Below are 66,549 nucleotides of genomic sequence, written 5' to 3'. Positions count from 1 at the left end.
GGAAGGATGGAAGTTTGACAAGGAGGTCTCACAGAGGTGTGTGTGCTTGGCAGAAAGGTTTTTGAATGTAGAGTCTGATGAAGGAATAGAGGTGGAAGCAAGTTTTGATATAGAAGGAAAGAATTGCTGAGCCAGCCTTACTGGATAACCAAGGAGGCAAAGGGTGTGTGAGTTAGAAGGGGTTTTATGGCTCAGAGCAAAGGATAAACCCACCTCAAACAGGAAGATGTTTTTACCAAATGTGGCAAGTAGAAAAAAATATCTCAGAATTTTCCACTGCAAGAAAACTGAAAAACATCTTCTAGCTTAAACTGTAATGTACTGACTTTGTGATTGGAGAACAGTAACATGAATATGGTAATTACAGGAGTTATGATAGGCTAGAGATAATAGTTAAGGTATAGGTTGGTTCTGCTGTATGGAGATGCACAGCAAAGTACATAATGCAATGTAACCAAAAGAGAAGTATAAAATGCATTGTGACCAAAAGAAAAATATATAATGCATTTATAACCCAAAGAAAAATATATAATGCATTGTGACCAAAAGAAAAGTGTGTAATGCATTTGTAACCAAAAGAGAAGTCTATAATGCATTGTAACCAAAACCAAAGGGTGTCCAGGCCTGCCTGCAGCTGGAGCTGCCAGTTGTGGGCACAGCTCTGTCACCCACCACCCTGGACTGCTGTGACATCTTGGATGGAATAAACTGCATTTTGGATACAATAAAGTGCGTTTTGGATACAATAAACTGCATTTTGGAGAGCCTCAGGAGTCCCACATCCCTCATTCAGGCTCTTACACACAAACCCTGCCCCTTTCCAGCTGGAATTCCCGGGAAACCAGCTCAGCACCCAGCTCTGTCCCGGGTTTAGCTCACCCTGACACACAGCAGGAGCTGCGGGGCCAGCACGCCACACCTGGACAGACAGACGGACAGACAGACAGACAGACAGACAGAGAGGGGCTGCACCTCCTGCCTGGCTCACAGCCCCGCCAGAGCCTCGGTGCTCCACCCACCGGGGCCAGCAGTTTAAATTAATCCGAGATTAAGCGATTTGGAGCCCAGCTTTGGGCGGGATGCTGCAGGGTTGGGTTCAAAGCAGGGAAGTTGATTTCCAGCAGAGCTGGCAGCAACAGCCCCGGCCATAAAATCCCAAGACGTCAGAGGGGAACAAAGATAGACTGTGATGCAGAAAAGATGCTCAAATTTAAAATAATCTGGGAGGAATGAGCACAGCCCTGCAGACACATGGCTCCAGCATCGGTCCCAAGTGCGGCTTTTCCTCCTGAAATAAACTCCACCACTTATTCCCTCCTGGTGCCTTCCAAGGCTTTATTTTCCACCTAATAATGACGCAGTTTAAAACCCCTGTACCCTCCCAGGTGCTCTGGGAAGCTCCCACCTCATCCCAAACGTAACTCGGAGGTGAGCTCTGAGCACCCAGAGCAAACCAAACGTGGGCTCTGCAGAGATTCCTGGCAGGCTTCCCACAGCTCCCCTGCTCCTGAAACGAAGCGATCAAGCCACAACAGCCCCTGCATCTGAATTCAAACGGGCTCTGCTTGCTGCTCAGGATAATTGAATTAGGTGAACTCCGGGCTGGAGGATAAGCAGAGCCTGCCCTCACAGCCCCTGGTTTATTCTCATTTACTGCTCTGGGTCCTGGGCTCTTTCCACCTGCCCTGGGTGGGAATTCCGCGGGGTTTTTGGGAATGTTACTCTCTATTAAATGCTTTTTATCCCTATAAAATTTTGAGAATGTTACTCTCTATTAAACGGTTTTTATTCTATGAAATGGCTTTTATTTTATTTCTATTATTTTCTTTTATTTGGGTGGGAATTCCCTGGGGGTTTTGGGAATGGTGCCGTGGAAGGGCTGGTGGATCCCGTGCAAAGGCTCCCTCTGGAGCTGGGGGGCAGTGCCAGGCTGGGGTGGCAGTGCCAGGCTGGGGTGGCAGCGCCCAGGGTGACACCAGTGTCACAGGGGGTGGCACCAGGGATGGCAGCAGCCTCCCAGCCCAGCCCACACCCTGATCTCTGCAGGGCAGGGCCCAGCCTCCCCTCTGCCTGCTGGAGAGTGTCAGAACTCAGCACATCCCTCTGGGTGACCAGAGTCACCAAGGACCCCGCCGGGGGGCTCAGGGACCCTGGCACACAGCCCAGAACACCTGGGGATTTGATTTTGACCCTTAGAGCAAGTTACCAGCTTTGTATAAGGAGCTGAAAGTCACAGAGGTTTGAATAGTATAATAATAAAATATTCACAGGGTGAAAATGTAGATTTTGAGATTTTTGGTATGGGGGTTGTGGGGACAAGATGGAAGAATCTGACCGTGTCCAGCCTTTCTTCTTGGTCTCCATTTTCTGCTGTGATGCTGGCAGTTTGGGATTGGTTGAGAGTAGAAGCTCACTGTCTAACATAGGTGATAGGTATTGGGAATTAAGTGTAAATATGTTATACGTAGTTTGTAGTATAAAAGGACAACAGAGTGCCTGTGGCTGCCCTGCTGAGCAGATCTCGGCTGGGCAGAAAGAAAATTTCATAGATAAGAATTAATAAACAACCTCAAGACCGAAAAGTGAAGAGTCCAGATTCGTTCTTCAGCTGCGCGGGCTGAAGCAGAGACACCCTGCACATCTCGGGGCAGCAAATATCAACAGCAACCTGAGACCGCAGGATCCATCCCCTGGTGCCATCCCTGCTGTTCCCATCCCTTGGGGGCACAGCCGGGGAGGGAGGGAGGGCACAGCACCCCCCAAAATCTGCCCCAGCCGAGGGCTCCATGAGGGACAGGACAGAGCTGTGGGCAGGGAAGGAGAGCACGCCACCCTCCCTGACTTCATCAAGACAAACTTAATGCAAAACATTCGGGCAGGAGGCTTCAATAAGCCCCGAGGACCCTGCCAAGAGCCGCACTCCCCGTGTCCAAGAGCACAAAGGCTGGACATGTAAGACACGCAGAAAGCACTGTCAGGGCAGGCCAGTGCCAGCCAGCAAAGCTGCAACAGTGGGAACATGAAATATTAATCACTGGTGCATGAAACAATAGGAAAAAGCTGCCTTTTGGGGCAGCCATCCATCCTCACTCAGCGGGGAACATCAAGAGACGCTAATGCCGCGCAGGTTCTGCTTAAAGATCCGCCTGCCCCGATGGTCACGCGAGGAGCGCTCGCTTTGAAGTCGAGAATAGACTGTAAATGTCTTTTGTGCGAGATGAAACATGATAAGACATGAAACCGGGAGGCTAAACTGCACTTAATCACGGCGGCTTTACAAGCAACAAATCATCGCTGCAGACAGTCCAGGGGATCGTTTGAACGAGCAGCACGTGGGGAGAGAGCCCCGGAGGGCATCGCCCTCCCCAGAGGGGCTTTGGGGTGGTGGCACACCGGGGTGGCCACAGGGCTGGGATGGAGCTGATGTGGGGCTGGGATGGAGCTGATGGGGCTGGGATGGAGCTGAGTGGGGCTGGGATGGAGCTGATGTGGGGCTGGGATGGAGCTGATGCGGGGCTGGGATGGCGCTCACAGGGCTGGGATGGCGCTCACAGGGTTGGGATGGAGCTGGAATGGTGCTCACGAGGCTGGGATGGAGCTCACGGGGCTGGGATGGAGTTCACAGGGATGGGATGGAGCTGGAAGGGCTGGGATGGTGCTCACAGGGCTGGGATGGTGCTCACGAGGCTGGGATGGGGCTGGCAGGGCTGGGATGGGGCTCACAGGGATGGGATGGAGCTCACAGGGCTGGGATGGTGCTCCCATGGCTGGGATGGTGCTCACAGGGCTGGGATGGTGCTCCCATGGCTGGGATGGGGCTCACAGGGCTGGGATGGTGCTGGAACGGCTGGGATGGGGCTCACAGGGCTGGATTCATACTGGCAGGGCTGGACTGATGTTCTCAAGCCCGGATTGGTGCTGGCAGGGCTGGACTGGTGCTGGCACAAGCCTGACCCAGTGATGCTGGCACAGCCTGGAACATTCTCTGCCACTGTTGAGTCAGGGACGGAAAGAAACTTCAGTCTTCAGAAGGTGAATAAAAAACATTTAAGAGAGACTAAATAACACGTCTTTTTATAATGCACCTCACTAAACTGAGACTCGATTAGCCTCAAAGTAAACTTCTCACACTATTAGTGAATTATGAATAACACTCTCTAAAAAATCGTATCTACAAACAGCAATTACAAAAAGACAGATAATAATTGGTTTAGTTCTTTCCTTTAAGGCCTGAGAGAAATGATCTCTGCTCTTTCTTCAGCTAAACTGAGAATACCTCCAGTCCTCCCTGGTGAGCCCCTCCAGGGCCATGGGGTGAGGTGGTTTGGGGTCCCCCAGCTCCAGGGATGAGGAGGGAGCCTGTGCTGGGCACGGCTCTCCAGGCATGGGATCATGGAATTTGTAAGGCTGGAAAGAACTTTAAGCTCATCAAGTCCAACCAGCAGCACCACCGTGGTCACAGCGAACTCAAACTCCTCCAGGGCTGCTGACTCCCCAGCCAGCTCCAGGGCTTTAAAATCTCCTCCACAGAAAAGTTTTCCTCTGATCCCATCTAAAGCTGCCTGTGCTGCCCTGTGCAGGCGGTGCTGAGCATAGGAACATGCCTGGGACGGCATTTCCCACCTGGGATGGGCATTCCCCACCTGGGACAGGCATTTCCCACCTGGGACGGGCATTCCCCACCTGGGATGGGCATTTCCCACCTGGGACGGGCATTTCCCATCCAGGACAGGCATTTCCCACCTGGGACAGGCATTTCCCACCCGACACAGGCATTCCCCACCCGGGACAGGCATTTCCCATCCGGGACAGGCATTTCCCATCCAGGACAGGCATTTCCCACCCGGGACAGGCATTTCCCACCCGGGACAGGCATTTCCCACCTGGGATGGGCATTTCCCACCCGGGACAGGCATTTCCCACCCGGGACAGGCATTTCCCACCCGGGACAGGTATTTCCCACCCGGGACAGGCATTTCCCACCTGGGACGGGCATTTCCCACCCGGGACAGGCATTTCCCACCCGGGACAGGCATTTCCCATCCAGGACAGGCATTTCCCACCCGGGATGGGCATTTCCCACCCGGGACAGGTATTTCCCATCCAGGACAGGCATTTCCCACCCGGGACAGGCATTTCCCACCTGGGATGGGCATTTCCCACCCGGGACAGGTATTTCCCATCCAGGACAGGCATTTCCCACCTGGGATGGGCATTTCCCACCTGGGATGGGCATTTCCCACCCGGGACAGGCATTTCCCACATCAAAAATGAAGCTGGTGATTCCAGGCGATGCTCACTTGGGAGCAGGAGATAAGACCCCAAAGCAAGTGTCTAAGCATGGCTGATTAACAACTAAACCCTCGCTAATTGCCTTAAAAAGTCACATCTCGACAGCCAGGGAAAGGAAAAAAAAAAAAGGATTAAAATTTTCCTCCGGCTAAACATTTTTGCGGCGTGCTCAGACTCGCTCTGGGTGTCTCCAGTCGTTATCTCCCCAATTAACACACAGCACAGACCCCAAACAAGTTTCCCCACCTCGTGGCTCCGGGAGGTTCAGTCGGATTAACCAGACCTGGGGAAGGGATGGGGCAGTGCCAGCGAGAGGGGGTTTGGGACAGGGGGTGAAGCTGTTATTGCCGGATGAACTGGAATGAATAAACCCTGGATTCTCTGCGGCTGGAGGTGCTGGGACAGGTGAGGTCCAGCCTGGAGCAGGTGAGGTGATGGGAGGCTCCTTTTCTCCTGCCAGCCCCAGGAAATCATCATGGGGTAGGATATTTTTTAATTTCCATCCCTTTGTTTCCCATAATTCACACAACACCTGCATTTTCACAGCCCCCCCAAAAAGAACCCAAATAATCCCTCTGAAGCAAACTGGTGCCAAAGGCCACCAAGGGATGGGAGCTGGCACAGCTTGGCATGAAGGCAAAGTCTGTGGGAATGGTGGTGCCAGAGCATCCCAAATCAGGCTGTGCTCCTGTCCACAAGGATGTGTAACCCCCCGAAATTGCTGCTTTGGGGTCCTGGCCTTTTGGAGCAGGAAAAACCGTGGATCAGAGGATAAATAAAATTAAATAAACAAAGATAAATATAAAATAATCAATAAAATAAAGTAAAATAAACAATAAATAAATAAATAAATCATCAATCAATAAAATAAAGTAAAATAAATAATAAATAAAATAATAAATAAAGTGAAATAAATACTAAATAAATAAAATAAAATAATAAATACAACAACGAATAAAATAAAGATGAAATAAATTAAAAAAGAAAATGAAATATGGAAGGAGCCATGCCTGTGATGCTGGGCAGCCTCTGGAATCAGGACTGAGCATTCCAGGGGTGCAGGAGGAGCGGGAGCAGCCAGGCACCGGCTCCAGCGGTAATTGGAGCTTCCGAGTGCCTCCAGGTCATCTGCCTTTTCCTCGGATAACATCATTTCTATGGGGCTTGTTGTCTTATTGGAGAATTAATCTAAATCTCGGCGGGCTCTGGATGCTGCGCCGGCGGCTGGAGCCGTCCCGGGGAGGGTCAGGGGCAGGTCCCGTGCGGGGCAGGAGGGAAAAATCCGGCGAAACTCAAAAGGGAGGTCAGCTGGAGGCTACGGCGGAGGAAATGAGCGATTTCTTAAACAATCAGGGAAGTTTGCGTCGGCCTGGAAACGTAATTTGATTTGTGTCGTTAAAGCCGGGCTGGGGCGGCTGCTCCCGAGCAAGGAAAATCCTCTCGTTAAGGCAGAATTGTCATTAGTGGGATAATTAAAGGAGGGGGAGCGGCACAGGGAATGTCCGGGCCGTGGAGTGAGGGGGGAAAAGCGGAATTCCGAGTGGCCCGGGGTCCCGGGAGGGACCGTGTGGTGCTAAGGGCTGAGGGTGCTCGGGGAGATGGGATGGGATGGGATGGGATGGGACAACGGGATGGGATGGGATGGGATGGGACAATGGGATGGGATTGTGGGATAATGGGATGGGATAATGGGATGGGATGATGGGATGGATGGGATCCCTCCTGCGGAGTTGCATCCTGAATCCTCAGCACCAGGCGCTGCCTGGAGCTCTCCACCCTCAGGTCTTCAACATTCCTGCTAAAATCCCATCTCCAGCCAGATTTCCATGAAAACGTCCCACCCCTATTTAAACCATCCCGGGGATGGCGTTGGCTCCGGGGACATTTCCTTGTGGCTGCAGGGGGGGATCCCACAGGAGCGTCCTCCTCCTTCCCTTCCCTCCTGCAAGGCTTGGGAAAGGCACTGGCACCCTCCCGTGCCCGCATCCACAAACTGCAAGGCAGCAATTCGGAATCCCGGCTGGATCCGCTGCGGGCAGGGCAGGGATGTTGGAATCCCGGCTGGATCTCCCTGGCACGGGCTGCAGGGCAGGGCAGGGATGTTGGAATCCCGGCTGGATCCCTGGCACGGGCTGCAGGGCAGGGCAGGGATGTTGGAATCCCGGCTGGATCCCTGGCACGGGCTGCAGGGCAGGGCAGGGATGTTGGAATCCCGGCTGGATCTCCCTGGCACGGGCTGCAGGGCTGGGCAGGGATGTTGGAATCCCGGCTGGATCCCTGGCACGGGCTGCCCACGATGGGGAGGAAGCCCTGCTGTCCCCTCATCGCTGGCACTCCCAAGGTTTCCTCCCATTGCAGCACCCAAAAATCCCTTCCTGCCACACTTCCAGGGCCCCCATGGATGTCACCTGACCTGGAGAATCCTGGAGTGGTTTGGGTTGGAGGGACCCCAAAGCCCATCCAGTGCCACCCCTGCCATGGCAGGGACACCTCCCACTGTCCCAGGTGCTCCCAGCCCTGTCCAGCCTGGCCTGGGGCACTGCCAGGGATCCAGGGGCAGCCCCAGCTGCTCTGGGCACCTGTGCCAGGGCCTGCCCACCCTGCCAGGGAACAATTCCCCCTTAGTGCCCTAAAATCCAAGGATTAATCAGTGACAAGGCAGATTGGACCCTCAGACTGGAACCTGGTGGATAATTAGAGCCGGAGGTTGACCCGAGCTGAGGGCAATGGGGGCAGAGCTGGCACTGCCTCCTGAGCTCCAGAGGGGACTTCACCCCCTTGGAGCAGGGAACTGGAGCCCAGCAAAGCCCAGCTCGAGCCTCCAGGGATCCAGGATCCAGCTCCAAGGGGGCGAAGATCCCCTGTGAGACTGAGGGTTGTGGCTTCCAGACTGCAGAGTTTGTGCGGGGAAGTTCTGGTGAGAAACTCGGCTCCCTGTGCCCAGAAAACCCTGACAGCCCAGGAAGCACCAAGAACACCCTTGGAACAAGCTAAAACTGGCTGCATTTGGGGAAAAGTGCTAAGTGGAGTGAAATGAAACCTCCCCAGCGCAGCTTTGGCTCTGGGAATGCCCCAGCCCCCTTTGCAATGGCAAACCTGGGAAATGGGAAGAGATTCCAGGTAAAAGCACACACCCCCCATTCCCCCCCAGGCTCCCCAGCCCTCAGCCAGGGAGCAGAGGAGGAACCCAGAGCTCTGGGATGCCATTCCCAGCGTGTTCAACACTCCAACACAGTGAATCAGTGCTTTATTTCAGCATGGCGAGGTCCTGCAGTGAGCTCCAGGCAATGAGCTGGGGTGGTAAACCTCCCCTGGCGCCCTCAGATCTGTGGGATTGAGGGAAAACACGGGGAGAGAAAAGGCCCCGAGGTGTCCCCGAGTGCAGCTGCACCCACAATGCAGCCCCCTAAACCCCAGGGCCTCTTCCCTCGTGAGACATCCTGGTGTATCCATTCCAGAGGAGGATCTGGCTCCTGGGACAGGCACAGGAGGCCAGGAATGAGGCACTGGATTGAGGAGAACGAGCGTGGCAGCCCTTGGGAGCACTGAGGCGGCACAGCCACAATCCCCAGAGCCTGAGCAGTGCCAAGGGCAGCCCTTGGGCTCAATTCCAGCTCCCTCGCACAGGGCAGGGCCAGCAGCACCCCGAGTGCCCCTGGAACTGATTGCACAGTGCTGAGTCAGGGCTAAGGCCAGGGCAGGGTGGAGCACAGCGCTGTGGAACCGTCCCTGCGGCGGGGGAAACACCTGGATGCTGCCAGTGGGACCATCAAACATCCCTGCCCCAGCACCCTGGCAGGGTTTACATGGGGCACTTCATAGCATGGTCCCAGAATAGCTCCAGGGATTAACCCCGAGCCTGAGCCCAGCTAATCCTGCCTGAGTGCCTGGGAGTGCCAGCAGAGCCTGCCTGGCTCTGGACACTGTCAGGGCAAAGAGCCAGGGCTCAGCACAGGCACAGCAGCTCCTGGGATGGAGCTGGGACAGCCCCTGGGGGAACCAGGACAGGGAAACCAGGGGGAACCAGGACAGGGAAACCAGGGGGGAACCAGGGGAGAGAAACCCGGGGGAACCAGGACAGGGAAACCAGGAGAGAACCAGGGGAGGGAAACCAGGAAAGAACCGTGACAGAGAAATCTAGGGGAACTGCAAAAGGGAAAACTGACAGGGAAATCAGGGAATAAAACCTTGACAGGGAAATCAGGGAATAAAACCTTGACAGGGAAATCAAGGGGAAACTGTGACCAGGAGATCAGGGGAAAACTCAGACCAGGAGCTTCCTTGGGGTTGCTCCTGCTGTGGGTCCCTCTGGCAGGTCAGTGCATCCCAAGGAGAGGAGGCAGGATTAGCCCAGGGCAGTGGCAGGTGCAGCAGCTCACTTACTTCTCCTTCAGGTCAGCTTTACCTAAAAACAGGGGAGGAGCAATGAGGGCTCGTGTTCCTTCCTCCAGAACCAGCAGCCCTTTTTATCTGGGGGTTTTGCTACACAACATCCCCACCACCACAGCCTGACCAGCAGGCCAGCAGCTCATGGCTGTGCTAAGGCCTTTCCTCAACAGTTTTTCCTTTGACTTCTTCCCCAGGGAGTGCCCAGCAAACCCCCCAGCCCCTCAGTGCCAGCACAGAGGTTCCCTGCCCTCGCTTTGCATCCCAGAGAAACCCCCCAAAACTCAGCCACCCCTCAGAGCCACTGGGTGCTGGTGAGAGCCAGGAGCTGCAGCTGAGCTGGGGAGCCTCGGGCTGAGCAGAATGAACCAGATTTATCCCTGGCCTTATCAGCTTGGCCAGAACCACCCTGCTGCAAGCAGTGCAGCACTCACAGCGTGCCCAAAACCAACTCCCTGGGCTGGGCCAGGGGCCAAGCCAGCGCTGGTACCTTTGGGGAGGAACTTCAGCGAGCTGCTGAATATTCAGAAGCGGGACTGGCCCCTCTTGGGCCCATCGTTGAGGAACTCGTGGCCCAGCCCGTTGCCACACTTGCCACAGGTCACCTGGGGAAGCAAAGGAGGGGTTGGCAGCAATCCGGCGCTCACGGAGAGCCAGCCCGGGGCTGTTCTGGTCTCACCCCGAGGGTTCGGGCTCCGCACCTTCAACGCCCCCGGGCGCTCCTCGCGCTTGGCCACGCTGTCCTCCCGCAGGGTCTCGGTGAACGCCGGCCACGGCGACGAGTGCTCGTACTTGGCACGGCTGGAGAACAGCTCATGGCCACACTTGGCACACACGTAAATACCTGCGAGAGGGCACGGCAGGGACAGCGCGGGGACAGGTCAGCGCGGGGACACGGGACACCCGCGGGGCACCTCCGGGGTAACTCCAGGGTAACTCCAGGACACCCCCAGGACACCCCCAGGACACCCCCAGGGCCAGGCAGGGGGTGGAGGGGCAGGACCCCCACTCCCCACAGGGGTTCCCTCAGGGCAGGATCCCCACAAGGGACGGAACCCCCGAGTCCCTATCGGCACGCCCCTCCCCATTGGGGAGGATTCCCCCACCCCAACAAGGACCGCAGAGGGGGGACCCCCGCCCGGACCCAGGATGCTCCGCAGAAGGAAACCCCCCAAAATCCCCTCAAACCGCGCACCCGGGGGTTCCGCCTTGCCGGCTGACACGCCCTGCCCGCCCCGCTGGGGACCCCTCGGCCGCACCCCCGGAGCCCGCGGGGAGCCGCCCTCACCCGGCTGGAAGTGGTCCTTGAACACCTCTCCCCCCAGGAAGGAGCAGAAGGACATGGCTGCGCCCGCTGCCCGGCCCGTTCCGTTCCGTTCCGTTCTTTCCGCTGGCCCGGCCGCGCCCCCGCCACGCCCCTCCCCGAACCACCCCCGTGTCCTTCCCCCGTCCCTCCCCGGTCCCTCCCATCCACCGGGCCACCCCCGGTCCCTCCCCGGTCCCGCCCCTGCAGCCCCGCCCCGCCGCCCGCAGAGGGCGCTGCGGGCCCGGCGGTCCCGGGGCGGTCTCGGGGCGGTCCCGGTACCGGGGGGACCCCGCTCCGAACCCCCCGTTGATCCCCCGGGAGCCCCGGCCCGGCCCGCAGCCCCCGCGCGGTCCCGGTGGCGGCGGCGGAGCGGGGACAGCCCCGGCGGGGGCGCGGGGGGCGCGCGGGCGGAGCGCGGAGCCCGCTCGGGGCTGCGGATGCTCCGTCCGGCACCGCCGGCGGCGGCGGGGCGGGCGCCAGCCCGGCTCTGGGCGTCTGTAACGGGCAGCGGGACCGCGACGGAGCCGCCGGTACCGGCTCTTCAACGGCGGTACCGCCACCGGTACCGGCAGCGCTCTGGCACCGGCATCAGTCCTTGGATCCCGGCACCAGGAGCGACCGGCCTCACTGACACCGGCACCGGCTCTTCTTCCCCAGCACAAGGTCCGGTGTCCCCAGCACCGGGACTGATCCCCGGTTATCCTCCCGCGGCACTGGGACAACTCCGATTCCCCGGCATTGCTCGTCCTTCTCCACCGACCGGCCCTTCCCGGCGCCCCGGGGCCCCCGCCTGCCGCAGGTACCGGCGCTGCGGGGCTCGGGGCGGGCGGCGGGGCCGGGCAGCCCCGGTTTCCCCAGCAGGGCTGGGGGCGGTTGGGACCGGGGGTCCCTCAGGCGCTCCCGGGCTCTGGGGATGGCGCGGGCACAGCAGGGACCGCCCGGTCCCGGGAGCGCAGAGCGGAGCCCCGCGGGATGCGGGCTCGGACCGGGGCCCGTGCTGGGCGCGGGGGTCCCCAGGAGGAGGTGACAGCCCGGCGTGTGGCAAGGTGAGGGCTCTGAAGGTGAACCTGGGCAGGTTCCAAAGGGGCTGAGCTGCTGCAGCCTCCTTCTCCTTGCAGAGATCAGCAGCACAAATCCCTGCTCGGGGACTTCATCCAAAACCTCTCACCGGGGTGAGTCCCCGGGCTTGGGCTCTGCTGGAAGCGGCGCCTTCCTTGGTGCAAGAGGAAGAAATTTTGGTGCCTTTCGGCCAAAACGCGGCTCTGGCTCCGCTGCCCCGGCCCTGCCGGGGATGGATCCCCGCTCCCGAGCGCCAAGGGAGGCTGCGGGACCCCGGCGTGGGGCCGCTGCCCTGCGGGTGCTGCCGCTCGGAATTAGGTCAGGCTTTATTCATCCCGGGCGGGCTGAGCTCCCGCCGCAGCCCCGGGGATTGATGGCTCAGTGTGGCAGGAGCCCGGGCCGGGGGAGGAAGGGGCTCCGCACGGCGGGGAGCGGGGACGCGCAGCCTCCCCGGCACCGCACGGCAGGGAGGGAGGGAGGGAGGGAGGGAGGAGGAGGATGCGCTGCTTTGAAAGCGCCTCCCGTAAGATCCACCGAGATCAGAGGAGCGGGATGTCAGGGAAAGCTCCAAACAGACTCCAGGGCCCCGCACACCTCAGCGGTGCGGATCTGCGGGCGGTGGAAGGAGCTGCAGCTGCCAGAAGCTCCCGGCAGCATCATCCATCGGGCAACTGCTGCTCCCTGCGATTCCTGCGGCGAGGCTGGGCCGGCGGGAATGGGATAGATGTGGGCAGTGGCTGGATCCTTCCCCATGGCTGAGAGCCCCTGTGAGCTGCAGGGGCCACGCAGCTCAGGAAGACGAGTGGAAATTGGGAATGGCTGAGACACGGGGGTGAGGCAGAGCCCAGAGACAGGCAGGGCTCGGCTCCAGCCCTGGGATGCACAGGGTGCTGGAGGGGCTTTGGGAGTGGCTCCTGGGGCTGCCTGGCTCTCAGGCATTCCAAAGCAGCACAAAACCCACCCCAGGATCCACCAGTAAAACCCCTGAGAAGCAGCGATGTGATGTGGGACTGGGGGCAGGGGTTGGAGCTGGGATCCCACGCTGCCCAGCCCACTGGCCACAGTTACACCTGAGCTTGCAGAATTCCCCCAGAGGCGCCCAGCGCTCCCTGATCCCGGGATAATGCAGGGACAGCCGGGCTCTGTCACGGTGCTTTGTGCAGATAATTAGAGAGGGATTTCCAGCTCCTTTGGCTGCGTGAGGAAAGCGCTGCTGCGGTGCCACTGCCACCCTAATTAACCACAGAGGACTGAGGGAAGTTAATGAAGTTGATATTTCAATTAACTCCCTGATCCTACAACCAGAGCAAACACCAGGCAGGCGGTGCCCACCCGGAGCTGCCGCCCTGCCAGGCTGTGCCAGGCCACCTCTGCTGCCCTGGCCTTGCCAGGGAATGTTTCAGGGGGACACACTCCAGGACTCCAGCCCAAGCTGGGCCACAGCTTGTCTCTGTCAGGTCGTGTCAGGCCCTGAATTTGAACCAAAGCTGGGAGCAAGGAGCGGAATTTTGGGGCTGGAATTCAACGAGAGGCTCACTGATGGTCATGGCCTTGGTGTGTCCACACACAGCGAGGGGGGACACCGTCATTAGGGGTCTTGTGTCCCTGCCCTGCACAGGTGTGACCATCCTGGGCTGGGTGTCCTGCTCAGCAGACATCCCCCTCAGCCCCAGTCCTTCTCAGGGATGTCCTGGAAGGGCTGGCATCACCCCCGAGAGCTGTTTGCTGGTACCTCCAAAGCCACCATCATCATCCCCACTGCCCTGTAACCCCACTGAACCCACCCAGCTTCCCCCATGACAACCCCTGCAAGGACCTTCAGGTCCAATTTATCCTGCAGAGAGCACAAAGATCCCCCTGATCTCGCAGAGCCACAGCCTGGGGACAAGCTGCAGGCTGGGAGGGGGCCAGTGCTGGGCACCCCCACGCTCTGTGCTGGGCACCCCCACACTCAGTGCTGGGCACCCCCACGCTCAGTGCTGGGCACCCCCACGCTCTGTGCTGGGCACCCCCACGCTCTGTGCTGGCTCTCTGGAGCCTGAGGCAGCAGCAGAGCCTCCCCCAGAGCTGCACCTCCCTCCGGGGTGCTGCTGGTGCAGCCAGGACACCCAGCAGGGTCTGTCCTGCTGCCCACCCTCCCCAGAGGCGGCTGCAGCAGCAGCAGCAGCGTAGCCCCCCCTGTACTCCCCATCCCTGCCAGAGGAGAGCTCCCATACAAACCCAGGCTATTATTATCTCTGTCTTCCACCGTGCTAATGGTCTCTCAGGAAACAGACTTTTTTTTCTTTTTTTTTTTTTTTTTTTTTTTTTTTTTTTTTAGCTTTTAAAACCCACGAGTGGTGGGAACGGAGAGCTGGGCACAGTGGAGTGAGCACAAGGAGCACCGAGGCCAGCACAGGGAGACACTGCCCCCTGACCTGGCAGGGACACGCAGCAGGGACCGGCCAGGACCCGCCAGGGACCAGCCCAGGGGCGTTCTGGTAGGAGCAGCCAGGGGTGGTGGGCAGCACTGGGCATACTGGGGATACTGGGCATACTGGGGACACTGGGGAAACTGGGAGTGGCTGTGATGGGGCCATGAGAGCCCTGCATGGTGAGGGGCAGGGGCTGCACTGTTGGGTGGGAGGGGGACAGAGCCCTGCAGAGTCAGGGGAGGGATCCCTTGGAACTACAGAACCATGGAATGCTTTGGGTTGGAAGGGACCTTAAGAGGGAAGGGACCTTAAAAACCACCCCTGCCTTGGACAGGGACACCTTCCCTGGAGCAGGGCCCCTCTCAGGCCCAGCCCCACTGCTCATTTGCCCTGCTCACCCCTCGTTTGGCTGTTTTGGTGCCTTGCCAGAGGTGCCAGCAGTGCCACCAGCACCAGCCAGGCTCTGCCCGGGGCTGGGACCAGCGGGACAACCACCCGTGGATGATCTGGGGTTAACAAGTGGCTCCTGCAAAGGAGAAGCAAGGCAAGAGCTGAGATTATATAAAGGGGGCTGGAGGCAGCTGCGGCACAGGCTGTGATTAATTCCTGGCACCGAGGAGCTCTGAAGATCCAGGGCGCTGTGATGCGAGGATGAGGCAGCCCCAGGGTCCCTGGGATGCATTCCTGCTGCTGCTGCAGGGCTGCTGTGCGGGGAAGGGGACAGGGAGGGGCTGAGCGCTCCAGGGACCGGCTGGGAGCTGACTCAGCGCCGCGGTGGCCCTGCAGAGCCCGTCCTGCAGATCCCTCCTCCCTCCCAAAATCACGGAGGGGACACGGCTCAGGGCGGGCCAGCCCATGGAGAGCAGCAGTGAGGGGTGGTGGTGGCTGGTGGGGACAGGACAGCACTTCCCTGAGGCCATGGACACCCTCAGGACAATGGAAACTTCGTGTTAGAAAAACTTTTGTCCTCTGCACCCCCAGCAAAGGCAGAGATTGCTGACTGGGCACTGGGGCCGCAGCTTGGGCCGGCTCCAGTTTGGATCCATGCAGTGCTCGAAGCAGGGGCCAAACCATGAACTGTCAGAGGAGTCAGGGAGTCCTGCCCGCTGGCCTGGCAGCCCTGGGCTGGCACTGGGAGCAGTGGAATGTCCTGGAGTGGAAAATCCCCCTGTTTGGCTGCAGCCCTGGCTGGCAGCTCCGGGCTCTCTCAGCCCCGTGGATAATTGCCTGGCTGGGGTTTATCCCCCTCGGACAAGCGCGTTCCCACACGCAGCCATGGAGGGAACAGGCTGGCAGGGCCCAGCCCGGACTGAGGTCCGGGGGATGCAGGAGCAGAGCAGGGATGGATGTTCCGTGCCCCGCGGTGACACGGAGGTGACACGGAGGTGACACGGAGCCCTTCCCGCTCTGACAGCCGCTCCCCTGCCCCTGGCAGTGCCGTCGGCGATGCGAGCGATGGCAGACCCGGCTGCGGTGGCAGCAGATGCCTCTCCAGCCCTGGCACCGTGCCCGGGCTCCCCTCGGCGCGGGGACATCGAGGCACCGACGCCGCACGCCGGCGGCACCGGGGAGGACGGAGGCGGCCGGGATGGCTGCGGGCTCCTTCCCGCGGCCGACGGGGACACGAAGCGTCCCCCCTCGCCCCAGCCCGGGGGGATGCTCCTGGCCGAGCTCCCGCGGGCCCCCCAGCCCCGGCTGAGCCCGGCCCGGTCTCCGCGGCTCGCCCGTCGCCCAGCGTGTCGCCGTCGGAGAGCCGAGCCGCGCTGCTCCGGCTGCGCGACGCCAGGCTGGAGGACACGAGGAGGCGGCTGTCGGAGGCCGTGCAGGAGCCCCTGAGCCGCCTGAGCCGCCTGATGGCCGAGGAGAGCGGCCCCAAGGAGCCGGGGGGCAGCCCCGGGGGCGGCCGCGGGGCCGGGGGCCGCCGCCTGCGGGACTGGACGCCCTGGGAGCCCACCCAGAACTGCCGCTACGAGATCTGCTCCTACGGGGACGTGATCCAGGTGCTGGAGGTGGCGCACAGGGACACGGAGCCGCCGCCGCTCCCAGAGGCCGAGGAGGAGCCGGCGGCGCGGCCCGGGGGCTCCGTGCCGGGCAGAGCGCTCGGCGGCATCGCCCTCCTGGCCTACGGCTACCTGGTGCTGCCGCTGCCGCCCTACGCCGCCGGGCTCTGCCTGGGGCTGCTCTGCGGGCTGCTGCTGGGCTTCCTCGCCATCCTCCTCCTCGTGCCCAAGGCTCCGCCGGCCGCTCGGGGACCCTGGGGCCGCCTGCGCCCCAAGCTGCTGCCGGGGGAGCCGCGGGAAGCCCCGCACCTGCAGGTAGGAGCGGGGTGCTCCGGGACGAGGGCCTGGAGGTGTCCGTGGGGAGTGGGAACAGCCGGCTCCCGCTCCCCGTTCTCCAGGGCTGGATGAACCAGCTGCACGCGTACGACCCCGAGCTCTTCCACCCGTCGCTCACGCACTCGGTGCTCGCCGTGCTGGACGGGGCCACGCTCAAGCTGTCCTACCCCAAGAGCAACATCCCGCGCCGAGCCACCTTCGAGGAGGAGATCCTGGACGCCGTCTTCGTCAGCCACCGCTGCTACGACCTGACCGACGCCAAGGTGAGCCCGGGGGTCTCCAGGAGCCTCCCTCCTACGGGGACCCCCCGGCCTGGTTTGGGCTCACCCCGCTCTCGGTGCCGCAGGTGTTCCTGTGCCCCCCCAGCCTGGCCCGAAAGCGGACGTGGAACAAGAAATATCCCATCTGCGTGCTGCTCCCCGAGGCGGCCGAGGGAGAGGGCAGCGAGGAGCAGCGGGACCCGGAGGCGCAGGGGGAGGAGGGCAGCAGGAAGGTGCCGCTGGCCGGGCAGGACAGCCCGGGGCACGGCAGGGACAGGTGCCTGTACCTGTTTGGGAGGACGGGGCGGGAGAAGGAGGAGTGGTACCAGCACCTCGTGCAAGCCTCCCGTGGGACAGCCAGCGGCCACGGTGACACCAGGGCAGGTGAGGGGCAGCCACCAGGGCTGATCCAGGAGCACAATGCCTTGGTGGGCAGCAGGGAGCATGGAGGGACGGGGAGTTGCCCAAAGTGTAGCCAGGAGGGTTCAGGTGGTCAGCACAGGGTGGGTGGCATGTCACTGGTGTCATGGACAGGCATCATGTCACACCTGGTGCCATCCTAACTGAACAGACTGGATATTAGGAATATTGGATATTGGGAATATTGGATATTAGTGAATATTGGATATTAGGAACAATCAATATTAGTGGATATTGGATATTAGGAATAATCAATATTAGTGAATATTGATATTAGGCATATTGAATATTAGGAACAATTCTTTCACTGAAAGGGCTGTCCAGGCCCGGGGCAGGGGTGGAGTGCCCATCCCTGAAGGGAGTTAAAGCCATGTGGATGTGGCACTTGGGGACACGGGTTGGTGCTGGCCTGGGTGAGTGGACTCACTGATGACATTAGAGGGGTTTTCCAAGCTCAGTGGTTCTGTGGTTCCACATGCCCAGGCACGGGATGGGCCCCGCAGAGCAGCGGCAGCAGCAGCGGGGGCAGCACTGAGGACATCCCATCCACGGATCCCTCCAGGGACGTGTCAGGGAGCACTGAGGAGATTTACCTGGACTACAGCACCTACATGGCCCGATTTGTGCCAGCACAGGGGCCAGCCAGCCCGGAGAGGAGCCCCTCTCATGGAGCTCTGAGCAGCCCCACGCTCACAAAGGTGAGAGGGACAAACCCAGCACTGGGAGCAGGGCTGGAGGCTGATGGGGCCACATTTCCAGTGTGTGGTTTGTTTGAGCAGCCAAGCCCTGGGGCAGGGAGCACAGGACAGCAGGTCCCACTGCTCACGGGGTCACCTCGCTGCAGGGGCTGGTGGCTGCTGTCCCCCCCCAGGAGGACACGGCCAGCATGGCCTGGATGAACGCGCTGGTGGGACGCATCTTCTGGGACTTCCTGAGGGAGCAGTACTGGGCAGAGCAGGTGTCCAACAAGATCCAGAAGAAGCTGAGCAAGATCAAGGTGAGAGGCAGGAGCGTCACTCGGGGGAGCCCTGTTCCCAAGGCCCCACGGCGAGTGGTGACTGTCCCCATGGGGGATTCCCTCCATCAGCTCCCATATTTCATGAACGAGCTGACGCTGACCGAACTGGACATGGGCACATCCATCCCCTCAGTGCTCAGTGCCTCCAGCCCCACCATCAATGAGCGAGGTAAGAGCCCCACAGAGGCACAGGAACGCCAGTGCTGCCTCCAGGGTGGCCTTACAGAGCTGCCAGCCCGGTGCCCAGGGCTGGGAGGGCTTGGCAGTGCACAAGCAGCTCTGACCCCTGTGGTGCTGACCTGCTCTGCCCTGTCCCTCTCCCTGGCAGGGCTCTGGGTGGACATGGAGGTCACCTACAGCGGCTCCTTGCAGATGACACTGGAGACAAAGATGAACCTCAGCAAGCTGGGGAAGGAGAGCTCTGCAGAGGAGAGCGGCCCTGCAGAGGCAGGCAGAGAGGGGTAAGGAGCCTGCCCGTGGATGGGCTCACCCTGCTCCTCCTGCCCCAGCGAGGCGAGGCCGCTGTCCCCGAGCAGCCTGTGACCTCCTGGGCGGGCAGGGCCCGGCCACGGCTGATCCTGCTGGCAGACAGCGACGCCGAGTCCTCCAGCGCCGGCTCCTCCGACGAGGACGATGCCACCAGTGCAGAGCCCGTGGGAGCCCCGGGGGAGCGGCTGCCCCCGTCCGGCACCGAGGGGTACGGGGGCGCTGGGGGTCTGTCTGTGCCACGGGGGGCACGGGGAGGGGCTGGGGGCACGCGGTGCCACATCAGCACAGGGGCATGGGGATGGTGGCCATGGCAGGACACACACGGTGCATCGTGGCAGCTTCCAAAGGGGACTCTGTCCCTGTCCTCTGTCCCTGTCCTCTGTCCCCCTCTGTGCTGTGGCAGAGGGCTGGGGGACCCCCAAACCCATCAGGGCTGAGATGGGACCCCCCTTGCTTTAGGCACGTCAGCGGGAACAGCACGAGCAGGAGGATCCTGCGCTTCGTGGATAAGATCGCCAAGTCCAAGTACTTCCAGAAGGCCACGGAGAACGAGTTCATCAAGAAGAAGATGGAGGAGGTGTCCAACACGCCGCTGCTGCTGACGGTGGAGGTGCAGGAGCTGGCAGGAACCCTGGCCGTCAACATCCCCCCGCCACCCACCGACCGTGTCTGGTACCAGCTCTCCTTCCCCACATCACATCCCGCTGCCAGCTCCCCTTGCTCCCTGCGAGGAGCCAGCCCCAGGGCTCTGGGCTCATCCTGGCACCAACAGGCTGCTCCCCAAAGGGGCTCACAGAGCTCAGGCTCATTCCTCTGAGTCTGCACCCAGGCCAGCACAGATCTGGGGGCCCTGAGCTGTCACCTCCTCCCTAAAACCCAGCAGTGGCTGTGCCACACCTGTGGCAGGTGATGCTTTCTGCCTGTCTCCTCTCCCCTCACAGGTACAGCTTCCGAGTGCCCCCGCAGCTGGAGCTGAGGGTGCGCCCCAAGCTGGGCGAGCGGGAGGTGACATTCCTGCACGTCACCGAGTGGATCGAGAAGAAGCTGAAGCACGAGTTCCAGGTGCCTGGGCTGCTGCTCAGGGCCCCAGCACACCCTGCTGAGCCTTGGGCATTGCTGCCATTGGGGAGAGTTGTTTCAGTTGGGGCCAGTTGTTTCTGCAAAAAGCCAGCACCTGGTCTGGTCTGGCCAGCTTGGAGCAGTGACAATACAGAACCCAAATAATGAGCTCAAAGGCTGAGGGAAAGTGATTTCCTCCATCATTTGCAGCCCTGCCCCAAGCAGGGAGGGTTCAGCCCTAGAAGGGCTGAATCCACCTGTCCATTCTGGTTTGGGGATGTTTGGGAGATTTGCCTTCCCAAGGGTTTGTGTTCAGCCTCTCACCTCTGCTCAAAGAGCAGAAATGTCCCCACAGATATTTAGGGTCCCCCAAAAGCCACCCATCGGGATGGTTTCAAAATGCTGGTCCCCCCGCTCTGCTGTGACCACCCCTGCAGCCATTGAGGTGGCCAGGGCAAAGAAAAACTGTCCCTGCTTGTCCCCACCCTGATATGCAGAGCTGGGACCCTCCTGGGGCTGCTGCTGTCGGGGGAGCCCAGAACCTCCAGTTCACAGCCCCGGTCCCTGACCTGGGCATGGCTCCTGCCAAGCCCCCTCCAGGAGCGTCCCCGTGCTGTTCAAACCCACTGATTTGTTATTCTGAATTCCTCTTTGTAGAAAATTCTGGTGATGCCAAACATGGACGATCTCATCATGCCCATCATGCGCTCTGGCCTGGATCCTTGGCCCCCCAGCACGGGACTGCCCCAGGACCTGCCAGCCACGGGGGACAGGAGGCTCTGAAGCACAACCCAGGGGCAGGGACACTGCCCAGAGCTCAGGGACCTCGCTGGGACATGGGACAGCCAGGCCTGGCCACTGCCTGCAGCCAGGGCTGTGCCTGGATTCATCCTCATGCTCTGCTTGTGCAGATGAGCCTCCTCAGATCCTGCAAGCACACGGTCAGGGACAGCCAGGCTGCTGGAGACCCAGGAATTCCACGGCCACACTCCAGGACTCCTGGTCAAGCAGGCAGCTCTGGGCAGTGGAGGGCTGGGCTTCCCACTGTCTGCTTCCAAAGAGGGTGCAGGACACCTGGATCACGGCACTGAAGGAGTTGGGATCATTGCTGATGCAGAATTCCCAGCTCTGGGGCATCCCCCCTCCCCACAGGCAGCTGGGCTGCAAGGACAGCACGGGTGGGAAAGGCTCCCAGGTGAATAAATCCATCTCTGCCCAGCCCTGCCTGGCAGCCCTCTTGTTGTGCACAAATTCCCACCTCTGCCAGGGTCCCAGCCAGGATCAGGGGGCTTTGAGCAGGGGGAAACCCTCAGGTTGCACCTTCAGCTTGGCAAAAGCAGTGCTGGAGGTGTGTGGGAGAGGCACTGAGGGGACAGGCAGGGAGCTGGGCAGAGCCAGGCCAGGGGCTGGCCCAGTATTCCCAGTGGAAACTGGTGCCAAAGTGCTGGAACGAGCTCTGCTCTCTGCTGGATGAGAGGGAGGGAGACCTCGTGGTGATTTGGGTGAGTGGGAAAAATTCACTGGGCAAAGGAAAGGGAAGATCCAGAGGGCAGAGCAGGCACTTGGCTGTCCCAGTTAGTCCCTATCCATGTGGGCCAGTCCCAAATGCCGCTTTTCCCATCCCCACCTGCTGAGGAGCCTGAGAACAGGCAGGACACCCCACCAGAAGGAGAGAGGAGCAGGCATGGCTTGGAGCCCCTTTATTGCAAGTGCCCAGCCAGGCAGGCTTGGATCTCTGTCCTTAGAGCTCTTCCTGCACACCTGGCTTCTCCTTCACCAAATGTTTCTTCTGGGGGCCCTGGAAGAGAGCAGAGAGGAGAGTTTGGATTTAGGGACACACAGACCTGGCCTGCATGGCTGTGTCTGAAAGAAAGGCAGCTCAGGCCAGCAGCTGAAAAATGGGATTATCCCACAGCAAATCAATCCTATGGGAGCAGGTGGCAGGAATTACTTATGTCCCTCAACTTGCAGACAAATGTGATGTTTTACCACAGAATCCATGGGGCAAAATGGCAAAGAAAAGAGCTGCACCCAGGTCAAAGCTCCTCCTGTCACCGAGCTCCTCGTCACAGCAGCTCAGGGCTGGCAGTGACACAACAGGCTCCTGACACTGAGCTGGAGGGAATCAGCTTAACCTCTAAAGAGCTCTGCAAAGGCAGTGCCTCACCAATCCCCCTGGCAGCACTAAGGAGGCTTAGCCAGCTTCACATGGCATTTCTGGCTGACAGGCCAGATCCAGACCCAGTTTACGTCTGCGTGGGACACAGGCACTGTTTCTTTCCCTTCTCCCTCTCCCTCTCCTGCTTTACTCAGTGCTTCCTCCGCTTCAGACTCAGACTCACACCAGCCTGGTGAAGGGTGCAAAACTATTCAGGAAGCTGCTGTGTTTGGATTATTGAATTATCTTATTTTTTGCCCTGGGTTTAAGAAAAATACTCTGCTTGGCCTTCTTGCAAGCTTCTGACAAATGCACCACAAATTTGCATCTGAATTTGACCCAAACTTTTTTTTCCTCTGAGAACATTAAAGCTATAAATCATTCCAAACAAATCAAAGCAGTGCACAATTCCCAGTGAAAGGCACCATATGGCCAAGACAGTGCCTGCCAAGTTAACTGCTTGTTTAAAACTTCCCATGGTGAATGGGAACTGGTTGCCCATATGGTCTTTTATTTGCTGGTTGAGTTGTCTTGGATCACTCACACAACCATCCTGTTCTTCCTTAGCATCATTTCTGCTGCGTGAACCGAATTCATGGCTGCCTTTAGGCAAGAGAGCCTCAAACATTCACTTGGCTGTTGTTGTATCAAGAAACACACAGAATCATGGAATCATAGAATCCTGGGATGCTTTGGGTCGGAAGGGACATGAAACTCCTGCAGTTCCACCTCCCTGCCCATGGAAGATGCTTGGTTGGAGTCAGACAGTGGCAGCCCGAGGAACTCACCATGAAAGCTCTCTTCTCCTGAGCTGTCTGGAAGCGGCCGTGGCCGAATTTGGAAGTGGTGTCGATGAATTTGAGCTCGATGGCTTCGTGGGCCCGGCGGCTCGTGTGCACCAGGAGGGACTGGGAAAGAACAGCCACAACAGCAGGGGAATCGTCACAGAACAGCTGGTCTCATGGAAGCAGGGCTGGAATATCCACTAAACAAACATCCCCTGAAAAATCTGTGTTCTCCAAGCAACACCCTGGTGCTCAGGTGGTGGAGAGCTTGCAGAGCTGCTCTTTGCTCAGCATTGCACAGAATCACAGAATCAACCAGGCTGGAAAAGATCTCTGAGATCACCAAGTCCAACCTATGACCTGACCCCACCTTGCCACCCAGACCATGGCACTGAGTGCCACATCCAATCTGTCCTTAAACCCCAGGAACTCCACCACCCCATCCCTGGGCAGCCCATTGCAATGCCCACTCACCTGTGACAACCCAAAATTTAATTTCTGAAATGAACCACAGCCCTCAGAGCTCTCCAGCTCCATCCACCTGCCCACCACTGCACCAAGGACCTGCCCAGTGTGTCCCTGCCCAGCACTTGGAGGGTTCTCCATGTGGGCAATGCGTTCCTGGGGAGCTGCAGCCCATCCCAGCCTGCAGCTCTCACCTTGCGCAGGGTGAGCACGCGCTTCCTGGTGCCCACCACGCAGCCCTTCAGCATGAGGAAATCGTTGTTGACCTCCCCGTAGTGAGGGAAACCACCCTGTGGGGACAGCAGAGGGCTTGGTGGGCAGGAGAGCTGGCTGGGAGGTCAGGGGGGCACAGCCCTGTGACCCCTCAGCCCTCACCATGGGTGTGATGGTCTTCTCGGTGATGTCGTAGTGCGTCGAGGCGTTGTTCCTCACCACTTTGCCATCCTCCACGTGGATCCCGTGGCCAATGCGGTAAATCTGGGAACACACAGGCAGTGGGGATGGAGATTCTCCTGCCCCTTGCCGGAGAGCTTCACAGGGTGCCAGAATCCCCCACAGAATCGTGGTTTTCACCACGGCGTGCCCTCGAGCAGCAGAAAAGCACCGGGAAGGACATGGAGATGGCCAGGGGAACATCCAGGCGGATGCAGGGAGCTGAGGGCAGCGTGGGGAGGAGGATGTGACAGGATGGGAGCCTGGGGGAGCCCCTGGCCATACCTTCTTGTTGATCTCGGTGCGGTGGTGGTAGCCCTTCTGGCCGGCCCGGGCGATGGAGTAGCCCACGCGGGCCGGGTGCCAGGCCCCGATGCAGGCCACCTTCCGCAGCCCCTTGTGCGTCTTCCTGGGCAGCTTCTTGGTGTGCCAGCGGCTGGTCACCCCTGGGGGCGTGGGGACAGTCAGCAGGGCCTGCAGGGAGGGCTGGGGCTGGGGAAGGACAGTCCCATGGCTCTCCTGAAGGACATCTCATTCTTCTCCTAAAGGACAGTCCCATTGTTCTCCTAAAGGACAGGCCCATCACTCTCCTGAGGGATATTACCTGAGGGACATTCCCTGAGGGACAGTCCCATCACTCTCCTGAGGGACAGTCCCATGGCTCTCCTGAAGGACAGTCCCATGGCTCTCCTGCAGTTCTCAGCGGAGGCCTTGTTGGGAGGAGATCAGGAGCTGCTCTCACTTCCCAGGGCTCTAATCCCATGTACACACCCAGGGACACCCACACCCCTGCACACGTGGGGTTTGAGACACTCACACCATCACAGGCTGGTTTGGATTGGAAGGGACCATAAAGACCATCCAGTTCCATCCAGAAGGGACCAGATCCAGACCATCCCTGCCATGGGCAGGGACACCTCCCATTAGACCTGATTGCTTTATGCACTGACAGTGCCTCTGAGCATCCTGGGAGGAGGCCTTCACTGGCCTTAATATCAGGGAAAATCTTTCCACCAGAAGTTACCTGGTCAGCTCCTCTGTATCTACACCAGAGGTGCCCCTGTTGATTTTTTCCCTTGCTGGAATCCCTGAGATTAAGGAAACCGAGCGCTGCCACAACAGAACTGGATGTCATGCTTACGATCCTGAGGCTTTTTGCTACTCCCTCTAGAGAAAGTTAGGGGTTCTCAGCGTGGTTAACACTCTCCTACCCCAAAAGCACCTGCTGGGCAGAGTCCTGTGAGAAGCACAGCCCCAGAGCCCTGTACCTTTCATGCCGTGGCCCTTGGTCACGCCGATGACATCGATCATCTCGTTCTGGCTGAAGACACTGTGCACAGAGATCTGCTTCTCCAGCCTCTCCCGCACCCAGTCAACCTTCTCAGCCACTGTGCCCCCATTCAGCTGGATCTCCATGATGTGGGCCTTCTTCTGCCTCAGTGGGAGCAGCCTCATCTGCAGCACACTGTGCTTTAGGGTGGCTCCTCACCCCACAGACAGGAGGGTGCAGAAGGGCTGGGTCCCTCACAATTTGTGAGGGGCACAGGGGTGAGCAGAGCCACTGCTTCACCTCTCTGCCACAGCCACCCCCTTTCATAGCAGCCCTGGGTCAGCAGCTCTTTATATCGGGGATTTTATGGAGCCAGCTCCTTGTCCTTGAGCCCAAAGACCCCATCTGGCCTTGAGCCAACTTAGCTCTCCCCCAGACCCCAAAGCAGCCCTTAACTCCAGGGATCAGCATTAAAATGGGCCCTCCAGCAATCAGCATCTGGCAAAACTGTGCCTGCCCGTGAGGTTATTTTTGCCCAAAACATTTGACACCAGTTGCTAATTTGAGGTGATCATGAGGTCCCTTGCTGACACAGGACTCAGGACCTGCCCAGGCTCTGCCCTGCTCCTGCTCTCCTCCATGGGGTGTGTGGGCTCCCATTGGGGGTGGGGGCTCTTCAGGGATCCCAAACCACAGCCCCCACGGCAGCCCTGGAGCAGGAGCTCTGGGAGGGCACTGGGAGCTCAGGGGGCAGCTGGAAAGGTCAGCCAGCACCTCCCATCCCCATCTCACACCCTCTCAGCCCCTGTGACCCCACCAAAACACCCCCTGATCCCATGTCCAGGCCCTTCAGAGCTGAGGAAGCCCCGAGCCCCCTGCCCATGCCAGGGGGAGGCTCTGACCTGTGTGTGCATAATGACACGGATGACCTTGCAGTACTTCTTCATGGCTGCAAAGTCCTTCTCCAGCTGCCTTTTCCCAGCCTCATCCTGCCATTTCTTGCAGTACTTGGTGAACGCCTTCTTCTTGCTCTTGTGCCTAGGGACAGGAGTGGTTTAGCAGCCACCAGAGCTGATAAAGGGCAGGTGACAGTGCAGAGAGGGGACAGCTCACCCTGGCTGCCACCTCCTCGGAGGCACAAGGAACCTGTGGATACCTGAGCCTCACCTGACTGTCAGGACCTTGAGGTGGGAAGAGGGAGGTGGATAATGAGCCGTGAAAAGGGCTCCTTCGAGGGTAATTCAAACCTTTCTGCGTGAGGAATGCAGTTGTCTCCCAGTGACTGACTCAGCACAGTCAGAACAGGCGCAAAATCAGAGGCAGGAAAAAGCAGGGACGGAGCCTTGGGGCGGGTGCGTCTCCATGGCACTTACAGGGGATTCCTGCAGCCAGGAAATCACTTCCCTGCTACCTGTGGGTACCTGAGCCTCACCTGGCTGCCAGGGGTTGGGGTGGGAAGAGGGATGAGCCGTGAAAAGGGCTGACAGGAGCAAACAGGGATCAGTGTGGTGCGTGGGTGGGTCTCCATGGCGCTGTGACAGGAGACACAATTCCCACAGCGAGGAAATTCCCATTTCCCTCTCTGCTGAGGGATGTTGATATTTATGAGGGCCAGGGGCCACATTCTGCATCAATTTTCCTCCTGGCAAATCTGGTTTCAGTCCAGCTCAAGGATTCTGGTTAACTGGGGAGCTTAGGAGCTACACGAGGGAAAAGGAACCTGCCATACGATATTGTGGAGAGAGCTAACTTGGTTCGGCATTTACATATGCAAACGCTGCTCCCCAGCACCGGGCTGTCTGCAGTGTCCCTGTGCATGACTAAACAGGCAGCAGGTTCACCCCACAGGAGCTGAGCTGTCTGGGCATCCCGGAGAGCCTGTGGAATTCCTGCCAGGGATCCCTCACAGGCTGGATCCCCCCAGGAAAACCCCACTCTGGGGACCCCAGGATCACGGAGGCTGGAAAAGCCCTCCCAGATCATCCAGTCCTCCCTGTGGCTGATCCCCACCACATCCCCCAGCCCAGGGCACTGATGCCACATCCAGGGGTGCCTTGGACACCTCCACCGCCTCCCTGGGCATTCCCAGTGTTTGATGACCCTTTTTGGGAGCCCGTACCAGTTCTTGTAGAAGCGCCGGCGGCACTCATCGCTGATGTGCTCAGCAAAAACAGTCTTGAAATTCCTCAGGCCCTTGGGAGTCTCGATGTAGCCCACGACCCCCACCACCACCATCGGGGGGGTCTCGATGATGGTCACGGCCTCCACCTCCTCCCGCTTGGACACCTCTGCAAGGCAGCAAAGGGAAGGGGTGCCTGGCATCCTCCGGGATCATTCCTGGAGGATTCCTGCGTCACAGAGAGTGCTGGGGGCGAGGTTGTGTTTGATCTCAGCCAGCCCCAGCCTCCCAAACTCACCATCCCAGCGTGCAGAGTTCCACACTCGGCCCATGCTGAGCTGGCCTTTGACCATGCAAGATGTGGACAGCCAGGATTTAACCCCGAGCTGTGGGCTCCACTGTCAGACATATTTTATGAAAAATCCTTTTGCTAGGATTTTTTCTCCTGAGAAGCTGAGAGGCCTCAGAAACGAAATGCAAACAATAATTATCTGCTGCTCTGAAATGCAACAGGTGCATCTTTGATTGGTCTCGTGTGGTTGTTTTTAAATAATGGCCAGTCACAGTCCGGCTGTCTCGGACTGTCTGGTCAGTCACAAGATTTTATTCTCACTCCTTTCATTCAAGCCTTCTGATGAAATCCTTTCTTCTATTCTTTTAGTATAGTTTTAATATATCATTTTCTTTTAATATAAGATGTAATTATATTTCAATATAATACATTTTATATTTTAATATATTAAAAATATAAATTAATATATTTTAATATATCTCAATATATTTTAATATATTTTATATTTTAATATATTTTAATATATTCTATATATTATAAAATAATAATATGGCCCTTCACAAGATTTTATTATTATTCCTTTCCTTTCTATTCCTTGCTAGCCTTCTGATGAAATCCTTTCTTCTGTTCTTTTAGGATAGTTTTAATAGATAATTTTCTTTTAATATAATATATTATTATATTTTAATATAATATATATTTATATTTTAATATATTTTAATATTTTAATATATTTTAATATTTTAATATTTTAATATATTTTAATGTAATATATTATATCTATCATAAAATAATAAATCAGCCTTCTGAAACATGGAGTCAAGATTCTCATCTCTTCTCTTGTCCTGGGAGCCCTGTGAACACCACCACACTCCATCACCCCTTTCCATAAAGAGCCTTTCCCCAGGAGCCCATTTCCCCTTTTCCTTTCCCTCCCCCTGCAGCCCAGCCTTACTGAGCCCGGGCCGGTGCACCTCGCGCACGGTGTGGGTCATGCCAGCCTTGTAGCCCAGGAAAGCTGTCAGGTGCACTGGTTTGCTGGGGTCATCCTTGGGCCAGGCCTTCACCTTGCCCCGGTGCCGGCGGCTCCGCTTGTGGGGCAGGAAGCCCAGGTGGCCGTGCCTGGGAGCCGAGAACTTGCGGTGCGACTGCGGAGGGGAGACACAAAGGGAGCTCAGGGAAATGGGGAGATGGGAAACACGACAGAAACACAACAAAAATCCCCCCTTTCAGATGGGAATGGCACAGAGATTCTGGGCTCTTTGCCGAGTCCTAACAGGGCAGGGTTTTGTTCAAGCTTTTGTCACATATATGGAAAATGGCACAGAATACTGGAATGGTTTAGGGTAGAAGGGACCTTAAAGCCCATCCAGTGCCATCCCTGCCATGGCAGGGACACTTCCACTGTCCCAGGCTGCTCCAAGCCCCATCGAGCCTCACCTTGGGCACTGCCAGGGATCCAGGGGCAGCCAGAGCTGCTCTGGGCACCTGTGCCAGGGCCTGCCCACCCTCACAGGGAAAGGATTTCTTCCTAACACCCATTCTAAATCTACTGTTTGTCAGTGTGGATTTACTAAATTTCTGGACAAATCATGCCACTCAAATAAAAAACATAACATTATTTCCCTCCTCCAGCTTCTTCTGAAGGAATTTGAAGGAGAAATACGTTCTTTACTAGGTCTGTCCTTCCATGCTCTTAATTATATTGTATCCTGTAGCACCAAAAAGGCCTGCTTGGAATTCCTGGGCTTCGTGTCATCAAGGCAAATGGCACAAAACAAGCACAGCCAAGGGTCGGGAAAACAGGGGAAAGGATGGCAAGAGGAATGGGCAACAGGAACATGCACAGGCTCTAAAGGCACCTTGAAAGCCAGATGAGAAGAGATAAATACATAAATTCAACCACAAGCAGCAAAGGGTTAGTCCTGCACCCACTGCAGCTCCTTCCTAGCTCAGATCAGTGCCAGCGCCCGGCTGTGCTTTCCACCAAGCTCCTTTTCCAGCCTGAGTGGAGCTCTGAGGATTCTGCCCCATTCCTGTGGCACCACCGGGAGCACAACCCAGCCCTGCTCGCCAACCCTCGCACACACAGCAGAGCTGTACCAACCATGGGGCGTCTTCAGGCCGGGGCAGCAGCAGAGAGAGGCTGTCAGGAGGTGCCTCCCCAGATTAATACTTGAGATGGGAATGGGTCTGAAGACACAAATTTAGCCGCTCGCTTCACCCGCCGCGATATTCATTTCATTCCTGGCAGGTTGGACACGACAGTTGTGGTGTGATAAAGGTCACTTGCTGCTGGCTCAGTTTACGCTTCTCCCTCCTGAACAACTCTGGTGTGAATGGCAGGAATTGGGGCAGTTTCCTGAATTAGGGCAGTTTCCAAAAGGGGTACCACACACCCAGAGCTGTGAACACCTGCACCAGGTACCTCCAGCACAGGCTGAGAATCTGTCAGCCCAGGATTGTGATCCTAGCTGGAAAAGAGATTGAGACAATACATCTCAGAATCACAGAGCAGTGTGGATTGGAAGGGACCTTAAAAATCATCCAGTGCCAACTCCTGCCATGGGCAGGGCACCTTCCATGGCTGAGAGGCGCTCTCAGTCCAGGTGTCCCTGTGTGCAGGAACCCAATGGCAATGGCACCAGAGTCACAGGCAGGAGCTGATCCCAGGAGTTCCACCTGGACACGAGGCAGAACTTTATCCCTGTGCCGTGACTGAGCGCAGATCTCACAGAGGGTGTGGAATCTCCCTCACCGGGGATATCCCAAAGCCATCTGCTCCCAGCCCGGTGCCATGTGCTGCGGGATGGCCCTGTGAGCGGGGGGGGGGGGACAGTCGGGATGGCCCTGTGAGCAGGGACGGGGACAGTCGGGACACGCTGTGGGCTCTGCCGGCCCGCCCCATGCCGGGCTCCCCTCACGGAGGATGCACACCCGCACTACAACTCCCGGCGTGCCCCGGGGCCGCCGCCATATTCCCGTGCCCAGCCCCTCGGGGCGCCGCCATGTTCCCGCGCTCCCGCCCCCTCAGGGGTCGCCGCCATTTTTCGCCGCCGCCGACGCGATGCCGGAGGATCACGACTGGAAGGCGTACAAGGTGCCGCCGACCCGCACCCCCGTCTCCGAGAGGACCACCTCGGTGCCCAACCCCGTCGACTACTTCCAGAGCGCCTTCAACTATGTCCTCGACACGCCCGTCACCTTCATCCGAGGTACCGGCGGGACGGGACATCCTCCCCCAATCCCCGTCCCCCTCCCCGTGGGAGCTGAACAGTGGCTCGGGGATGGGGACACCGGGATGGGCACACCGGGGCACGGGGCAAAGGCGTGAGGACACGGGCACCTGCACAGGCAAAGGGCACGCGCAAGGACACAGGGACACCGGTCCTGACAGTAACAGCACGGGCAGAGCGACAGGACACCGGGACACAGGGACATGGGACATTGACAAGAACACAGCATGGACACAGGGACATGGGAACACAGACAAATACATGGCCTGGACAGAGGGACAGACACAGGGACATCAGACACAACATGGACACGGGCAGATACGGCCAGGGGACACAGGGACATGGGACAGACAAGAACACAGCTTGGATAGGACAGACTCAGGGACATGGGACACAGACAAGAACACAATATTGGTAGTGGGACAGGGACATGGGACACAGCGTGGACACTGTGACAGATACAGGGACATCAGGATGCAGCTCGGACACTGGGGACCAGGACACGTGGGAGGACAGGACACAGAACAGAGGGGCAGCCACACAGCTGGGCATGAGCTGCACACAGTGTGGAGCCGCTGCTGCTGCCAGGGAAGGTGGCACAGGGCAGTGCCAGCCATGTGGGCTGTGCTGCCCTCGGAGCTGGGCTGCGTGTGTGACCAGGCTGTCCCTGCAGACTGGATCGCACGGTGGCAGAACAGGAACAAGTTCTACTACTACCACCAGAAGTTCCGCCGTGTGCCCGACCTGAGCCAGTGCCTGGAGGGAGACTACCTGTGCTACTATGAGGCTGAGGCTCAGTGGAGGAGGGACAGGTATGGCTGCCCCTGCGCTGTCCCCAGCCAGCTCACAGCAGAGCACAGTCTGGGACCTGCAGCGTTTTGGGGGATGCTGGGGTGCTGAGGCACATCAGTGTCCGGCTGTCCCTGCAGCCATCTGGGCATGGTGGCATTAGGGACCAGGACGCTGAAAATCCCAGAGCTGACATTCAGCCCTTGGTTCAGCTTTTCTGTCTCGTGGTTCCCGCAGGATGGTTGATCAGGAGATCGTGGAGATAGTGCGGGAAAGGATGGCTGCGTGCAAGCAGAGGGAAGGGCCCAACCAGTTCCAGAACTGTGCCAAGGAGATGGAGCTGTTGGCACAGGTCACCAAGGCCTACCAGGACAGATGTGAGTGTGGCAGCAGCACACAGGGCAAGGGCTCTGAACCCAGGGGAAGGGGCTCTGAAACCACATCCCACACTCATCATGGAGGCACTGCTCATGCATCTCCTTTCTTTTCCAGACGGGGATCTGGGCTTCCATGGCAATGCACGGACATGCCTGATGAAGCAGAAGCACAGGATGATGGAGGAGAGGAAAGCAGCACAAGAAAATCCATGCTCTCCAGGCACTGGCTCAGGTCGGCCCTGAAACAGTTCCTCCCTCCATGGTGCTGGTATCCCAAAGTGCATGTTGCTTCCTTGGCCTCCACAATAAACAGACAACTGTATAGTTGGGCTCTGTAGTCATTCTTTGAAGAGCTCTGCAAGCCCTCAGCTCCAGGCACTTGGGGCTGCCACTGTTGGGGTTTGCTGTCTCCTCCATGAGCCTCTAGAACATTCTGTGTGCAGCTCTGCCCTGGCTCTGAATTCCCTCACTGAGTGAAGATGAAGTGCCCAAGGCCAGGCTGGACAGAGCTTGGAGCAGCACTCTTTGATGGAAGGTGGAACTGGATGAGCTTCCAGGTCCTTCCCAACCCACCCCAGGTGGTTTAACCCACCTGCCCCGAGCACCAACCCCCATCACACCAAGCATGGATTCCTGGTTCTCTGATCTCTTTATTCTCCTACAAAATCCCTTAGGTGGTGGCCACAGCGGCTGCCTGGGTCCTCTGCACCGACACTCTGGTGTGGGTCTTGGCCAGATGATCAGTGAACTCCTGCAAGAAACACCAACAGGGTTATTCCCCCAAACCCCTCACAGGTTCCTCAGCACCACTCCCATCCCTCGTGTGCATTGAGGTTGGGGTGGCTCAACTTTATAGCTGCCAAACCTTTGGGTACAGAAATCTGAATTTTAGGGGCAATTTTGAGCTCTAAGTTACCAAAATGCTCTTACCTGGTAGGGAGACTTGGTGAAGACAGTCTCTTTCCAGAGGTCAGGAGTCAGGTAGCTGTAGGTTTTGGAGATGGCATCGAAGGTGGCTTTAGCTGCAGAGAGATGTCACACACTGTCACACAGTGCCCATCAACGGCTGCAGAACCAGCCCGCTGATCAACCCACAGCTCCAAAACACCCGACAGTTACAAAAATGTGGAGTTTTGAAAGGACCAGGGAGACCAGGGAGGGCCTCTCTGATGAACCCACAAAGCTCAGGTTGCTCTCTCTCTCCAGTTACGACGATTACACTACGGCACACAAGTGCAATCGCGCAGATTGGGAGATCCAGGAGTGCTGAGGGGTGCAAACCCCACAATTCTGCCATTAACTCTGACACATGCTGCAGCAGCACTGACTGCACAAGCCGTAGCTTCTGCTTCACTGCCACTAAACCACTGTAAAACGGAGCTGCTGTGCCCCAGAGGTGCCAGAACTGTCCCCGAGCCCCGTGGCAGCCCCAGAGCTCACCAAAGTTGCCGAGGGTGGCCGTGCAGCCCCGCGCCGACGTGTAGCAGTCATCGATGCCAGCCATCATCAGCAGCTTCTTGGGGACAGGGGCGGACACGATCCCGGTGCCGCGGGGGGCCGGGATCAGACGCACCAGCACGGAGCCGCAGCGCCCGGTGACCTGCAGGGACACGGTGGGTCACAGCCCAGAACAAAGCTCCGAGCAGAGGGACACAGCGGGTTAGCACCAGGGCACAGGGCCAGGCCGGCGGGACACTCAGCTCACCTTGCAGGGCACCGTGTGCGGCTTCCCGATCTTGTTGCCCCAGTAGCCGCGCCGCACGGGCACGATGGACAGCTTGGCCAGGATGATGGCCCCGCGGATGGCTGTGGCCACCTCCTTGGAGCACTTCACCCCCAGCCCCACGTGGCCGTTGTAGTCCCCGATGGCGACAAAGGCCTGCAGCAGAAGAGGAGTTTTCAGTGCTCCAGCCAGGACTATGCCATGGCGGTGTGTGCTCAGCAGGAATTCACAGCTCACCCCCAAACCTTACACACAGCTCTCAAAACCCATTTCTCCCCTCAGAGTTCATCCTTCAGGCAGAACCAGCCAGGCACTGGGATTGAATTCCCTGCTGCAGCCTCACTCTGGTCAGAACTCCCCACAATTCTTCAACAGCATTCCCTGCTTACACCCAAAACTTCTCCCTGATAACCCAACAATGCAGAGCAAGAACAACTGAATTTTGCAGTGTCAGAAAAGTTTTCTTAAGAAGGAGTTTTAGAAGTCTTGCAGCCCAACTTTTGGGCCAGTGCTGCGTCAAGGAACATCTGCACACATCACTGACACTTAAAAGTTAATACACTTAACAAACTACTAATGGTCCTCACAGCAAAATACTTATTTACTAGATGTGACAATAAAAAAGATCTGGAATGATTAAAATTACTATAAAAATGCAAGGAAGTTGTGAACAGGAGGATCCAGAGAAAGGGGATTACCTTGAACCTGGTGCGCTGCCCAGCACGGGTCTGTTTCTGCACAGGCATAATCTTCAGCACCTCATCCTTCAGCGAGGAGCCCAGGAAGAAATCGATGATCTCTGACTCCTGCAAGAGTCAGCACTGAGCACACCGAAATCACAGAATCCTGGGATGGTCTGGGTTGTCAGGGACCTCAAAGGTCAGCTAATCCAACCCCCTCCCAAGGGCAGGGACATCTACCACTGTCCCAGGGTGCTCCAAGCCCCATCCAACCTGGCCTTGGACACTTCCAGGGATCCAGGGTCAGCCACAGCTTCTCTGGGAATCTGTGCCAGGGCCTCACCACCTTTACAAGAACAGTTCCTTCCCAGTATCCTATCCCAAGCCCCTCTCCAGCTCTCCTGGAGCCCCTTTAGCCTCTGAGGTGTCCCCGGAGCCTTCCCTTCCCCAGGTGAACAACCCCTGCTCTCCCTGACTGGCTCCTCCCCTTGGAGCATCTCCCTGACCATCCCTTCCATGTCCACAGCAACTCACCTTGATGGGAAGCGAGAAGAGATAAATCTCCTCAAGAGACTTGATCTTCATATCCTTGACCAGGCGACCGAGTTTGGTGACAGGAATCCACTGCAGAGAAACCCACGGGCAAGAGTCACCAGGTGCCAGCACCAGCCAGACCCGGCTCTGCTGCCCCATCCTGGGGGCTGGCATCGCCCCCATCCCCGCTCCCCACTCACCTCCTTATCCTCGGCTTTGCCTCCGCGGGCTCCGCGGCCTCTCCCGCGGCCCCTCCCGCGGCCGCGCCCGCGGCCCCGCAGCCCGGTCCCGAATCCACCGCGGAAGCCCCCGCGGGCCGCTCCCGCTCCTCCCGCAGCACCGGCGTCGTCCGCCATTTGCTGGAACAAAGCGGGACGTCAGGCGGGCGGCGGCGGGCGCGGATGGGGCTGGATGCCAGGCCGGTCCGGGCCGCCGCCGCCGCTCCCACCATACTTACGTGATCCCTCAGCGTAGAAGGCCGCGCCGCCGCACCGCGCGATATTTATAGGGCGCGGGCATCTCGCGAGAGCCGCGCCAGCCTGCCCTGCGCGCTGGATGAGGAATAAGCGCGGGCTGGAATGGACGGTTTGTTGTTATTTATGCAGAGCGCGGGGCGGGCGCGGCGCCCGGAGTGTAGGGGCGCGCACGGGCGGAGCGCGCAGAGCGCGGCGCGGCGGCGACAGGTGAGGAGCTGCGGGTGCGGGCGGGAGTGGGGGCACTGCCGCACCTCCCTCCTCCCCTGCGCCTTCAGCCTCTGTAAAACACTGCTGGGAAACGGGTACGGTGCTGCCCGAGCCGCAGCCCGGCCGGCGGGGGGCAGGGAGCGGCCCGGGGAGGCGCTCCGGGGGCCGCGGTAGCGCCCGGCGCGGTCTGAAAATCATTCGGGGTCTGCGGTGGCCCCGGGTGAGATAACGGCGCCCAGAGCATCGGGAACATTAAGCTTATTGCCCACGACTGTGTGTGGGGAATGAAACCCATGTTCCCATAAGCGCCGTGCCCGGCGGGTGCCGGCACCGCGGGGTTGTGGGGCTGCTTCTGAGCTTTGCTCTGTTCCAGGTGCCGTTCCTGGCCGTTGGGAGCGTGGGCCCGCCATGGGCTGGGCTGGCTCTTCACGGCGATCCCTTCCCCGGAGGAGCTGTGAAGAGCACGGGGCTGCCGTGATGGACGGCGACACGGGGGTCACAGCGGGGAACGATTCGGTTTTGTATTTTGATGTGCAATAAAAAATGAAATTATTAAACGATGGAGCGTCTTTCTTTTTTCTAATTGTCCAGAGTTCTCCTTTACGCTTCCTTGGGGCGGGGAGGGGCGGTTGTGCTGGAGAACGCTCCGGATGGCGAAGAATTGGAGCGCGGGAGCCGCTCGGGGCCGGGCTGTGGCCGCTGTCCCGGGGGAACGGGGAATTCTTAGCCGGCCCTCCGGTGCCGCTCGGGGCCGGGCTGTGGCCGCTGTCCCGGGGAACGGGGAATTCTTATCCCGCCCTTCGGGGCCGGGCTGTGGCCGCTGTCCCGGGGAACGGGGAATTCTTATCCCGCCCTCCGGAGCGCTCCCCGCGTGGTGCCGGCGGCGCCCCTCGCTTACGTCACTGGAGGGGCCGGAAGTGTTCTCTCACTTCCCGGAAGTGGCGGCCGGAAGCACGTGGGTCGCGGCCATGGCGGACACGGACCCGGCGGCCGCCGCCGCTCCCGTGCGCTTCAAGAGCAAGTGAGGGAGCCGTGGGACCGGGCTGGGGCTGCGAGGGCGAGCCAGGGGCTGGCCTGGCCTGGCCTGGGACCGGAACCCCCTGGCCGTCGCCGCTCCGCTTTAACGGGGCCTCCCGGCGCGTCTCTTTCCCTTCCAGCTACTCCGTGACGCGGAAGATCGAGCCGTTCTACAAAGGAGGGCGAATCCAGGTAATCCCGGCTCTGGAGGGACATCCCGGCATGCCGCGCCTCTCGGCTCTAACGTTCCCGATCCCTTTCTCCAGATCAGCCGGGATGGGAAGTTCATGTTCTGCCCCTGTGGGAGCAAAGTCAACGTCATCGATGTGGAAACGGGAGCGCTCCTGCACAGCCTCCAGCAGGTGACCGGGACCGGCCTCTCCTGGGCGGTTTGCGAGGCTTCCAGAGCGTTTTCTCACTGTGGATACAAAGCTCCCGGGAGTGAGGAGTGCAGGGAGGGTGGGAACGAACCAAGCACAGGTTTTGGGTGGTCCCGAGCTGTGCTCGGGGTCAGCAGAGCCCTTGGAGAAGGGAGCTCTGGGATCTCTGCAGGGATGGTTTAACCGTGGGATTTCCCCTCTGATTTCCCAGGATGAGGAAGAGGATGTCACAGCGCTTCGTGCTGAGCCCTGATGATGAGGTGGGTTTGTGCTGGGGGCTGTGAGCAGCCTGGGACAGGCTGAGCCAGGAATGGGGAGAACTTTGGGGTGCGTGTGTAGGGCCGGTGCTTGAAGTTGATGGTCCTTGTGCATCCCTTCCTGCTGGGGATGTTCCATGGTTCCATTCCATGCTCTGTGTGCTTCCTGAGATCCCCTGGGGGCCGTGGCTCACACTCACACCTGTGGCTCACACTCACACCTGCCCAGAGCCTGAGCTCCCCAGCAGCTCCCTGTGCCATGTGGCACTGACAGGAGCCCAAACCCAGCCTGTGCTCAGGCTGTCCCCTGTCCCCGTGTCCCCAGGTGCTGGTGACAGGCAGCAGGGCGCTGTTAGCCGTGTCTCAGGCTGTCCCCGTGTCCCCAGGTGCTGGTGACAGGCAGCAGGGCGCTGCTGCTGCGCCGCTGGCGCTGGAGGGAGCCCAGGTGTGAGCGCAGCTGGCGAGCCGTGCACACCGCGCCCGTGGCCACCATGGCCTTCGACCCCACGGCCACCCTGCTGGCCACAGGTACGAGCCACCCTGTCCTGCTCCTGGGGAGCCTCCCGGGGCAGGCAGCAGAGGCTCAGAGCTGTGCCCAGCCGGGGTTCTGCTGCAGCTCCCATGGCTCTCTGTGTCCTGCACAGCTCAGGCCCAGGTGTCCTTCTCTTCCCAGGTGGCTGTGACAGCACCATCAAGGTCTGGGATATGATCAAACACTACTGCACACACAACCTGAAAGGATCCTCTGGAGTGGTACAGTAAGGACCAGTGCTGTTTGTCAGTCCCTGCTGTGCTGGGATACTGGGACTGAGGTGCAGTTCTGGAGTTAATGCAACAGGAAGGTCCATTCCCAGCAGGTTCTGGGCTTTTCCTGCTGTGTGAGAGCAGGGTTGTGGCTGACTCTGCCCAGAGAGGAAACAGTTTGGTCAAGAATTTTCATGGAATCGTTTCACAGAATTTTCACAGAATTGTTGGCCAGGGACACCTCCCAGTAGGCCAGGATGCTGTGAGCCCACCCAAGCTGTGCTGCTGTGGGATGTGCATTATTTAAACACTGCTGTGGGATGTGCATTATTTAAAGGTTGTGGGGTTTATTCCTGTGCTGTTCTCTGCTCCTGCCCAGCCTGGTGGAGTTCCACCCCGACATCTCCCGCCTGCAGCTCTTCTCCTCCTCCATCGATTACAAGATCCGCATCTGGGACCTGAGCTCCAGCAAGTGTGTGGCAGTGCTGGAGGGACACTTCAGTGCTGTCACCTCGCTGGCCTTTGCAGATGGGAACAGCCTCCTCAGGTACTCCTGGCAGGGCTTGCACCTCCATCCATTCACCTCCTGCAGGGTCTGGGTGGGCTCTGCTCTGAGGGGAAGGGGTGGTGCAAGTGCTCAGTGGGTGTGCATTGGAATCATGGAATGGTTTGGGTTGGAAGGGACCTTAAAGCCCATCCAGTGCCACCCTGCCATGGGCAGGGCCAATTCCACTGTGCCAGGCTGCTCCAAACCCCATCCACCTGCCTGTGTTCCTGGGAATATCCTGTGCTGGCACAGGCAATGCTGCTCTCTCTCCCATAGCCTCTCCAGAGAGGTGTTGAGCTCCCACAGTGCCAAATTTGCACCCAGAGCCAAGCTGGACAGGTTTAACACTAAAACTGAGCTTTTCATTTGCAGCTCTGGCCGTGACAAGATCTGCATGGTCTGGGACCTGGAGAGCAGGCAGAGCAAACGAACCGTCCCTGTCTATGAGGTGAAGCTGCTCTTTGTCCCTTCCTTTGAGGCCATGGTCTCCCTCTTTAGGGTCTGCCTGTTGTGAAATCAGGTTTCTCCCCTTTCCCAGGGGTTTTCAGCTTGGTTTGTGCCTCTCTGACTCTTGCAGACCGTGGAAGCCGCTGTGCTGTTGCCTAAAGAGGGAGATTTCTCTCAGCTGGGTGTGAAGAAACAAGGGCTGCACTTTGTCACAGCTGGCAGCAAAGGTGAGTGTCACTGAAGGGTGGCACTTGAGTCACTTCACTGCTGTTGTTCCCAGGCTGTGTGTTCTCCATGGCAGGAGCCTTGGGTGGAGAGCAGAGCCTGGAGGGGCTCCTGAGTTCCTTGGGCAGGCACAGATCCATTTACTACTCACACATTTATCTCTATTTTCAAACTCGATGAGTTTGAGTGAAGGAGCAAAACCCTGAGGCTTTTCCAGCCACTGCATCCTGCCCAGTCTTGCCTTGGAGCTGTGCGGCTTTTCCCACTGTGCTTTGGATCATGTTCCTTGGACATCCACTGTGTGAAGCAGTGGCTCTGCCATGGTTTCTCTTGTTTTCCAGGGATCCTGAGGGTGTGGGAGGTGACCACAGCTGCTGTGTGCACAGCCAGGCTGTGCCCTGTGTGAAGCAGTGGCTCTGCCATGGTTTCTCCTGTTTTTTCCAGGCATCCTGAGGGTGTGGGAGGTGACCACAGGTGCCTGTGTGCACAGCCAGGCCGTGCCCTTGCGCTGCGCGAGGAGCCGAGCGAGCGCAGCCTCTCCCAGTGCCAGTTTGTGCCCGCCAGGAACGAGATCCTCACCGTGTCCATGGAGCACAACATCCTCTTCTATGATGCTCAGAGCCTGCAGCTCAGGAAGCAGGTGCCAGCCCTCAGCCTCCCTGTCCCTCTGTCCGTGCTCCAGGACCAGCTCTGCTCCTGGCAGAGGCACCAAGGGCGCCCCTGGCTCCAGCCTGGTCTGGGATTGTTCCATGGGCCAGGGAATTCCGCTGTTTTGTGGGAATGTTGCCCAGAGACCAGCTCAGGAAAGAGAAAGCAGGACAGCCTTAGCCAGAAATGCCTCCTGTGTGTAGAAATCACACCCAGTATGAAATGGAAAGCAGGCACTCCCACCTCTCCTTCAGCTCCGTTTCCCTCTTGGGCTGTTTCCACTGCAGCTCGCAGGATACAACGAGGAGGTGCTGGATGTGAAGTTCCTGGGCCCTGGTGACTCTCACATCGTGGTGGCCACCAACAGCCCCCAGCTGAAAGTGTTTGAGCTGGCAACGTCCCACTGCCAGATCCTGTATGGCCACACAGGTGGGTGACAGCCCTGCCCTGGGGGGACCTGGGCAGCTCTGCCTTCATCCAGCTTCTCCTGGAGCTCTGGTGCAGAGGAATCCTTGAGTTCTTGGTGGAGCAGCACCACAGCAGGTTTGGGAGTGGTGTGGAGAGAGGATGTGTCCCTTTGTCCCTGTCCCTGGCAGTGAGATCAGTTTAAACTGGAGCTGAAGGTGCAGGTGTGTGACAGGCTCACTCCTCAGGGACCCATCGTGTCCCAGATCTGTCCCCTGGCTCATTAACTGGGCTCATTAAGCACTGGGCTCATTAACTCACCCCTTTCTGTTGTCCCATCTCAGCGTTGTTCTGCACCCACCAGCTTTTATTTTTTCTGTTTAGAAACAATCCTGGCTTTGGATGTCTTCAGGAAAGGCCTGATGTTTGTCACCTGTGCCAAGGTGTGTCACTGTTCTCCATTTAATGAAAGTCTTCATTCCTAGTGATCCCTGTGGGCAAAATTGTTCTTTTTGGAATTCCAGAAAGGGCTTTTTGTTCATACAATCCCTGTCTGCTGCATGCCCCAAAGAGCTTCTCCCACTATCCCTTTTTAACATTGTCCCTGGGAAAACTGGTTGTATTTTATTGGCCTGAGGGAGATGTTTCCTTCTCCAAACATCCTGGTCTGGTGTTAAGAGTTCAGAAAAGTTGTTTGTGTGAGATTGATGAGGGAAAAGGTGCCAAGAGCCCTGACAGACCCAAAACCAAAGCTCTGAGACAACCAGAAATAAATCTCCATGCTGGAGCCCCCGAGCTGATCTTGCTGTGACAGAGATGGAGGTTCAGGCTGGGCAGCAGAGACCAGTGGGGCTCAGGGATGAGGTGAAAGCACAGGGAGCTGCTGATGCCCAGAAGGCTGAGGCATTTCTGTCCTCCCCCAGGACAGAAGCGTGCGGGTGTGGCGCATGGGCAGGGCTGGCAGGGTCACCTGTGTGGCACAGGGCCTGGGCCATGCCCACGGCGTGGGCGCTGTCGCCTGCTCCAGGTAACACAGGCTGGGCAGGGAGGGAGGGAGGGGAATGTCCTGCTGGGTGCTGTCCCCCTGCCAGCTGTGCTGCTTCTCGCCCCTGCTCCCAGCTTCTCCTGGTGCCCGGGTGGGAAGGGATCATGGGGTGGTTTGGGTGGGAAGGGGCCTCAGATGTCATCCAGTGCCACCCCCTGCCATGGGCAGGGACACTGCCCCTGTCCAGCCTGGCCCTGGATACTCCCAGGGATGGGGGAGTCCCTCTGAAATGGAAGCGCTTAGAAAGCCATGAAACCACTTTTCCACACCCAGCAGTGGCTGAGTGTGGGGATGCCAGTCAGGGAGGAGAAACCACGGAATTGTTTCCCTGCCCTTGATGGTTTCATTGCTCTCAGGCTGAAGGAAAGCTTTGTAGTGACCAGCAGCCAGGACTGCACCATCAAGATCTGGAACATCCCGGAATCCCTCACTTCCAAAGCAAAAGCAGCCTTGATCTCCAGCCCAGAGCCCCTCCATGCCAGGGTCACCGAGAGGGGCCATGACAAGGTACAGCTCCACCTGATCTTTCAGTGCTTCAGCCTCTGTTTGTTCTGTGTCCCACAGCCAGAGCTGAGGCCTGACCCTCTTCCTCCTCCTCCTCTTGTGGCTTCCCCAGGACATCAACAGCGTGGCAGTGTCCCCCAATGACAAACTGCTGGCCACGGGCTCGCAGGACCGCCTGGCCAAGCTCTGGTCCTGCTCTGACTGCTCCCTGCTGGGGGTTTTCTCTGGGCACAAACGTGGCATCTGGTGTGTGCAGTTCTCCCCTGTGGACCAGGTCCTGGCCACCTCCTCGGCTGATGGGACCCTGAAGCTTTGGGGACTTCGGGATTTCAGCTGTCTGAAGGTGATGAGAGCTTTGCCTCTTGCCCTGGGCAAAACCTTGGGGTTCCTTAAGGATCCTTCCAAACTTGGGGCATATTCCTTTGTGAGTAAATGGGATCCTTTGGGGTCTCTGCAGAGGCCTGGCACTGCTGAGCTCCCTTCCTGTTTTGCAGACCTTTGAAGGCCACGACGCCTCCGTGCTGAAGATCATCTTTGTGAGCCGAGGGGCTCAGCTGCTCAGCAGGTTTGTGCCTGATTCCAGAGTTAGGGGAATGTCTGAGCTCATCAGCAGCACCAAGAGGAAACACTCTTGTGTCCAAAGAATCAAAGATGCCTTGTTTAGGCCAGGCTTTCTGTAGAGCTTATTTTAATCTTCCTCCTCTCCAGGTGTCCCATGGGTTCCATGTGTGGCATTGCTGGGTTGGGACAAACTCAGTAGGCAAAGCTAAGGGTGCATCTTGCCCTCCACGTTTTTGGTTAACTCTGCTCCTGTTTGGAAGAAATTGGGATATTTGTTAAATTCATTCAAGTCCATCTGATATTTGAGGTGGGACAGAGCAAGAATGGATCTGTCCAGTGATTCTTTCTGTTGTGTTTCTCTTCCAACAGTGGATCTGATGGTCTCTTAAAACTCTGGACAATTAAAACAAACGAGTGTGTGAAAACATTAGATGGTCATGAGGACAAAATCTGGGGCCTTCACTCCAACAAGAAAGATGACATGGTGGTGACAGCCTCCAGTGACTCCTGCATCACCCTGTGGCAGGTACAGCAGGGGGCTGGCTCCTCCCTGGGTTAATAATCAGGGTAATGGGAGAGCTCAGGCTCTCAGTGGCTTCTTTTTCATGTGTTCTTCATGTCTGCAGTTTGAAATTAGGTTAACAAGGCTGACCTTGGGGTTTGGGGGTATTTTTTGGCCATTCTGGATGTCCCCAGAGCAGGAGATGGGCCCCAGCATTGGAGCTTTGGAGGGAAGTTGGAAATTGCTGGATTTAACATTTAAATTACTTGACCCCGAGATTTTGCTGCAGAAACTGGTCTCCACGTCACTTGATGGCCCAATCAAAACCCTTCTGTATTAAGGCAGGATTTGATAAAGTTTTAACCTGTGTTTTTTATAGGATGTGACTGAAATTGAGGAGAAAGAAGCACAGGCTAAACAGGAGGAGCAGATTATGAAGTGAGTTCATCTTGTAAAATCTTCATAAAGAGCTGTGAAAGGCAAGCTGTGCAGTGGAACTGTCCACACCTGGAGCCATCCAGCTCCACCTGATCTCCCATTATTGGAGTGAGGGCATTTATTGGCGAGCACCACAAACTCCAAAATTATTGCCAAAGTCTGCTGCTTTTCCTGTAGTTTTGGTTTTTTCAGCACCCGAAGATTAGTCTCACTCTTGCCCCTGATTTGTTTTCCAGAGAGCAAGAGCTTTCTAACCTCCTCCATGAGAAAAGGTACCTCAAAGCTCTGGGCCTGGCCATCTCCCTGGACCGGCCGCACACGGTGCTGACCGTGGTCAAGGGTGAGTCCAGAGCGTGCTCTGAGGGCATCTCCTGCCCTCCCTCCTTTCCTGGACACCTCCTCCAGCCAGTTCAAGGCTTCAAAGTCCAATAATTAGTCTGAGAGGCTGAGTTTTCCCTGAGTGCCATCACCCAGGCTGTCCCTGCTGTCGTTTCTGTCCCCAGCCATCCTCAGGGAGCCTGAGGGGAGGAGGCACCTGGAAGAGAACATTGTTCGGCTCCGCAAGGATCAGAAAGGTTTGTGGCACGACTCAAGTGCTGAAAGCTTCCAGGTCAGAGGCTTTTCTGCCACCTGAAATTAGAATCCTATAATCCTGGAATGGTTTGGGTTGGGAGAGTGTTCAGTTTTACCCTCTGCCATGGGCAGGGACATCATCCAGTAGACCAGGACTGGCCTGGGGCACTTGCAGGGGTGGGGAGTGTCCCTGTGTGGGACCTGAACCTCGGTGAGAGCCCAGGGATGTTTTCTGTGTGGGCTGTGCTGTGTGCCAGCCTGGCCAGCCTTCCTTCCCCACAGAGGCCGTGCTGGCGTTCCTGGTGACGTGGAACACCAACTCCAGGAACTGCCACGAGGCCCAGGCTGTCATGGAGACCCTCCTGAGGCACGAGGCCCCCGACACCCTCCTGCAGTTCTCTGGAATCAAATCTGCTGTGGAGTCCCTGCTGCCCTACACAGGTGAGGCCCTGTGGGGACAGGAGGGGCTGGCTTGGGTCAGGGATCATGGAATGGTTTGGGGTGGAAGGGGCAGGTCAGGTAATCCACCCCTGCCATGGCAGGGACACCTTTCACCATCCCAGGGTGGGATCCCCATCCCAAGCCTCATTGTCCAGCCTGGCCTTGGGCACTGCCAGGGATCCAGGGTGGGCACCCTGTGCCAGGGCCTGCCCTCCCTGCCAGGGAACAATTCCTTCCCAAAATCCCATCCATCCCTGCCCTCTGGCAGTGGGAGCCATTCCCTGTGTCCTGTCCGTCCATGCCTTGTCCCCGGTCCCTCTCCAGCTCTCCTGGAGCCCTTTAGGCCCTTGAGGTCTCCCTGGAGTGTTCCCTTGTCCAGGCTGGGCATTCCCAGCTCTCCACATCGAGGGCAGGGTTCTGTGCCTCCCCTGTGCCCTGAGCCCTCCCCTCCTTGCAGAGCGCCACTTCCAGAGGCTGAGCCGCCTGCTCCAGGCCTCCACCTTCATCGAGTTCATGTGGCACAACATGAGGCTGGCAGACGTGGCCCAGCAGGACCAGGGGACTCTGTGACCCCCCCTCCTCCCACCAATTGCTCTTTCCAAAGAGCTCTTTCCCACCAGGATTTCTAGTTCCTGTATTTTATAATAAATGTTTTCGTTTCTAAACCACGTCTACCATCCAATCTCCTCAGGGATGAATGAAAGGAAAAGGTCATTTCTTTGGCCAAGCTGGGGTTTGTGTTTTCACACCCTGAATTTTCACAAAGAGCAGGCAGTTTGGGATTAAAAAAAGGCAGAATCCCAACAAGCAGTTGGGATGTAAAGGGTTCATGGGGCTGGGATCTTGCTTGGGCAAAGCAGCCTGGACCAAGGCAGGGGTCTCACCTGTGTCCACCCAAAATTTAGCACCTGGGAGGAAGAGAAGCACAATTTAAATTTCCCAAATAGCAAATTTTTAAAGCATAAAACAAGCAGGCTTCAGAGATATTTACATGTATTTTATTTCATAGACAAAAATGTATAAAATTCAAACAGCACAAACGCCTCACAAGTTCTGTATAAAGATATGAACAGATACCTGGGTGAATAAATACAATTAAAGCCATCACTGTAGAGAAAAGTCTTGATTTTCCTGTAACTTTTTTCCTAACTAATTTCTAGCAAATGAGTTTAGGATTAGAATTGTTGTGAGTTTCAGTAACTAGCCAGTCCCCTGGAAAGAGGAATGTTTTGTCCACAAAAGTGACCTCTGTTCCCATCCCCAGGTGGGACAGGAGCTGTGACTCCCCTGGTTGTGTTCCTGTGCCTGCACAGACATGGCTGGAGGGAGCAGGGATGAGGTTCCTCCCCAGCAGGTTTTTTATTCTCACAACCATTCAGCAGATCCAGCCCATCCCTGTATTTCATGGCCTCTCCACTAACCTATAAAAAACCCCCCAAACCAACACCAAAAGTCAAAAAGTTAAAAAAAAATCTATAAAATAAGGGGTTCAGTAAATGCCATCACACAGGTGCACCATCCCATCCCCCCCCAGTCCCGTGGCTAGCTCAGGGGACACTGAGGCACTCTGGTGCCACTCCTGTGCCCTCCATGGTCGCTGTGGCTGTGCCAGCTGATCCTGGCATGGGGAATAACCCAGCTGCACTGCAGGGAGGGGAACACCTGCCTGGGGGAGAGCTTCTGGAGCTCCGAGGGACCTCCAGCCCTGGAGCTGCTGCTGTGACCCCACTCAGCCCTGTCCCAGTAACTCCCTGGTCCCTGGGGAAGCTGCAGCTGCCCAGGGAGGTGATGGAGGTGTGTGTGTGTCCCTCGGGAGGGGACAGCCCCAAGCCCTGACACTCCAGAGGTGATGGAGGCGTGTGTGTCCCTCGGGAGGGGACAGTCCCAAGGCGCTGCCCACAGCTCCCAGGGCACCCCAGGGTGTCAGGGCTGTCCCCGTGTCCCCTGCCCAGGGTCACTAATGCTGGCTGGGGTCCAGGAGGGCCGGCCGGGGCGCCAAGTGCTGCACGGCACGCTTGGTGACGGTGCTGCAGCGCTGCAGGATCTCCTGGGCTGAGGGACGGGCTGGCACCTTGGGGACACCCGCGGCCAGCTCAGGGTCAGCGAGGGGCAGCTCGGCTGTGGAGGACTCCACGAAGCCGGAGTCGTTCCTGTCGCTGGCACTGAGCTGTGGGGATTTGCTGCTGTGCGTGGCCAGCTTGTGGCTCGGGCCAGGAGAGCTCCTGGCCGGCTCCACCTCGGGCAGGGACCGAGACAGGTCGGGTTTCCAGGCCAGCCGGGTGTCCCCAGTGCTGCTGCTGCCCAAGCTCAGCGAGGAACTGTTCAACCCCAAATCCAGCTCTGGGGTGGAGCTGGCCTGGGGCAGAGAGCGGGATCTGCTCCTGGCAGAGCTGCCGTGCTCCTCCTGGGAGCTGAGGCTCGGGGAGCAGGCGTGCAGGCCGCAGCTCAGGATGCTCTGGAGCTTGTGGTGAGGGTTCTGGTAGGGCCGGAGGCACAGCGAGGGCAGGTAGCCAGTGCAGCCGTTGTACCTGAGGGCAGGGATGGAAAAAACACTGAGAAAACCCTTCCAGCACCTCGGGCCAAGGGGAGGGAGCACTTGGGGAGCAGGTCTGTGCTGTACACGGGGTGTGAGGACAGGGAAAGCATCCCCAGCCAAGGACATCCAGCTCTGGGGGCTCCTGTGCATCCCACAGGGGAGGAACAGCAAGCAGCTCCCTCGGGGAGCCAGGGCTCTGGGAAAGCCTCCTCACCGGATCAGCCACCAGCCGTTGTGGGACGTCCTGAGCACCTCCACGACCACCCCCTGGTTCAGCGAGAGCTCGTCTGCCTTCTGAGCCTCGTAGGCCTGCACCACAAAGTACAGGCTGCCTGCAGAGAGAGGGACAGTTGGATTTGCCTTGTGGACAAAATGCTCGATCCCTGTGAGACCAGCCCAGCTGCAGGGCAGCTGTCCCTGAGAGTGACTGGTTTGCTCAGGGACCCCAGTCTGATCCATTTAAGTTGAATATAAAGAAGTTTTTTATAAAAAGGGTGTGGAGGCCCTGGAAGAGGTTGCCCAGAGAAGCTGTGGCTGCCGCTGGATCCCTGCAGTGGAAGGTGTTGGGATTGGAACTGGATGGGCTTTAAGCTCTCTTCCAACCCAAACCAGTCCATGGTTCCATGACCCACAGGTGGTGGCAGAGCCAACCAGAAGAGTCAGAGGTCCAGGCAGGGACTCCAGGCAGTGGGTGAAGTGGTGGGGGTTTGCAGAACTCATGTTTTGAAGGAGGAACAGACTCACCCTCCTCGTCTGAGCTGAAGGCATTCTGGATGTCCTCACAGGCATCAAGCTCTTCCAGGTACGAGGCTGGGAACCAGGCTATCTGCTTGTCTGCATTTTCCACCAGCCACCAGCCTACAAAGAGGAAAAATACCCAGATTTTAACAGCCTGCAAGTCAAGACATGACAATAATCCCTGCGAAGGGGACACAAGAGACAGGAGGGACAAGTGCAAACACCTGAACCCCTGACACTGCCTCAGCATTTGCCTAGCTATGAACCCATCTGCCCATCCACCCCAGCACTGAATCCTCTCAAACCTACCAGTCATGTCCTTGATGAGCACTTCCACAATCTCCTTCTGAGCCACTGTGAAGGGTTTGTTCTTTGTATCTTTGGTTTCAAAGGCCTCAATGCAGCGGTAGCTCTGCGACGCCTGAGGGAGGGTGATGGAGAGGGGCTGGGGGCTCTTCTCCCTTCTGAACACTGATGGCATGATCACAGCACTGGAAAGTGAAGGTGCACGTCAAAAACTCATGTGAGAGGTTGAGTTTAGTATTGATTTTGGTAAAATCACTTCTGCAGTAGGCTGAGAAAAGCTTCAGACATCAGAAACAAAATTAAAAGCACCCAGCTGAACTGCCCTGGAGCGTAACTGGTGTTTCCCTTCTATCCATATCCCATAACATTTCTGTTTCACCAACAAACAAAAAAATACAACTCATATTTCACACCTGTTTTCAGGGAAGGAGGGATCAAGGTCTTGAGTCTGTGCCTTGAAAAACTGATTCACCTCTTCACCCCGGGAGATTTTCACATCAGTTTTCAGCAGCTCCTGGGAATACGTTTCCAGCAGTTTCAGGATCTCCAGGCACCTGTTCAGCTTCCCACCCTTCCTCTGCTGCAGAGTTATTCCTTCAAAATAACAAGGGCACAGTTGGGACAGGACAGCAATGGATCTGGATCCCTGGAGCAGCATCTTTTCCCTGAACACCAGGTGCCCTCAGCCACCACCCTTCCTGCCCAAGCCCAAACTGCACAAAGTCACTGTCCCTGCCTCCCTGCCAGTTTTAACAGTTCCTGATAGGATTTTTTGACATCTAAAATTTTTCTTTTTTCACATGTGAAGTTTCAAGAAGCTCTAGGTCAATATTTGAAGTGTAGCATTATTTGCCAAGTGCAGCTATCTATTAAAAAGCTTTTCTGGGTCATTTTACGTCTGTACTAGACCCAAACAAGCTGATGTGACCCAGTGGTGCCATGGCAGGAGTGAGCCCCTGATCTGTTCCAGAGGAAGGTCAGACTCAGAGGCTTCAGTCTCTGTCACGAGTTATCTGTCCCTGATCACTCTCGGGTTTGTTGGTCCATCAGAGATTTGTCCTTACCTTTAAACCTGGGTAAACTCCTCAGTGACCCACTCTCAGTGGGGAATTTTCTCTTCAGCTCTTTCTAAAAGCAAGGAGAAGGAGAGAACAGTGATTCCTCACAGCTGACCCATGGCCAGGCTCCTTCCCCTGCCCAGGACAGGAACCTTGACATTTCAGGAATTGAAAATTCACTTACATGGAATTTCCTAAAGTCTTCAAACGTCCTGTAGATGAGAATGTTGTTCTGATCTGACCAGGACACAAACATCATGTAGTTCTGGGGAAAAAAAAGCAATTTAATCACAATGTTCAATTTTGGATGCTTCCAGACAAACAGCATTTGCTGTGGTTTAAAAGTTGAGGCTTTTAATGTCACATTAGAAAATTAAATAAAACCTTAAACCTACAAAAATATGTTTTAATTTCATAGTCCCAAATGGATAATCATTGCTGAAACCAGGAGAATTTTATGGTGCTGTGACAAAAAGAGACCAAACCCCAAGATATTAAGCTCATTAAAAACCAAGTCCCCTTATCCTAGACCCCTAGGCTCCAATCCCAGTACTATGGGGAACGAGCAAACATATCCCTGGAAGAGTAACTCAAAATCCTCTAGTCTCCCAGTTTGTAAATTATATTTAAGGAAGAAAACAAAGCCAAAAAAAAAAAAAAAGAATAAAAATTAAAGTACCTTCTGTTTTCTGCACTGCATGAAGCCGACAGCCTTCACATCCACGGGATACCTGTTACAGCTCATCTTCCCCAGGCTGCTGCTCCTCCTTCGCAGGGAGCCGGAGGGATGGGAGAGGGAAGGATGAGAGCTGGAGGGATGAGAGCTGGAGGGATGGGAGCCGGAGGGAGCAGAGATGCAGCTCCAGCCCGAGTGCCGAATTTAAATGCGATGCAGCAGGAGGCAGGGCAGAGGTGTTCCCGAGCTTCCTCCTCCGCCCAGCGCCCGGGCAGAAATTCCGCGATTTGCCAAACTGCCGCGTGCCTTTTACCTTTCGCCCCGCTTTTAACATGCAAATGCTGCCGGGTGCGGGCGGGACATAGTTCAGGTATCCGGGGAGGAAAAACACACTCTTTTATCACGTCCTTACTAACCAGCGCCGGGAAGGAAGGGAAGGCAGCGCGGCTGTTTGCCAGCGCTGGGTTAGAGTAGGTCAGGGGCTGCAGCACCTGCCCCGAGATGTTTCCGGGAGACAGGGGAGGTTTTTATGGCGTTTTTATGGTTTTTATTACACGAACCTGCAGCTCGGGCTGAGCTCACTCCAGCCCCAAAGACTGATTTAGAACGTGGGTTGTAAAACACAGATCAGTCACCATTAAACGTGAGTAATATCTGTTGCAAATATTTTTTCCTGCTTTGTCCCACCTGCCGAGCTACTTTAAATAGATTTCTGTCAGTTTTATCAGTATCTCCATTGAGATGCCGATGTAATGAACAGACACATCCCCAGGATGTAACTAAAAGACTGAAAACTCCTCAGGTGTAAATAGGTGATGGAAATTCAGTTCTGAGCACTCTGCCCTGTGTCCAGCCAGGTGTCCACACCCTCCCAGGGCAGCCAGCAGCTCTTCCTAAGGAGCAGCTCCACTGCCCAGAGCTCAGCAGGAGAGATAATTCCAGCCTTGGCCAGCCTGTCCTCTCCCTGAACCTCAGGGCTGATGGGCACCGTGTGATCAAAGCGCCTCTTCTTTGATAAAGCCTCAATTGAACCATTATCGCTATAATTATCTTTATCATTATCATTATTGAAACTCAAACTGAGAGGCTCAGCCGGGCCTCCCTTTCATTTCCCAGCTACACCTGCTATCTCAAACCCTCAGCAATGGCTGCGGGCGATTTTTCATCTACCAAATAAAACCCCAGAAGCGGAACAGGGAGCCAAACCAGATTCCTTCTGGAAAATACAGTCAGGAGGGTCTTGGTTTGTGATCCATGAGCAAGAGAGGCTGCTCCCACACAGCAGGGCAACTGTTTCTGGAGACAAAGAAAGCAGGTTTATTGCAGTTGGATTTATTGCTGCTGGATATCTGTCCTGCATTAAAAAGGGAAAGTTATCCAAAGAGCACTTTGGTTCAGTGTGGATTTTGGAGAGAAAATATCTCCAAGGCATTTCCTGGCTCAGGAAGCTGCACAGGAGCTGCCCTGTGGGAAAGGGATCTGGAGCAGCTCCCTGCCCTCCACAGCCCTGGAATCCGACCCTCCATCCCTCTGCTATAAATCCTCCAGCCAAACCATGTGCTGGTAAATCTCCCCAGATCAAAGAGTGAAGATTTTATGGAGTGAGAGGAAATCACTTCATCCAGCAGATTTATTTAGAAAGTTCCAGTCTCTGAGGTGCCAAAACCCTTTGCTGACTCCATGTCCTCAACCCTGCACTCCTTGGCTTCTCCTCGGCAGCCAAGCCAGGGCCAAGCTCACCCTCATGTGGCTCTGTAAAGTGGCTCTTGGAAATATCTGGGACCAAGACTCCCAGTGAAGCACCTCGGCTTGGTTTTCTGTCTCAGAGCAAACACAAATCATGATGTATTTCCAAGAATGTAAAGGTTCAAACATGTTTATCCTGACTGCGAAAAGCCAAAGACAAGGAAAGGCTTGGAGGAGATGCAGGATGAGGAGACAGCTGGGGAGGCTCAGAGAGCACCTTGATCTGAGGATGCCATAAAAACCAGAAGAGTAGGAAACAGCCTTGGTTTTGCTGTGTTTCATCATTCTCAGGGAATTCAAGCAGAAAGGCAGGTGTGGAAAACATCTAATGGAATGTTACAGCTGGAAGGTGAAGCTACACAAGGGTTTGTTTACAAGTCACCCAAGGCAGAAGGACCAGCCCTGCAGCTTGGAGAGCTGATCTTCTGGAAAAGATCAGACTGACTGGGAGCTTGCTGGTGATAGTGGTGTTGCATAAAACCAAATATGAGCAAAACTGCTCAAAACTCAATAATCAGTGATTGAGAAAATGTTTTGTGGAAGTCAAGGTCTCTGTGACACAGAACTGAGGTGCAGGGAGGGAGGGGAAAAGCCTGCCACTCCTCTGAGACACCAACACCTCTGGAGTCACCTGCAGGGCTCAGCTCCAGCTCTGCAGCTGTCACAGCAGTATCAGTGTCCCGGCGGCGTCAAGTGTGATGTCACGAAACTGCCAGCTCCAGAATGACCTCAGCAGCCGCGTCACATCTGCAGTGACACCGCCCATGAAACTGGAAGGAGGCTGGGCCAGATGGCCTTGGATGGGCACAGTGCTCCTCAAAGCTCTCCACAACTCCCAGCTATGGCAGGGCCATTCCTGCTGGCAAGGATGGGTCACCCACCAGCAGAGGCCATAACTCCACTGCTCTGCTGGATGCATTTGGACTCGTTTATAAAAAACAAGACAAACATTGTTTTTCCGGCATTATCAAGTTTACTTTGTGTGTTCTACAGTTTCCATGTCATCCTGCCATAAATCAGCGCCTCTCATGGGTAATAATTAATGACAGGGGAGGAGGGCTCTGCCCAGAAAAAGTGATACTCAGCAGGAATTACTGGATGCTGCTGTTTCATCATCGATATTTATTTACACAGCTCTGAGAGCAGCAGTTAATTTTCCTTTAGTTGTTTTACAAGGTACCAAAGAGATCATAAATTAGCAGGCAATATGCAGGAGTGCACTGCCCAGCTTTGCCAAGATACAGGAAACACAGATTTTTCCATAATGACTCCCATAATTTTGCAGTCTGCTCCAAGAGAGCCTCCTGCACCCCACCAAGGTGCAGCTCTGCTACTCAAGGAGCATCACTCCAGCCAAAAATAACTCCTCTGGGGACAAAACCATGTTTGTGTCACAGCAGGTGACTAAGGCACTGTCACAGGGAGTCACACCAGGCTGCCTGCCCCAGACTGCCCACGGCTGGGAAGATGAAGGAGGTCACCCAGAGGCTGCAGGAAGGCCCCAGAGTCACCAGGGCTGTCCCACTGAGTATTTCCATTCCAAGATCAGCCTCTCTTCCATGACAAATAAACACTGATGCTCTCTTTTCTATTCATTTCAGTGTGGATGAGGAGTAACTTCAGTAGAAGCAGAATCTTAGTGCACAGATGCTCAGGGACAGCCAAAGGCAGCTCCTCTCCAGCTCCTCCTGAGCCATTTTCCAGGTCCAACAAGAAACAGCCTTGTCCCAAATGCTTGGAGAGGAGCAGCTGTGTTCTGAACATCTTTCCCACACACACAGGTTGTGTCTGGGCTGCTGAGTGACCTGTGCCCCTCATGGCTGATGATGTGCGGGACTCTGCACCAAAGATTTCTCCTTCTATGGCTGGCATAGGAAAGGCAAAGAGAGGAAAAGTCCTCAAACCACCCTCAGGACACTGCAGCTGCGAGGAAGAGATACAGAAAGGAGCTGTGGGCACAGCCAAGGGGGGCCTGGAACAAAGCTGGTGGAAAAGCTTCATCTTTCCCTTGCTCACCTTCAGGATCAAAACCTGCCCTTTACTGTTCTTGAAGGTCACCTGTGATGACACATGACCTATCAGCACCTTTAATGAAAAGCCCAGATGCTAAAAGCCGATTTTAAAAGTACAAAGAGGTTTTAGACTTTTAATAAATAGAGAAACAGACCTTTATTTAAAAAGAATAATGAAAACCCAGACACCGGAGTTGACAAAAGTCTCCTTCACATCATGAACAAAGGGAGCAGTTGAACTTTCACACAGGCTGGGATGAGAGATTTTGCAGTAACTAATCCAGAAGAAAGTATTTCATTTTATCCTAATTCCAGCAGCTGCTACAGGCACTAAAGCATTTCTCTGTGGCAGACCCAATTCAGGAACCCTTTGAGCCCAGGGAGCAGCTCAGCCCTTTCCCACTCCATCACGGGAGCTTGCCAAGGTGCACATCCCTCTTCAGTGCAGGGGGTCACTCACTCCTCACAGGCAGCTTTACTTCAGGATCCAAAATCACAGCATTGCATCAAACTCCATCAAACCTCACTCCTGAGGTGTCATTTTCTTCGCAAAGCCCTTGGGATGGCCCCACCCAGCCCAGGGAGAGCTCTGCCCATCTCAGGAGCTTTGCTCACTGCCTGGGGCACGCACAGCGGACGGGCTCCTGTTTACCAAGCGCCTGTTGAAATAACTTCCTAGTTCTTTTATAAAAGTGACATGTTTTCCTAAGGTTACGCAAAATACAAAAGCGTGATTCAAGAAGGAATCTTCCAGAAAGGGTGAGAATGTAACTTAAACTTCTTCAAGAACAAGATGTTCCCTGAATTATTTTCTTAGGAAAAAGCAGTGTTTGATGAGTGCATAGCACAAGGCCAGAGCTTTGTGGACATGCTGTGACCCAAGAACGAGATGTGAAGGCAGAAGAAAAGCAGGGTGGAGTTTCCAAGGGGTTTTGAGGCTCTGCAGTGCTCAGCCTGCTCTACACATTCCAAAATCTGGTGGGAGAGAATCCCAGCAACACCAGTATAGGCAACAGCAAGTGCAGCAAGCACCAGCGAACATGAAGAAATACTGTTTTCACTTGGGGAAAATCTGTTCTTACATCATGCTAAATATAGTAAATTGATCGGAGACAAGACCGTTGTGTTCCTTCCAGATTAGTCAGAGATGCTCATCCCACTCTTTCCTTTTCCTCATTCCCCACGGCCATCGAGGAGCAGAGTATGCAAAGCCTTATCTCTCCTGGGGATTGCAGCAGCACCAGGAGCTCTGGCTAAAAGTCCACCCATATTTCAGAGCAAAGACAGCAACTTCTGTTCCTTGGCCCCTTCAGGGAAAACCAGATCCAATCTTCACTCAAAAGCCTGGTGGGAGAAGAGCAATGTGGGAGGAATTGTTCTTTCATTTACGTTTAATTCTCAATGAGTCCAAACATAGCAACTGTTACCTGAGGAAAACCTCTTCGACTGAAGGAGACTTCCTGTTGAAATCCTTTGACCTCCTTCTGCAAAAAGGAATAATCCCAAATCAGGAGCAACTCTCCTTTTGCAAAGCCAAGAGAACAGGAGCTGCTCACTGAAGACTTTGTTTTTCAAGAGCACAAAAGGAACCCCCAATTTTGCTGTGTTTATCCTCAGAATGGATGAACTGATTCCAGGGATGCTCGGAGTGGGTCTGGAAAAGAGGAGACAGATTGGAGCACGACACAACAAGGACCACCTAAACCAACCTGCAGAAATAATTTGGTTTTCTCCCTGCCCCTGCGATCACCATTACTCATGAATTCTCATCTTAATCAGCAAGAGGATCCACACATAAAAATGGCACCAGCTTAAAAGAACAAACTCAGTGTCAGGTGTAGGTGCCCAGATTTGAGCAAGGCAGTGCCTTGTGCTGTCCTGCACTTCAGACTGTTCTGAACACGTTTCAACAGTTCTGGATGGATCTGAACGGAGACATCTCACCCATTCCCTGGCAGGGGGGCTGCAGGCTTCTTCCTGATATCTGGGGGATAAATTCATGCTTTTGGGAAATTTTGCAGGTGATAAAGTTCTTATACGCTGGCAGAGAGGATCAATATGATTCACGTACCTAGAAATAAACGTCTTTTTTGTTGTTGTTGCTATTTCCTAGTTGGCTGTAATTTCTCAAACAAGTCTATGACTAATTCCTGGTTAGGAATTTTTGATGTTGGTTTATCACTGGTCAGACTTTAGGCTCATATTCTTACATGTAAATACAAGACAGCTTCCTGCTGTATTGCAGGAATACAACCCAGGGTGCTCCACCATCCCAGGCTGCTCTAAGCCCTGTCCAGCCTGGCCTTGGGCACTGCCAGGGATCCAAGGACAGCCACAGCTGCTCTGGGCACCCTGTGCCAGGGCCTGCCCACCCTCACGGGGAAGGATTCCTCCCCAAAATCGAATTTGTGTGAGGAGTTTGTTTGGTAACAGGCTCTAGCACACCCCAGCTCCTAAATTAGTGCTGGGAGCAGAGGGTTGGGTGGGTTAGTGCTGTCCAAAGGGGAGCAGGAGGGAATGTTCCCTCATCCTTCCTCGGCTCTGCACCACATTCCTTCCTTTGGATGGAAATAATTCGGCTCTGCACTTGGATTCAATTAGAGACAGTAAAGTGAATTTCCTTGCTCTGACTTGAATTGGAGCATTTCTCCATTTTTTAAACTTTGAAATCCAAGCTGATGCTGGACCTGAAGGCAAGTGGAGAAAATTGGGAGGACCTTTTCCTAAAGAACCAGCTCTGCTCCTAGAGCTGAGCAGGGAAGGGGCAAGGGGAGCAACGTGGAGCACAAATCTCTGTAACCAACAGCCTCCTTCAAGGCTTTTCCTTTCCAATAAAAATGCTGATGTTTTAACTGAATCCATAAATTAAATCACAATCAAGGAAGCAAAGTCTGCTAACAGCCAAACCAGGAGATTGCTGTGACTTGGAAACATCTCTGTACCTGTTTAATTGCTTGAAGACCAAACAATAAAGCTCTAGAGGAAATTCCCTCAGTATCTCACTCTCTTTTTCCTGACTTTAAAAAAATTAATGAGGTCATGAGCATCAGTTAAAACATTTATTGGTGGGCAAGGAAAACAGACAAAAATGTTGCTGTCCCTACTTGATCTTTCCGTTGCGTGTGAAATTTGTTGTTGTCTACAACTTTAAACAAAGCCATTCCAGCAGTTCCTACCAGTTACTCACGTGTCTTCTCCCTCCCTCACAAAAATCAGCAAATAAATATTCCCAAGAAATTGCAAATAAATAAAAATAAAGGAGCACTGGTAAATAGAGACCCCAAGATGGAGATCCAGACCATCAGCTCAGTGCTCCACAGAGCAGGAACAGCTCAGCCATTTTCACATGAAACACACCTAGTGTTGAAGTATTTTTGAGGGTAAGTCTTTGAGGTATTTCTCGAAAATTATGCTTTTTCTAATACACATTTTACACTACACTGTGTAAAATAAATCACATAAATCACATGTATATATATATATAGTGACATTTTGGTTCAGCTCCATCTTGGACATACATTTGTTTGCATTAAGCAAAATAATCATATTTTTCACTTGATCTACAGGTGATGAACAGAAGAAAAGTTGAACTGGATACAAAATTCACATTGTTCATGGTAGGAGACTTGTGGCTCTCAAACCTTTAAGAGCATGACAGAATCCAGCCAAAACGAAGGATGAGTGCAAGTCTGTGCTGCTCTCCAAGTTTTCACTCTCTGACTTCTATTAAGAATTTTGTAAGGCCACAGCTAATATTTCCCAGGGGTGAAAGAGCAAGCTCCAAAGTCTGATGCCTGGCTGGCCAGTTGCCTAGGTTACCACCCTCATGTCCTCACAAGCCTGTGGCTCTTTGGGAATAAAAGAAAAAATGCTAGATGTCCACTCAAGACCAAGGCCCTGGGGCCAGGTCTGGCTTTCCATCACCCCAAAGAGCCCAGCCACTCCCAGGCAGTGCCTGCCCTGGTGTGACACATGCCAACACTCCCAGAAAGAGGAAAATCCTCCCTCAATATGGATTTACAAGCATGTGACAGGTGTTAAAAACATGGAGAACTTCATATGGGCGTGTTGCTATAAAGGAGCATGAGATGAATGGAGTTATCCACTTGTCTGTCCATACAATCGCCCTGTTGATTGTATGAGTCTGCTGGAGATAACGCTGAGGTGCCCGTCAGCACTGCTGGCACGAAGGAGAGCTGCTGTGTGCCATGGGTTCTGCCACACACATTATCTACACATCCCAGAATCCCAGAATAGTGGAGTTTGGAAGAGATCATCCAGTGCAGCCCCTGGCCAGGCAGGGTCACCTGGGGCAGGTGACACAGGAACGTGTCCGGGTGGGTTTGGGATGTCTCCTGAGGGAGGCTCCACACCCTCCCTGGGCTCTGCCATGTCAGGGCTCTGCTCTGTCCTCTGTCATGGAAAGAGGTTCTTCCTCATGTTAAGGTGGAACTTGTTGTGGTTTAAGTTTCTGGGCACTGCTCCTCATCCTGTCACCGAACAGAGTCTGGCACCATCCTCTGACACCCCTGGGAGGGATTTGTATGGATTGATGGGATCCCCTCTCAGCCTTCCCTTTTCCAGACTAACCAGGCCCAGCTCCTGCAGTCTCTCCACATCACAGAGATGCTCCAGACCCCATAGGAACACATATTTATACGTATTTTTCTGCTCATTTGGGAGGGCTATAGGAGGGGAACTGCTCATTGACACCCACTGAAGAGACATGGCAGAGTCCCCTCACACCCTCGGAGGGATCATGGCCGAGTCCCCTCACACCCTCAGGGGGGATCAATGCAGAGCCCCCTCACACGCTCGGGGGGCGGATCATGGCCGAGTCCCCTCACATCCTCGAGGGGATCATGGCCGACCCCCCTCACACAGAGGGGAAGCAGGGGAGATTCCCTTCAGTCTTCCCGCTGTGTGGGCGAGCACAGCTCCACCACATCCCAGGGGCGATGTGAAGCGAAAATCGAGGATGCACAGACGGGAGTGTCGTGTTCTCCTCACACAGGACACTTAAACACAGAGTTTGCCGCTGTTTTTGGTAAAAATACACCACAAATGGCACTCGGGCGCGTGGCTGGTGCCAGCCCCCTCACGGCGCCCGGGAGGGAATGGCGCCGCCCCGGCCCGTCCTGCACCGCGGCGCCATCATGGCGGCGCCCAGCGAGGGCCGTGCGGGTCGGGGCTACGAGCCCTTCCCGGGCACCGACAGCGGCTCCTTCTCCTTCGCCGTCCCGCAGGGTGAGGCGGAAGAGACACCCAAGAAGCCATGCCGAGCCTGCATGGATTTCAAGAGCTGGTTCCGCGACCAGAGGAAGCAGAGGGCCCCGGGCACCGCGGTGAGGCGCGGCGGGAGCTCTCCCTCGAACCCCCGGTGACTCCCAGTCCCTGCAGCGCTCCCTCCGTCCTCCATCCTTCCTCCGCAAGTGGGACGAGGCTGCGTGTTTCCTTCAGAGTGTGAAGGAGCCGGGGACAGGGCTCCCTTCGGTGGGAATGGGAAGGGGGTCCCCATCTTCTCCCTGGGGGTGAGGGGCGCTGCCATTGCCCCCGCTGAGGGTGTGAGGGGCGCTCTGCCATGTTCTCTGAGGGTGTAAAAGGGTCCTTGCCTTGACCTACAGAGGGTGTGAGGGGAGCTCTGCCATGTCCCCACAGAACTCGTGAGGGGGCTCTGCCATGTTCGCTTGAGGGTATGAAAGGGTCTTTGCCTTGTCCCCACAGAAGGTGTGAGGGGTCTCTGCCATGACCTCAGAAAGGATGTGAAGGACCTGTTCCCCCACCTCACCTTCCCACCCAGCACAAAAGGGCTGTTTCCCCACCCACCCCGGTGTCCCCTCACACCCCCCTGTCCCTCTGCAGGAGGCGAAGGAGCCCCCTCGGGACTGTCCCCTGGACAGCGAGCAGCTGGGCCGCAGCACCTGGGCCTTCCTGCACACCATGGCTGCCTACTACCCCGACCGGCCCTCCGGCACGCAGCAGAAGGAGATGAGGGACTTCATCAACCTCTTCTCCAAGTTCTACCCCTGCAAGCACTGCGCAGAGGACCTGAGGGAGAGGTGAGTGGGAAAACCCTCAGAGGGTTTTTTCAGGATCTGGGGAAAGGTGAGTTTCCTCTGGGTTTTTTGAAAGGTGAGTGGCCTCAGCAGGTTTTCGATGCTCTGAAGGACAGGTGAGTGGCCTCAGCAGGATTTTTAAGGATCTGAGGGAAAGGTGAGTTTCCTCAATGGGCTTTTTTAAGATCTGAGGGAAAGGTGAGTAGCCTCAGCAGCTCTTTGTATTGGAGGGGCTTGCCAGAAGTGCTGGGCTGCAGCAGCTAGTTTGCATATCAGCAGCTCTTCCTCCACTTGGGGTTTGTAGCTACCTGAACTGGTTTCTTCCATTATTGCATCAATCACAGATGCACTTACTCAAAAAACAAACACCTGTCCTCATGCTGCCTGTGCTGCCTCCAAGGCCTCCCTGAGGCGATTTTGGAGTTTTCTGGTTCAAAATGGGCTCGTGAACAGTTATAGAATTAGACTGGGATGATTTTCAGGAGGCAAGTGTTCTTCTAGCCTCTAAAATGCCCTGTATTGGCAATCTGATTAGTGGAGGCAAGGACTGAAATGGGCTGAGGTGTTTGATTTGGTTTGGGATGAGATGATCTTTAAAGTCCATTCCAACCCAAACCATTCTGGGGTTCTGTGATAAAGTTTTCTTTCTGCTTTCAGCTTCTTTCTCAGAAGTTTCCAATAATTTGTTTCCCATTCCCTGTTTGTAGGTTACGGACAAACCAACCCGACACGAGCACCAGGAGAAACTTCTCCCGGTGGCTGTGTCTGCTCCACAATGAAGTGAACAGGAAGCTGGGCAAGTCGGAATTCGACTGCTCCCGTGTGGATGAGCGCTGGAGGGATGGCTGGAAGGATGGGAGCTGTGATTAACCCCCAGGGATTGCTCTGGGAATCGAGCAGAGCAGTGCAGTCCCTGTGGAGTTGCTGCAGGGACAGAGGGAGTCAATAACTCTTGTTTGTGTGGGACTGATTCAGAGCTGAACCAATGCCAAAAGGAGAATTGAAAATCTTAGTCCAATGATATTTCGATAAGTAATGGTACCTGAGGGGTTGAGGCTGCCAGAAACTGCTGAGATTGGGTCACTGACAAACTCATTTCATGATGACATTTCCTGATTTTGGGGGCATTTGCTTATTTCTGTGGCTAGAGTTAATTTTCCCTGACCACGGTGGTGTTCTCCAACTCATTGTCTGATGTTTTAGAAAATGCATCTGATTAATTGTCACTTTCATTTCTGTTGTTCTGATAGAGAAAACTCATGCTGGGTTTGTGCCAAGTCTGCACCCCTGGATTTCTCTTTCCAGCATTTCCAACATTTGTTGTTAGTCTTGTGTCCAGTTCCTTTGGTAAAAGTCCTGAGGGCAGGTACATTTAATTTAAACGCTAAAATATGGAGCTCAGATTTATCAATTTGGTTTTGTATTTCAACTGAACATGTCAGAGGACAAAACAGAGTTAAAATCATTTCAAGTTCTTCACGTAGGTGGTGATCTCATCCCTTCCTGCACTCCTGGCTGGGAGAGGTTTGCACAAACCCTGACAGCAACAGCTTTTTTTTCCTTCCCTGCTTCCTGCTGAGGTTTTCTTGCCTGTTTTATTGAGCTTCCTTATGTCATGCCCTGCAGCACACCTGTGAATTTACCCTTGGGGTTTTTTGGCAAGTTTTGACTGGAAAGATTAATGGTGCTGCTGTAATTAGAGCAGCGGCACCTCTTATCTGGACCTTTGGTCCTCACACCAGTGTGTGGGCTCCTTAGTGGTTAGAGAACCAGGAACACCTTTGGAAACACATTTTAGTATTTTGTGGCGCAGTCAAGTCCTTTCAAGTCAGGTCTGTTAAATGAATGTGAGACTTTTATGGACTAATGATTTCTGAACTTTTTATGTCATAACATTTCTAAACACAAACCCAAATGAACTGATAACAAAGTACTGCATGAAGAGTGTGATTGAAGGTGTCACTCCAGCTATTAAAAGTGCTCAGAAAATTTCCCTATCAGCATGTTGAGGTTCTTAGAACAAATAAACCCCAGCTCTTGGGTTTTGTCTTTTGGTAATAAACTCAGCCCCCAAAACAAAGCCCATTGGGATCCTCTAGAGGGGAAAGGACCAACAAAAGGGCAGCCCTCCCTTTTTGCAGGTAGGACCCGTCTGACTCAGTTCTGTCAGGACACTTTTAGCAGAGGGAGGTGTGGGCAGGTGTCTCCCTGTGGGTTTGGTTGTGCTAAAGCAGGAATTCTGTGTTCCTCCATTTCAATCTGCCCTCCACTGTTCTGTGTGACAGTGTCCTCGCCCACGGAGCAGATGATGAGATTTCTCCCTCATTTGTTTCAGTGTAAACGAGCAGGCTGGTGAAACATCTGTCCCATCCTTTGTCACCTTCATCTGCCAGGGGCCCAGGCTGGGGAGTTGCACTGCCCTGGGCCAGGCCAGGCTCAGGGGCCAGCAGGGACATGGAGCCTCCCAGCACACCTGTCCACTCCCTGATTGCTGACGGGAGGTGAGGGTGTATCAAACACATTCTGGTCACTTTGTGTGCTTCAGGGAGGTGGTGGTGCAGTGCAGGAGGAAAAGCCTGTCCTCTCCTGGCAGGGCTTGGGAACAGCCTTCAAGCTGAGTCTGTGTCTTTAGCAAATCCTGCCCAAAAATGAGGCCACCAGCTGTAGCCAGGATGCTTTTAGGGCAGTTTCTATCTTTACCAAATGGCCATTTGATAAAATCTCTGCTTGCACTTTGTTCTCTCATTGTTTTGGCTTGGCAGAAGAGCTCTGATGTAGTTGTTTCTCAGGCATATCCTCACCTCTGTGGACTTGACCATGTGAGGATTGGGGGAATTTGTTCTGCTGCTCGTTTGTACCACAAGTTTTAGTCTTGGGTAAGGAATTTCCATTGGAGGTCCTCATACTCGTGTACAGAAAATTGTGACTTCTTTACTAATTGCACTTGATTAAATCTAGTTTTAAAAATCTCTGTATTCAAATTGTATTTCCTGTTGATGTAAAAATAATAAAGCAACTGAGTTCACTCCTGGCTCACTCCTGCTGCATGGGATCTTAGGAAAAGGTGTCATGCTGCGCTGGTGGGTCTAACCTCTGCATGCCAAGATGCTGCTGTTATATATACAAAACAAGATATAAATATAGTTATATATGTGCATATTATAGTTTGGTGGCTCAGGTAAATTGTGTGATTTCCTGTGGATTGATCAGACAAGCTGGGGCTGTTCCTCGTCCTTTCCTCTTGTGCTGTTGAATTGATGCAGTTCTCTGTTGGCCCTACAAAAATGCAGGAATTTGACAGGAATTCTGTCAGGTCAGAATTTGCTTTTATATGGGGAACAGTGGGAATTTTATGGGATCCCAGTGATTTCTTTGGCTTGCTAACAGCGTGAGGGGCAGCATTAGAGTTGGGAGTAGCTCAGCTCTTGCTGGTTTGGAGCAGGGTGGCATCTCAAGGGCAGGGTTTGCAATCCCATTTCCTGGAATGGGGAAGCTGCTTCCTCTCCATTTGAGGAGCCCTTGTGATGAAGAGCAGAGTCAGGAGCAGGTGCTGCCTGAGGAGCTCTCCACCTTGCTCAAGAGCTTCTGCTGTGTGACGGGATCCTGACCAACCTTGCAGCTTCCCAAACTCCTCTGTTTTCATGGGCTGGTTTGCATTCAAACCGTGCTTCACTTTTTTTCCTTCTTTTTTTAAATTTTTATTCCCTCCCCAAAAGCAAAGAGCAGGGAGCCCTGGGGGAATCATCTGTTCCATGGATGGCAGGCAGGCTTGCAGATGCTGGCAGAAGCAGCACTGTGCCTTTGACATTTTTCCAGGGATTAGCTGTTCCTTTGCAGTGCGCTGGGTGTACGCAGGCTCCTGTTTACAGAAGGATTCCCAAGAGTTTCTTTGTTTTCTTGAGTCTTCTGCTTCAGTCTGTTCCAGGCAGTGTGGGAGATTCTTCCTGTTGGAGTTTTACAGGCTTGGAGAGGGAAGGGTTTGGATTTTCTAGGATTTTCTTTCCTTTCCCTCTAAGCACTGGTTTTGTTGGGGTTTTATTCCATTCCTGGAATGGCTGCTCAGGGTTTTTGTTTGAAGGATGGAGAGGAGCTGTCCAGTATTATTTGAAGTCAGGATTAATCACAGCCAACAAGGTGATGTGAAGTCAACTCTTCATTTTGTAGGGTAATGGGAAAAGTAATAAAACATGGAAAGCAAACCACAAATAATGGCACAGAGACAAACCAGTTAAATTGTAATCCAAGGGGTGAGGGTCAGCCTTGGGACCAGCTGGGGCACTGCTCTGGGTCAGTCCCACAGGGAAGTGTTGATGAGCACCAGGTCCTGGTTCCAGGCTGGCCAGCCCTCAGTTCAGGTGTTAATCACAGTGCAGGGAGCTGAGGGGTGATGCTAGTGGGCATCTTCTGCAAAACTGTGAACAAGGGTTGTTTGCTGAGGATAAATGGGGTTTGGTGGCCTTCTCTGTGCTGATGCATGTAAAATAAGCCCCCAACGCAGATGGAGCTGATTTTTCTGTCATTTCTGAATATTTGTAACTGCTGTTAAGATTCCCACAAGTAGAATCACAGAATATCCTCAGTCAGAAGGGACCACAGGGACCATCCAGCTCTGACAAGCCACACCAGCCTTTGCTGAGCTGTGTTCCCCTTGGCATGCGACAGCCCTGCTGAGGGGTGGCTGACCCAGCCCAGAAAGTTCTGCTGGCATTTCTCTGGCACCTGGCATGGGCTGGCACCCTGATGGGGTCCCTGGCACTGGCACCTGCCCTTGCTTCCTATGGAAAGGTGCCCTCCACTCCCACGTGCTGTGCTAGTGCAGGCTGATGCTTTACCTCCTGAGCACTCCAAATCCAGAAATCCCATCCTGGTCCCAGTTTTCCCTCCCATTCAGCACATCCCGTGATTCTCCTTGGCTTCTGTTCCTGGCTGCAGTGTGCTTCCCTTCCACATCTGACCAAGCCAACAGTAGAGGGCAACAGAGGATGTATTGCCATGTATTGCCATGTATTGCCATGTATTGCCAAGTATTTCCTTGTATTGCTAGGTATTTCCTTGCACTTCCTTGCATTTCCTTGACTTTTCCACCTCTTCCCCATCTCTGGAGCAAGACTGCTCCAGATACCAATTGTTTTACCTCATCCTAGTCCCTTTCCTGTGACTTTGGGAGGAGATTTTGGTGCCTTCAGTTACTTTTCAAATGAGTGTGCAAGCTTCTTGTGTAATTACCAAAATGAGGGATGTGTTATTCCTCTGCCTACAGCTAAAATCTGCACTTGGAAACAGAATAAAACACTGTTTCCAGTTAATTTTTAGGGGCTGTATTTAATGCAGCCCCTAAAACCTTCCATGTTTCCCAGAACACCAAGCTTTAGTTCTAAGCTCAAGTCCCACTGCTGGATGGAGACTGAATTCTGAGTATGGTCAGGCAAAGCTGGGCTTTCCCTGCTTTTTCCATCCAGGTGTGCATAAAAAATAAAAAGTGGATTCTGTGACTTGCCTCATGTTCTGGTGTGAAAGATATACAAGGAATAAAAGACAATGCCCTTGTGGCCAGAGCACGTGGTTGGAGGCTCTAGAGATCAAAATTCAGTTCTTTTTTAGTCATAAGCTTCTTGCTAGACACCAGGTAAGTCACTTCATCTTCTGCAGCTCCACTTTCATTTCTGCATAAGGGGGGTAAAAATAGCTGTTAGGGCAGCCTTTGCCTGTATTTCCTGTTTAGATGAAAATCTCTTTCAGAGAGGGTGTTTTAACGGGCTTGTGCTGCACAAGCCTGGGCCTGAGAGCGTTCACACTTATAAAATCCCTCATCTCCATCCATCTCACAAATCTCCTTTCCATCAGGTTGCATCCTGCTCGTGAATCTGAGGACCTGTTGGGCTTGTGTTCAGTTAAGAAACAAAGCTTTTCTTATTTTCAGTGTATTTTGGCAGCAAAGCTCTTCACGTCCAGTATGGCTTGAGCTGCCCCATGTCCTTGTACCAGTCAGCTCTGCTCACCTGTGCCACAGCTGCAGGTGACAGGCACCAGTGTCAGCTGTTGGTTGGCACATCCCCAGCATGGTGTGACCTGCTGTGTGCTCCTAGGGAGGCCAGTTTGGAGCAGCAAAGACCTTGTTCCCCTTTTTCAAGGGGAAAATGGGGGAGCAGGTGGCTGCTCCCAAGGTGGGGAGCAGTGGCCGAATCAGATTAGATTCTGGTTTGCCAAAAGCCCCGAAATTTTCATGCTGTGAGGTATCTGGAGGAGCAGAGGCTGAGTTCCCTCCTGAGCTGTTGAGGCCACGGCTGCACCACTGAGAGGAGTTTTGAAACCCTTTGGGGCTGGGTTCAGTTTGGGTTTTACGCAAGCACTGAGACACCAACTCCCCTGTTCAAAACCACGGCTGCCTCAGCTCACTGAGCTCTGTTATCCCAACCTTCCCTCAGTGATTTCAGTCAGCAAAGTTTTCCACAGCTTTTTCTGGCACACTTGTCCTGGGTTTATCCATGTACAGTAAGTGCTGAATCCCACCTGAGAACCATTTCACAAGCAGATGAGTAACCAGCTAATAAATGACCTTCCAGATATTTTTAGTGTGGAAAGCATGAAGAGCTTTCTGGTGACAGTGGGCTAAGATACTGCTCATCAGGAAGCCCATTCTCTCTGCCCCTGGGCCCTACGGACTTCCAAGCTCTTCTCAATATTCCCATCAACTCGCATTTTCATTTTCCCATTTGATGGCCGAAAGCAGCATCAGCCAAGCTCTAATGAAGGGCAAGCAAAGCATTTCAGAGCAACAACTAAGCGTCTCTCAAAGTGCTGCTGCAAGCCTGCTGCCCGGGGAATGTGAAGGACAAGCTGTTTTCCCACCCACGCCCGTGCCAGGGCTGGCTCAGACCATGGGGAGCTGCTGAAGTTGTGGCTGGAATCCGTGTGTGGAGCCTGCCCAGCTCCCTTGTCCAGGCTCTGCAGCCAGGCTGTGTCCTGCACGCTGGGATTGCTTCACTCCAAACACACACTGGGGCAGCTGCTCCCAGAGCAAGGCGGTTTCACCTTGCTTTTCCCTCCTGGAGCACTCAGTCCAGCTCTGGGGTCCCACACACAAGGAAAACGTGGCTCTGTTGAG

At 55.4% G+C, this 66,549-nt stretch overlaps 8 protein-coding genes and 1 non-coding gene across 9 annotated transcripts; 5 read left to right on the top strand and 4 right to left on the bottom strand.

Moving 5' to 3' along the window:
- Window positions 1-8,522: 8,522 nt before the first annotated feature.
- Window positions 8,523-11,096, bottom strand: MSRB1 (methionine sulfoxide reductase B1). Its single transcript, XM_030958211.1, has 4 exons — window positions 10,967-11,096; window positions 10,380-10,522; window positions 10,169-10,283; window positions 8,523-9,697 (listed from the first exon to the last, which is right to left on the bottom strand). The coding sequence occupies exons 1-4, from the start codon at window positions 11,019-11,021 to the stop codon at window positions 9,672-9,674; spliced, it is 339 nt and encodes a 112-aa protein (XP_030814071.1). The 5' UTR covers window positions 11,022-11,096; the 3' UTR covers window positions 8,523-9,671.
- Window positions 11,097-11,407: 311 nt separating this feature from the next.
- On the top strand, window positions 11,408-21,250 carry LOC115909087 (testis-expressed protein 2-like). Its single transcript, XM_030958153.1, is given in 14 exon segments — window positions 11,408-11,783; window positions 14,364-14,523; window positions 15,893-16,168; window positions 16,171-16,772; window positions 16,856-17,056; window positions 17,140-17,437; window positions 17,957-18,268; window positions 18,271-18,470; window positions 18,561-18,660; window positions 18,820-18,952; window positions 19,051-19,188; window positions 19,440-19,652; window positions 19,922-20,042; window positions 20,697-21,250. Coding segments are annotated over 12 exon segments (2,709 nt in total). The 5' UTR covers window positions 11,408-11,783; window positions 14,364-14,523; window positions 15,893-15,903; the 3' UTR covers window positions 20,823-21,250.
- A 530-nt stretch (window positions 21,251-21,780) lies between these two features.
- RPL3L (ribosomal protein L3 like) lies at window positions 21,781-28,706 on the bottom strand. The gene is made up of 9 exons (XM_030958252.1): window positions 28,516-28,706; window positions 27,269-27,437; window positions 26,052-26,187; window positions 25,148-25,334; window positions 24,165-24,325; window positions 23,823-23,924; window positions 23,642-23,737; window positions 22,986-23,105; window positions 21,781-21,837 (listed from the first exon to the last, which is right to left on the bottom strand). Exons 1-9 carry the CDS (start codon window positions 28,553-28,555, stop codon window positions 21,781-21,783), a joined length of 1,068 nt encoding a protein of 355 aa, XP_030814112.1. The 5' UTR covers window positions 28,556-28,706.
- Window positions 28,707-30,463: 1,757 nt separating this feature from the next.
- On the top strand, window positions 30,464-32,277 carry NDUFB10 (NADH:ubiquinone oxidoreductase subunit B10). Its single transcript, XM_030958210.1, has 4 exons — window positions 30,464-30,775; window positions 31,470-31,608; window positions 31,823-31,962; window positions 32,078-32,277. Exons 1-4 carry the CDS (start codon window positions 30,490-30,492, stop codon window positions 32,203-32,205), a joined length of 693 nt encoding a protein of 230 aa, XP_030814070.1. The 5' UTR covers window positions 30,464-30,489; the 3' UTR covers window positions 32,206-32,277.
- Window positions 32,278-32,592: 315 nt separating this feature from the next.
- On the bottom strand, window positions 32,593-35,474 carry RPS2 (ribosomal protein S2). Its single transcript, XM_030958448.1, has 8 exons — window positions 35,357-35,474; window positions 35,100-35,258; window positions 34,900-34,989; window positions 34,384-34,491; window positions 33,668-33,841; window positions 33,403-33,562; window positions 32,893-32,984; window positions 32,593-32,713 (listed from the first exon to the last, which is right to left on the bottom strand). The coding sequence occupies exons 2-8, from the start codon at window positions 35,253-35,255 to the stop codon at window positions 32,633-32,635; spliced, it is 861 nt and encodes a 286-aa protein (XP_030814308.1). The 5' UTR covers window positions 35,256-35,258; window positions 35,357-35,474; the 3' UTR covers window positions 32,593-32,632.
- A 290-nt stretch (window positions 35,475-35,764) lies between these two features.
- Window positions 35,765-35,889, top strand: LOC115909331. The gene has a single exon (XR_004061142.1). It is a non-coding gene; the product is annotated as a small nucleolar RNA ACA64 (small nucleolar RNA).
- Window positions 35,890-36,523: 634 nt separating this feature from the next.
- TBL3 (transducin beta like 3) lies at window positions 36,524-44,984 on the top strand. Its single transcript, XM_030958084.1, is given in 24 exon segments — window positions 36,524-36,603; window positions 36,740-36,791; window positions 36,866-36,961; window positions 37,191-37,214; window positions 37,216-37,239; window positions 37,623-37,764; window positions 37,910-37,994; window positions 38,360-38,527; window positions 38,900-38,975; window positions 39,105-39,201; window positions 39,644-39,706; window positions 39,709-39,839; window positions 40,135-40,276; window positions 40,637-40,695; window positions 41,176-41,279; window positions 41,654-41,804; window positions 41,914-42,144; window positions 42,296-42,366; window positions 42,732-42,888; window positions 43,244-43,302; window positions 43,539-43,642; window positions 43,806-43,877; window positions 44,158-44,316; window positions 44,774-44,984. Coding segments are annotated over 24 exon segments (2,433 nt in total). The 5' UTR covers window positions 36,524-36,550; the 3' UTR covers window positions 44,887-44,984.
- Window positions 44,985-46,273: 1,289 nt separating this feature from the next.
- On the bottom strand, window positions 46,274-49,213 carry NOXO1 (NADPH oxidase organizer 1). The gene is made up of 7 exons (XM_030958440.1): window positions 49,139-49,213; window positions 48,961-49,024; window positions 48,310-48,490; window positions 47,900-48,081; window positions 47,597-47,710; window positions 47,067-47,184; window positions 46,274-46,844 (listed from the first exon to the last, which is right to left on the bottom strand). The coding sequence occupies exons 1-7, from the start codon at window positions 49,211-49,213 to the stop codon at window positions 46,274-46,276; spliced, it is 1,305 nt and encodes a 434-aa protein (XP_030814300.1).
- A 9,327-nt stretch (window positions 49,214-58,540) lies between these two features.
- On the top strand, window positions 58,541-60,855 carry GFER (growth factor, augmenter of liver regeneration). Its single transcript, XM_030958146.1, has 3 exons — window positions 58,541-58,733; window positions 59,251-59,447; window positions 60,152-60,855. Exons 1-3 carry the CDS (start codon window positions 58,545-58,547, stop codon window positions 60,312-60,314), a joined length of 549 nt encoding a protein of 182 aa, XP_030814006.1. The 5' UTR covers window positions 58,541-58,544; the 3' UTR covers window positions 60,315-60,855.
- Window positions 60,856-66,549: the final 5,694 nt, after the last annotated feature.

This window comes from Camarhynchus parvulus, chromosome 14 (assembly GCF_901933205.1).
Source record: "Camarhynchus parvulus chromosome 14, STF_HiC, whole genome shotgun sequence".
Classification (NCBI taxonomy): domain Eukaryota; kingdom Metazoa; phylum Chordata; class Aves; order Passeriformes; family Thraupidae; genus Camarhynchus; species Camarhynchus parvulus.
This window is presented reverse-complemented; position numbering and strand designations above follow the sequence as displayed.

Coding starts and splice junctions, on each gene's coding strand:
- GFER (XM_030958146.1), top strand. CDS start 58,545: ATGGCGGCGCCCAGCGAGGGCCGTGCGGGTCGGGGCTACGAGCCCTTC. Junction 58,734..59,250: donor AGAGGGCCCCGGGCACCGCG/GTGAGGCGCGGC, acceptor GTCCCTCTGCAG/GAGGCGAAGGAGCCCCCTCG. Junction 59,448..60,151: donor GCAGAGGACCTGAGGGAGAG/GTGAGTGGGAAA, acceptor CCCTGTTTGTAG/GTTACGGACAAACCAACCCG.
- RPS2 (XM_030958448.1), bottom strand. CDS start 35,255: ATGGCGGACGACGCCGGTGCTGCGGGAGGAGCGGGAGCGGCCCGCGGG. Junction 34,990..35,099: donor GCAAAGCCGAGGATAAGGAG/GTGAGTGGGGAG, acceptor GTTTCTCTGCAG/TGGATTCCTGTCACCAAACT. Junction 34,492..34,899: donor TCTTCTCGCTTCCCATCAAG/GTGAGTTGCTGT, acceptor TGACTCTTGCAG/GAGTCAGAGATCATCGATTT.
- NOXO1 (XM_030958440.1), bottom strand. CDS start 49,213: ATGATGTTTGTGTCCTGGTCAGATCAGAACAACATTCTCATCTACAGG. Junction 49,025..49,138: donor AAGACTTTAGGAAATTCCAT/GTAAGTGAATTT, acceptor CCTTGCTTTTAG/AAAGAGCTGAAGAGAAAATT. Junction 48,082..48,309: donor CCCTCCTTCCCTGAAAACAG/GTGTGAAATATG, acceptor TTCACTTTCCAG/TGCTGTGATCATGCCATCAG.
- NDUFB10 (XM_030958210.1), top strand. CDS start 30,490: ATGCACACCCGCACTACAACTCCCGGCGTGCCCCGGGGCCGCCGCCAT. Junction 30,776..31,469: donor GCCCGTCACCTTCATCCGAG/GTACCGGCGGGA, acceptor CTGTCCCTGCAG/ACTGGATCGCACGGTGGCAG. Junction 31,609..31,822: donor GCTCAGTGGAGGAGGGACAG/GTATGGCTGCCC, acceptor TGGTTCCCGCAG/GATGGTTGATCAGGAGATCG.
- RPL3L (XM_030958252.1), bottom strand. CDS start 28,555: ATGACCCACACCGTGCGCGAGGTGCACCGGCCCGGGCTCA. Junction 27,438..28,515: donor GGTGCACCGGCCCGGGCTCA/GTAAGGCTGGGC, acceptor GCTGCCTTGCAG/AGGTGTCCAAGCGGGAGGAG. Junction 23,106..23,641: donor GCGTGCTCACCCTGCGCAAG/GTGAGAGCTGCA, acceptor GTTCTTTCCCAG/TCCCTCCTGGTGCACACGAG.